The sequence below is a fragment of the Urocitellus parryii genome, chromosome 1 (assembly GCF_045843805.1).
Source record: "Urocitellus parryii isolate mUroPar1 chromosome 1, mUroPar1.hap1, whole genome shotgun sequence".
In the NCBI taxonomy this organism is placed as follows: Eukaryota; Metazoa; Chordata; class Mammalia; order Rodentia; family Sciuridae; genus Urocitellus; species Urocitellus parryii.
This window is the reverse complement of record NC_135531.1, coordinates 103,971,481-104,040,252: the sequence shown is the minus strand read 5'-3', so window position 1 is coordinate 104,040,252 and position 68,772 is coordinate 103,971,481. Positions and strand designations below refer to the sequence as shown.

General features: G+C 53.4%; 1 protein-coding gene across 2 annotated transcripts; it reads left to right on the top strand.

Moving 5' to 3' along the window:
• Positions 1–35,670: 35,670 nt before the first annotated feature.
• On the top strand, positions 35,671–67,908 carry Camk2a (calcium/calmodulin dependent protein kinase II alpha). Of its 2 annotated transcripts, XM_026414638.2 has the most exons (15): positions 35,672–35,873; positions 35,956–36,028; positions 38,667–38,769; positions 39,988–40,071; positions 40,207–40,301; positions 41,211–41,333; positions 41,688–41,771; positions 42,951–42,993; positions 45,781–45,821; positions 50,784–50,816; positions 51,803–51,851; positions 58,134–58,209; positions 60,916–61,010; positions 64,642–64,870; positions 65,100–67,908. In XM_026414638.2, exons 2-15 carry the CDS (start codon positions 36,002–36,004, stop codon positions 65,101–65,103), a joined length of 1,086 nt encoding a protein of 361 aa, XP_026270423.1. In that variant the 5' UTR covers positions 35,672–35,873; positions 35,956–36,001; the 3' UTR covers positions 65,104–67,908. The 2 variants fall into 2 exon arrangements, with proteins under 2 accessions (XP_026270424.1, XP_026270423.1); XM_026414639.2 differs by lacking the exon at positions 50,784–50,816 and having other exon boundaries at positions 35,671–35,873.
• Positions 67,909–68,772: the final 864 nt, after the last annotated feature.

Below are 68,772 nucleotides of genomic sequence, written 5' to 3'. Positions count from 1 at the left end.
AGCTGTAGCCCCTGTTTCCCTTCCTGGGACCTGTGCCTTTTGGGGCCACAAGTGCCAGACCATAAATGGTCTTTTCTTTTCTCCCCTGGGGATCAAGACCTACTACTCCCTGCTGTTAACTTGGCCCCAAACCATAGAGACAGTTGGGGATGGCGGCTGATTTCTGTTTCTTATGCCCTGAGAAGGAGTCTGGGCCCATGTCTCCATCAGGTTCTCAAACCCAGTCCAGAGTTCATGTAACTCAGAGCCCCGCTCAACCCAGAAACCAGCAAACAGCCCAGGAGCCCCATTTAAGCTTTAGCCTACGATCTGGTGGTCCAGGCCTGAAAACTGGTGGAGGTTCTCTCTCAGGGGTTGTGCCATGAGAGGCTCAGCCTGCTGTGGCCTCTGCTGTGCCCAGCAATCAGCATTCAGCATGTCTAGTGCCCTTCTGCTCTGGCATCCTGTAGTCCCCTGAGTTCTCTCTCAGTGTGCTGGGTCTGCACTCTGCCAGACCCCCATATGGCACTGTTGGCAGGCGCTTACAGCACCCCAATCTCTGTAATAGGCAGGAGCTGGGGTGGGGGACAACCAGAGTTAGTCCTGGCCTTTTCAGTCATACATCTGGGGGAACAAAGCCCAGAGATGCTTGCTAAGGTCCCCAGTTTCTCCCTTGGCTGGACCAGGTGGCAGCAGATCTGTTAGCTAGTGAGTTAGTGCCAGATGGCAGCCTGACCAAGCTGGGTCCTGCCTGTGGAGTCCTGGGATCTGATGACCATTCCCTAGGGAGCCTGGAGAGACCCCCACACTTGCCAGGGCTTTAGCAGTGTTTCCTTCTTGTACTAGGTGCCTACTGGCTTACCCTGGGACATGGGCAATCCGGGGCCTCCTTGTAGCTCCAGGTTTGTGTGAGGGAGGGCAGAGCAGGGTGGGGGAAGGAGCAATGTCTGGTGGCCAGAAATTCCCACTTCTCATGCCTCTAACAATGATGAGAGGGCAGCCTCCCCTTTCTGGGCCTTGGTCCCCCATTGGTTAGGGACATGTACTCTCTAGTGCAAGCCTAATAACCCAGGGCAGGGGTGCAGATATCACAAAGACTTGCGTTTGAACCCAGCTGCATGGCCCTGGGTGGGTAAGCAGCACTACATCTGTGCAAAATGGGCATGATTGCACCTGTCCCAGGCGATGCGTGATGTCAGGGACAGATGTTACTGTGCTGAGTGCTTACCTCAGGGCCTGGCTCTGTGGTGAGAATAACTACTTTCCAGGTCCCTGGAATCAATAAATGAAGATTTTATCTCCATCCTTTTCCCACTGAGGAAAAACTCTGCTGCCAGCTCTCCAGGACTGGAAAACTTGGGTCCCCTCACTGCAGGTCATGCTGTGCAGTCCTTGGCTCTGCAGCCACTGTCCTCTGTCCCATGGCTCCCTGCTTCACTCTTCCCTGCAAGGAAGGCTTTTATGCAGGATGCTTTGGGGGACAGTGCTGCTCTGTGACACTTGACTTCCTTCTGTGCTCAGCTTTGGCTTTGCTTGCTGCAATGAATTAGCCCAATCACCCTCCATCCAGACCCTTGATAGGATCATTTCTCTCCTGGCCCACTTTCCACTGATTCTGCCCCACACTTGCTGCCCTTAGTGGGACAGGCCCCACGGGGACCCTTCAGACGGCACGTTTTCCGCGGTGCCTGCTCAGGCCCTGTAGGACCCTGCAACACTTGGGCATATCATGCATGTGAGCATGTGGGTGGACTGTGGGAGGTGGGATTTGAGTTGGCTGTTACAGTGTCCCTGGGGCTCCCACTGCCTGCCCAGGAACCAGCTCCCGTCTCCTTTTATTCTTCCCATCAGTGTGGGGCACTGCTTGTGTTCACAGCCAATCCCTATCCTGGCTTGTCGGTGCTGTGCTCAGCAACTTCCAGGGCTCCCACCGCTGGCCACAAGCCCATGGCACACAGGCCTGCTCTTGAATGCCACATGCATGTTGCAGATGGGGGCACACGTGCTGGCTCTCGTGCCTGCCATGGCCCCGGGGAGTGGGGAGTCTGGCAGGAACAATCCCCCTGATGCAATCATCGGCTCTTTCTCTCAGCGCCACAGAGGCATGGCTGGCTCCTCGCTGCCCGCCACCACCGGGCACAGCTGCCAGCCTTTCGGGCACAGAGGAAGCAGTGAATTAGCGGTCATGCCTCCTCGGCAGATTGGCAGTTGCATTCAGTACGGGGGTGCCTGTGGGAGGCAGTGCCCACACCCCTGAGCTGGGTTCTAGAAGGTTCAGAGGGGCATGTATGCATGTGTGTTAGAAAGGCTCACCAAGGAAGCCTCTTCCTCCTCTCCCTCCCCTTCCTCCTCTCTGTCTTGCCCAGACATTCCTCCATCACCATCAGATGCATCCTGCAGCCTGGGAACTGCCCCTCCCCCCATACTGCATACACAGGAGACAAAGTGACAGAGACTAAGACACAGAAAGGAAGGGAGACAGAAGCTAGAACAGAAGTGGAAAGGAATGGGAAAGACGGGAAGAATGGGGAAGGAAGGATGGAGAAAAAGGCAAGAAAGAGAGGACAAAGGAGAGTGGAAAGTAGAGATGGAAGCTGGGAGTGGAGTGGGGTGCGTTGGCCCTGCACCTTGAAGGCACATAGGCCTCCCCCATGGTCCCTGTCAGAGACAAGGAGCCAGTTGGCCCTTCTGGGCTACCTGCAGCCCTTCACATCGTCCTCTGAATTACTGCAAGCTCCTCTAGGGACCTGATGTGGGGACCTCCCCCATGTGCTCTGCTGGATTCTGAGTTCTGTTTCATCAGTGGGAGGGGGAGAAGCAGCAGAGTGGTCAGCCAGCCCCAGGCCAAGCAGGACCTTTGTTCAGAACACTAGATATCCATTAATAGGCTTTCTGCACCCTTACCTTTTGTTCTACTAATTTTTTTTTCAGTACTGGGGATTGAGCCTAGAGCCTTATGCATGCTAGGCAAGTGCTCTACCTCTGAGCTACACCCCCCCCTTCTTGTTTTACCTTTGGTTTTGTTTGTTTTTACTAATTTTCAAAGCAGAGATGCCATTTGGTTGGCAACTGATGAGCTGGAGGTCCTAGGGACTTTTTCTCCTAGCCTAGTCTTCTAATCCACAGGAAGTGTTGCAGATGTGAGACCTGGGCAAGGTGATGTCCAAATCATGAGCTAAACTCCTGAGGGGACTCAAGAGAACAGCTCCCCAACATGCCAGGACTTGGAGATGGTTGTGTGTGCTTCCATGATTCAGCAAGAGGTGTGACGGGAAAAGACTTCTAAGTCCTTCAATCACAATAGTATTGGACACACATATTATGTCAGCCACTGTGTTCATCTCACTGAATCTATAGAGTGGCCATGGAGATAGGAAATATCATTTACTCAATTTTTCACACGAAGAAACTGAGGCACAGAGAAGTTAAGGTACTTATTCAAAGTCACATAGCCTATAAGTCACATAGACACCCTAACGACTGAAAAATGTTGCCTGTCCTCTCCCCTGGGCAATGGCTGAGGTGGCCTCAGTGCTCCTGGGTGTGAAGGCATTCCACAGGCCTGGCGGAGGATGGGGGGGGGGACGGTCAGGAGGGTGGCAGCACAGCCCTTCCCCTGCCTCCCCACACGCGTGCCTCTAGCTTGGCCGTGGTGTTCTGTGCCCTGCCCGCTGCCCACCGCTGCGCGGTCCCCAGCGCCGGCCTCTCCTCTTTGCCTCTGAATTGCAACGTTGGCGGCAGAAGCAGGAAGCATATTGTGTGCAGAAACAAAACCGAGTGGTTTTTCCATTTTCTGAAGGTGGTAATGGTGCAATTAGTGGCTAAGCCATTACCCCCACCCCCCGCTTGCTCCCCTCCTTCTCCTCTGCCTCCCTCCCTTTCTCTCCTGGGAAAAAGTGGCTGAATTAGAGAGCTTGCCCCTCCTCCTCCCTCACTCCTGACTCCTAGGAGGAAGGGCACATGGGGAGGTACCTGATGTTGCCAGGGTCCTCTGGACTTAGGTTTGCCGGTCAGGGACTGTTGGGATTGGAGAATACCAAAAAGCAGACCATATATCTAGCAAGCCAGGCAACCAGCAAGGCGATTTGGATATTCAGAGGGGTGAGCTAGAACCCAGAGCATCCGGATCCCTGGATCCTTCTGTCTGTCCCATGCTCAATGGGGGGCAAATGCTGTCACGGGGGGCTCAACCCGGGAACTGTGAAATGAGCTAAGGGATACTTTTCCCCCCCTGAGTGGAGGAGGTAAGTGTGTAAAGTCAGAAGTTCCAAATACAAGCCAGAGTAATGGGATAATACTTAATACTTCCCTTTTCTTTTTCTAGAAAAATAAACTGAAAAAAGACCTTATGTTTACATACTTCCCAAAGGTCTTCTTCAGGACCCTTAAGCCACGGGAACTTCACAGCCTTTCTCTGCAAGGGCAGTTTTGTTCCCCTATTTTATAGAAAAGGAGTTGGAGGCTCAGAGAGGGTCAGTGACTTGCCCAGGGTTACAGAGTTTATAAATGCCAGAGCTGGAACTTGAACTCAGATCCTTACTCTTAAACTCTAGTTCCTTTTCTTCTTAAAACCCTGGGTTGTAGGTATTGCTGATGCTCCGAAGAACTGCAGTTGGTAGGGAAGTTGCCCATGGAATTTGGAAATGAAGTTTTCAGAGCAGGACAGGGCAGGTCCATGGACTCTGGCCAGCCCCTGGTAAGCCAGGCCATGCTAACCTCACCAAAGCTGCCTCTTGCCTTTTTTTTTTTTTTTTTACCTTGACTTGAAGCACAAACAGAAACTGGGACATGAGCCCCAGGAGACCAGATCTCCACTGTCCCTCTGGGCATGTAGGTTGGGGGAGAGGCTGTGGAAGAGGCCTCAGGAGGGACTCACTGTCACAGTAGTGAGAGGTCAGGGTGAGCAGGTGGCCAGGGTTATACCATCCCCAATCCTGGGGTCTCCTCTGCACTTCTTCCCCAAGCTAGAGAAACAGGGTGATGGACAGAGTGGCAGAAGAGCAGAGAGGAAGAGCAAAATAAGAAGGACAGAGGCAGAGGTAAAACCCAACCCAACCACAGAGGGGAACACAGAGACAGTTATAGAGACTGAGATCCACAGAGAGAGACATCCCAATGAATTGGCCATCATTTCCCTGTAAACCTTAGAACCCAGCTGTTGCCAGGGCAACGGGGCAATACCTGTCTCTCCAGAGAAGACGAAGTTGCCAGGGTAACTACATCCTGTCTTTCCCAAGGACCATCCTGGAATGTGGCACCCACTGGCCGTTACCATGGCAACTGCCTCTTTGCCCCACTTAATCCCATCCCGTCTGCTATAAGGGACTCATAGTTGGAGGTGGGGGAGGTGGGAAGGAGAACATGACTTGTGGACTAAGTTTGTTCTCTTCCCCCTTCTTTATGCCCCTCAGTGCCTCACCCTAGGGGTGCCAAGTCCACCCTCCCTTGGCCCCGCACAGGCTTGCGGTATTGTGTGCGGTAGGGCCAGGGCGTCCGGGAGCAGGTTTTGCAGTAGAAGGCAGGCAGGTGTTGGGGAGGCAGTTACCGGGGCAACGGGAACAGGGCGTTTCGGAGGTGGTTGCCATGGGGACCTGGATGCTGACGAAGGCTCGCGAGGCTGTGAGCAGCCACAGTGCCCTGCTCAGAAGCCCCAGGCTCGTCAGTCAAGCCGGTTCTCCGTTTGCACTCAGCAACACAGGCAGGCGAGTGGCCCCTAGTTCCGGAAGCAGAGCAGCAGCGCCCCAGTCCTGGTGCCCCAGCCCCGAGCCTTGCCTGCCTGTCCAGTGCCAGGATGGCCACCATCACCTGCACCCGCTTCACTGAAGAGTATCAGCTCTTCGAGGAACTGGGAAAGTGAGTTGCACCTCAGGGAGTCCTGGAGGGTGCAGGGGGTCAGCTTCTCGGGCTGGGGGGCGTGTGCCTACATTGCTCAGGCTCTCTTGTGCACACAGAGGAAGGCAGGCTGCATGCTTTTGGGGCACCCGCATGTGCACAAGGTGCCCAGAGTCAGGCATAGGCATGTTTGTGGGTGCAGATGTGCCAAGCCAGCCAGGTGTGTGTGTGTAAGGGTGATAGGTTGGTGGTCTATGCCAGTGTGTGTGCACGTGTGTGCACACATGCACAAGTAGACACAACCTGGGTGCTCACAGATTATTAGAAACTTAGGGTTAAAAGGGATTTTCCTACTCAGCTGGAATCCCTTCTCTAGTTTCTCTTGGATATCTGTGGTGACGGAGAGTTCACCACCTCCCAGGTAGCCCTTCCTGACTTTAGACACCTACAGGCCTTGTTCAGAGTGGCCAACTTCCTGTAAGCATATCCTCTCCCCACTGTCCCCTTTCCAGCTCCTACCAGAAGTGAGGGCAGAGGTACAGGAGGGGTTAATATGCGAAGGACTGGTATTGGGTGGAGGGGAGGTGCCATCAGCAAGCTGGGGGGATACCACTTCTGCAGGGCTGATAATATGAAGGGTGAAGAGCTGGGATCCTTTGGCAAAGGTTGCCCAGCCCCAGAGCCCATTTTATGCCTCTGATGACGGATGCGAGAAGGGTGGGAGGGTGAGGAGCCAGGGGAGCGTCTTGAGGGAGCCCAGTAGACTGCAGAAGGGGAAGGTCCCTGGATGCCCCCAGCTAGGCTTGTGGAGGACCTGGGATGATCAAGGGTTGGGGTGCAGTTTGGAGGTGGAGGGTGCCCTCTGGGCAAAGGAGCGCCAGTGCCCTGGTTAGTTATTACTGCCGTGGCAGCTGGAGCACGAAGGAGAGGGCCTTTGGAAGCAGGTGTGTGTCAGTTGGAGGTCTAGACATCTGAGGCCAGGGTGCATTTTGAGATGGAGGTTGATGCGTGCTGTTGTATAAGGACTTTCGAGGAGAGTTGGTCAGGTTGTATAAGTACTGACTCTGGAGTACACTTGTGTGCACCAAAAGGTTGTGCAAACATTCATGTTTGCTTGTGCACCAGAAAGAGGTGCTTATGTGTGTGATTGGTGTGTACAGCTTGAAAATGCAAGTGTGCCCTGCAAAGGTGCACATGTGTGAGAATGTAGAGTGCTGTTGGCTGGGTTGCACGGGAGTGAAGGTGTCACTGTGTGTCACTGTGTGAGTCCATGTGTGGCAGGTCAGAACTGGGTGCACATCAGTAAGCAATGAGTGTGGGGCCTAGGCATGTGTGAAGACCCACACGGAGGCATGGACTCAGCAGCATTTCCATGGGGTCTACATGTGCACATCTGTGAGATGCCTACAGGAAGGTGTGTGTGCATGTGTGTGTGTGTGTGTGTGTGTGTGTGTGTGTGTGTGCGTGTGCGAGGCCTGGGCTCACAGGCTCGTGTGGGTGTTGTAGGCGTGTGTGAGCTCATGCTGGTGTCTGCATATGTGTGGGAGGTGGGCCTATGGCTGTGTATAAGCAGAATGCCTGCACACGCACGCGCACGTACACGCACACACACGCTCAGCCTATCCTAACACCTAGAGACACAGGCCAGCTTCCTTATGCAGACACACACTCTTGTGCAAATGTGTTCACTCTTGCCTACAGACTTCCTGCCTTTCTGAGTGTGTCTTTGTGCTGGAAGTGGGGGAAGGAATACAATGTTTAGAGCTGCTCCAGAGGACTGGGATGTCCCCCAAACTCAAGCTGGGACCTCTCTTCAGCTGGTCTCCAATGCCCACTTGGAACCCAGGAACTGTCTGATTAGCCAGGAGCTGCCTTTAAGATTGCCACCAAGGCTGGCTTGTGGCAGGACTGCGTCACCGAGCATAGTGTGATGGCTGGAATGTGACTAAAGTGCTCAAAGTGACATCAAAAGTGCTGCTTTGCCCCTAGAGGAGAGGCTGTCAAGATGGGGCTTAGAGTGGGTGACTTGCACAGAGACCCTCTGTGAGCCTTGTCACCCTCTGCCTGCCTGGGCTCTTGGAAGGACCAGGGCAGGAACAGGATTTCAGGGGAGAGGGAACCCTGGCAGGAAAACTGAGGGTGACAGTCACGGCCGGGCCTTGTCTAATCAATGTCAGACCTCTTCCTTCCAGAACCCTCAGTGCTCTTAACCTTTTCTAGGTCACATATTCCTCCAGGAATCTGATGAAAGTCTAAATTGACATTCCCCAGAAAAATGCACAAACCTACAAAATGTTGCGGACACTGTCAGGAGCTTGCAGGGCCTCGGAGGACTGTGCCTGGGCCTGAGTTGGAAGATGCCTGGATTGGAGAGAAGGGGCTGAGGGGCCCGGCCCCACGTCTTCTAATGTCTGTGTTACAAAGTCCAGGGCACACCATGGGGGAGGCAGGCAGCTCGGGCTCTGTCTATCCGCTTCAGTCTGAGCGTCCAGTGGGGCAGGGTGGGCTGGCGGCACTCAGCTCTTAGCTCTGTGACACTGGGCACCGTGTGACACTTCTTCCCTCATCTACACCCTGGAGATTAAAAAGACTAGTGAGGATTAAGTGGGATGGTGGGTGGAGCTGCAGCCTTGAGCCAGGGCACACAGGGACTCCAGCAGGACATCACTGCTGGGTTGGCTGTTGGGCTCTGGGGTTGGGCAGGGCTGGGGAAGGGAGCGAAGCCTGCTATTTCCCTTTTCTCTGGAGTCTGTGCAGTGTGGGGGAGGGTTGACCAAGGCTCTCCTGGGCTGGCAGAGAGGCTTCGGCTCCCCTTCTATCAGGGGGGCAGTGAAGATGCGTGCAAGGCCTACTCTTCAATTGGTGACTCCTGCCCCTTCCAGCCAGGAGAGTGTGGTCAAAACCCAGAAGCCAAGTCCCCTTCCAGAGCCCACTCCAGGTCACTAGCAGGAGGACTGGCAGAGGAGGCTAAGTTGACTCTAAAAGGGGACATTGGGGCTTTGGGGCCTCCTTCAGCTGGGCCCTGTGCTGCCGAGCTGGAGAGGAGGGCAAGGACCCTCCAGGCTTCCTGTCCTTCCCAGTGAGGCCTGGCTTGTCACTGCAGGCCTTCCAGGACCCCAGGAAAGGGCAGGCTCCTGGTGGAAGGGGAGCTGCTCTTCCTGCCTAATGGGCAGCCAGCTGGGGGCTGTGGCTGGAGGCAAGGCCCTGAGCAGGGGTTTCTGGAGCTTCCAGATGCTACCAGACTGAAGGCCCCATCAACCCAGAAGAGGCTAGAACTGAGTTCCAGGTCTCCTAGAGGGCTGGCATGAGGCTGTCTCGGGGGTCCCAGAGATGAGCTGACTTCCTTGTCCCCTGACCCTGACCCTCATCCCTCCCCAGGATGAGAGACATGGATGGCCGGAAGAGGAGCACTGAGTCTGGGCGGCAGGCAGGGACAGGGTGCTGGGTCACAGCTCCCACATACTCGGCCTTCTCTGAGGCCCAGGATCTCTGTGAAGGCAGGAGTGCTGCGGGTGGGGGCCAGAGAGACGCACGGGGGCGGGGGTCAGGGCCAAAGCAGCGGAGGAGGAAGGAGGAAGCCTCCTCCAGTCTTTTCCATACAGGGCTTCAGATCCCACCCCTGCCACAGAGGTTAGAGAGACAGAGAATCACCCTGCAGCCTGTGTGATCACTGGGCTGTACAGGAAAAGCCTCCAAAGGAGATTTTACTTGAGAGAGGAGGGAGGGAAGGAGGGAGGGAGTTCAACCCACTCGTTTCTCTCTAGAAACAAGGATCTGAAATTGACTCAGGCAGTGCTGGGTAGGGGGAGGGTTGCGGGGGTGTGGGTGGCCAGCAAGGTTGACGGAGGGAGGAGAGGCCGGCCCCTGAGTCCGAGCCCTTCTTATTCCATGGATTTGCACTGTGCACCAGGCTGGATTGGGCTGACTCATGGGTGGCAGGCAGCGTGGCCCAGAGGCAGCCCCCCGCACTGGGGGCCAGGGTCCCGGCTGCTAAGGTTCAATCTTGGACCCAGACTCTGATGCCTGTTGAATGTTCTTAGCAACCCCACCCTTCTCTGACAGAGCCATTAGGAGGATGGACGATGTCATAGTGGAGAGAGAGGCCACCTAGACATCAGTGCCCCACCCAAAGATGGGAGTATGCCGTGGCTTCTAATAACCTCTCATACCCAGAACACTCTGGGGCTCACCAGGGGCACCTCCTTCCATTAGCTCTTCTCTGAGGTGGGGGCAGGCAGGGCTTATTTATCCATCTCCAGATGAGTAGACTGGGACGAGGAGGTGGGGGCCTAGGGGATGGCACCCAGGTCTCCAGCACCCATGCATGCTCTGAAGGTTGCTGAGAGGGGCTCTCTAGATGCTGTAACCAGGGAGCATCTCCTCTCTTGAGCACAAACAAGGGAAAAGGGGCAGTAGCCTCGGGGTGGGAGGGACTCTGAGCTGTCCCTTAATTTTCAGCCATGATTCTGTCTTGAATTTGCTGGGCCACCCTGGATGAATCACTTATCCTTTGTGTACCACAACTTTACCATCTGTAAAATGGGGATCAAATCTCTATAGATGCCTGAAATGCTCCATTAGGGTGCTACCCCTTGCAGCCTCCCTTTGTGCAGGATTAATGAGAAGTTGCAGACCGTAGAGCATTGGAATTGGAAGGACCATAGAGAAAGCCCATCCATTGCACAGACGAGAGACCACAACCAAAGGGAAGGAAAGTGATTTGTCCAAGGCCACAGTGAGAGGCAGTGGCAAAAGTCAGGAATAAGAGACAGTGATTTGTGGGGATCAGAAACCAAAGGATGGGAAATTGGGAGATAGGACCTCAAGAGGGGTGTAAAGGAAGTCGGGCACTGTGGCACATGCCTGTAATCCCAGCATCTTGGGAGGCTCAGGCAGGAGGATTGCAAATTCAAGGCTAGCCTCAGCAACTTAGCAAGACCTTGTCTCAAAATTAAAATAATTAATAAATTAAATTTAAAAAGAGGGGGTGTGAGGACAGGGGAGGGGATAGCCTTTCCTCATGTTCTCCCTTCAAGCCCCCCGAGCGGCAGGCAGGCACATATTCTGGTGCATGCCGCAGCCCTCCACCCCCACACTGCCGCCCCCACACGGGCTGAGACACACTGACACTCTGCCGAGCCTCCCTCCCTTCCTGCCACCTCCCTCCATAAGCACACGCTGACACTGCTGCCAGTACCTCCTGCAGGCTGGGCCCAGGCCTTTTAAGCAGGGTGAGGGCCTCCCTCGGGGTTGCACGACTGCATACCTAGGCTAGTGTACACACACGTGCACCTTCACATAAACTCACAGGAACACACAGGTACACACACACGCACACACACACACACACACACACACTGGTTGCAGCAGGACACAGCTCAAGTTCACCTCCTAGTGCAGGGACAGCAGGATGATGCTGGCTGGGCTCTGGGTTCTCTCTTCGTCTCTGTCTCTCTCCATCTCTCTGGTCTCTCTCTCTTTCTCCGTCCCTTTCTTCTCTTTGGGCAGGCCTCTCTCTAACACAGCCCACCTGTCCTGTGTGCCCACTCGTGGCCTGTCCATTCTGAGCTACTCCATGCACCGTAGGAAGCCTCTGGTCCAGGTGAGCCTTGCGCAGCCCGCCTGCTGAGACCCACCTCGAGGGCACTGCTGTCTGCCACGTGTCAGGTGGCTCTATAAGGCCAGGAAGACTTACTGTGCTGGAAAAGGTTAGGGTCTTGGTATCTTGTGGTCACATAAAAGACAAGACTCATCTGTGATCCTTGAAGCCATTCAAGTCTTTCCTGAGCAGATCCTCTGTTCCTAGCCCTGGGCTGAGCTCAGCATGTAACACCTGCAATCTCTGCCCTCAGGGGGCTTTCAATCTGCTATGAAGCCAACATTAGTTAAATCACTTTAGAAACTATTATTTAAATGCATCTGGATAAGGGCTGTGAACAGAGCTGTGAGCTTCAAAGAGACCTCAACTAGTTGGAATGAGGGAGGTCTCAGGGAAGAGTCCCCTGAGCAGGTGACATGGGGAGCTGGGGGCAACTAAGAAATAACTAAATTGGGCGCAGTGGTGCACACCTGTCATCCCAACTACTCTGGAGGCTGAGGCAGGAGGATCACAAGTTCAAGGCCAGCCTAGGTAACTTAGCAAGACCCTGTCTCAAAACACACACACACACACACACACACAAAAAAAAAAAAAAAAAAAAAAACAACATATAAAGGGCTGGGGGCACTGTTTAGTGGTGGAGTACCCCTGGGTTCAATCCCCAGTACCAAAAAAAAAAAAAAAAAAAAAGTTAAACAGCGGGAAGGGGAGGAAGAGTGTTCCTGAGAGCGAGAACAGCACAGACAAAGGCTCTGAGATGTGCCCTTCAGTGAAGCCTGTCAGCCCCCGAGGGACCTGGGGTCTCACTCTTCTCTGGCCTGTGCAGCCTGCCTGCAGCTTCCAGATGCTAGGTCCTAGTGGAATATTAAAAGGCTGCTATGGTCTAGAAGACGGAACACAGGCAGTGGGGAGTGGTCTGGAAGCCAAATCAGGAGAGAGAGCACTGAGGAGCAGAGGGCCTGTTGCAGGGAGAAGAGCCCCATAGGGGCTACGTCCCCCGACCCATGTCTGCAAGGGTGTCCTCAGGGGCAGAACAGCAGAGTAATATAGTAAGGGAGGCAGATTTCATCTCAACACCAGGAGGAACTTTCTCACGTCCACAGCTGCTCCTCTGCCCCAAGATGGTGTGGCCTCAGGAGTCAGCGCTGAGGAAGCTGCAGTATGCAAATCCACACCTGAGGCCTCCCTGGTATCCCTCCACCCCAATATCCCTGCCCTCACCTAGTGAGATGATTGCTCCAAGAGTGAAGAAGGAGACAGTGCAGGGCCAGGACAGCCTCAGTTCCATCCAGAATATCTGAATAAGAGCTTCTGGGTCTAGGGTGCACACCTCTTTTCCCAGTGACTCAGGAGGCTGAGGCCGGAGGATCACACATTGAAGCCCAACCTGAGTAACTTAGAGAGACCCTGTCTCAAAATAAAAAAAATAAAAAGGGCTGTGGGTGTAGCTCAGTGGTAGAGCACCCCACTGTTTCACAGGTGGGGAATAAAAGCCCAGAGAGGGCAAGAGCCCTGCCTGCCCATGGTCACACACCTGCCCCATGGTGACACAGTAGAACTAGAGTTCCAGACTCTTTCCATTTCAGCATAGGGCTCTTACCCCTCGGAACCACTCTGTCTGACACTGGCACCTCTAAAAGCCTCTGGGCCATGCCCAAGGTGAGGGCAGGCTAGGCAGCCGTCAGAGGCCAGGGTGGAAGCGGCTCCTCGGCATCTGCCCTGCTTTGCCACTCTCTGGCCCTCCCTCTGAGCACTGTGAAGAGTTTTCTGTTTTTCCTTTTTTCTTTTTGTAACCCATTCAAGAAGACCCATGTACAGCCAAAACAAGGAATATGCTGGAACTTCTGTTGGTTCAATGTTCCCTGCAGCAAACAGAATCTTCTGGTTCCCAGGCCTTCTGTGTCCCCCACGAGGCTTCTGCTGGGTTGGCGTTGGGGTCCCGGGGGGGGGGGTGTGGGACAGCTCGTCCCTGCAGCATCTTCTGGAGTCTGGGAGTGGGTGGTGCAGCCACAGTGGCGGGCAGCAGGGGAGAGGAGCCATCTCAGTACCGTCCCGGATTATCCGTCTGTCTGTGTAATGCTGTGGCTGCAGAGTTCTGCTCACAGAGCTGCTGAGACAAGCTGAGGAGGGGAGGGGACAGTCAGGAGGAGGGCATCCCAAGCCCAGCCCATCTTCTCTGATCTAGTTGCCATTTGGGGGAACCAGCATAGCTGTGTTTTGCTTGTTTATTTTTAAGAAAGTATACTACCACTGAAAAAGGAAATAAAGAAAAAGAAAGACAAGGCTCCAATATTATACCAACAGTCGATCACACAGATAGGAGAGCTGAGGCCCCCAAAGAGACAGGATTTGATTAAGGTACATAGAGCTTCTGGGTACAGGGTGCACACCTGTCTTCCCCGTGACTCAGGAGGCTGAGGCTGGAGGATCACACATTCAAGCCCAACCTGAGGAACTTAGCGAGACCACTCTCAAAATATAAAATAAAAAGGTCTGGGGAGGTAGCTCAGTGGTAGAGCACCCCTGGGTCCAACCTCCAGTACTGGGTGGGGAAACCCCACCTTGTCCAGGATTTTCCTTTGTTTCGGAGCGAACCTGGGCCTGACTTTTCAACCATTTGGGGTTGAGGAGCCCTCGGTGGTAATCATGTAAGTGACCCTCTCCCAGTCATGCCCACATGTTCCTGCATGCGCAAGGCTGCATGTCTCCTGCCGATCTGCCTACGTTACAGCCCACTGGGCTCCAAATAGGGTCCCTCTGATCCCAGAGTATGGGGTATTGGAAGAGCAATGGACCCTGAGTTCAAGGTCTTGGCCTCAGTTTATTCATCTGTGGAATAAGAGTTGGCTTGCATGGTAAGGTTCAACTGGGAATGCCCATCTCTGATGTGGTGTGGCCCCCACTCTGGTCCAACATGATGCTGCTCTGGTGGCCAGCCCCAGCTCTTGCTTTCCCCCAGGCGCTCTAACCCTATCTGTTCTGGGCAATTAGATCAGTCGGCCTGGGTCACCACCAAGAGGTTTGGATGCTAATCCTTTCACAGGCCACTAGTCTGTCTGCATCTGAACCTTCTGAAATCACCCCAGCTCATCTCAGAAAGCCAGATGCTTATGTATCTTAACAGAGTGGGGAGATTTGGGGGAAGAGAGTGGCTTGCCATGTAGCATCCAGGCAAGGAAACGAGTAGGTCAAAGTGTGGAACCAGAATTCTGAAGGTGGGGGGGAGGTGTGTGGATGCAGATTTCAGTCCTGAGTGATGTCAGTGGCTTTAGCCATTTGGAGAGTCATGGGCTGCTTTGTGAAGCGGAAGAATATGCGTCCTTTGCCCAGAACAATGCACAGACACAGCATCATTTTAATACAATTTTAAGTGGATTCATGAATGCCCAGAGCCTCCCTAGAGATCCCAGCTAATGGCCCCTGGTACAGGGGATAGAGGAGGAAGTTGTCAGAGGTTGGGTGGAGAGGGAACAAGGAGCTTTAATGTGGCTGGGGGACTGGGGGACAGCAAGGCACTGTGGGTGAAGGGGGATGCCAGGGACAAAGAAGTGACCTAGAAAAAAAAGGGGGGATAAGCCTTGAAGCAGGTGGTCCCTGGGCCCAGCGCTACCTGGTATAGGACAGCGAGGCGGACCAGGGCCAAAGGGGGGCTGCCAGGGGCAGTGGGGAGGGGAGGCTTTGGGTGGGTGAGCCTGGCATGAGCATTGCTTCCATGGAGCCCTGGGGGTGGCAACCAGATTGCAGTGGGTTCATGGAGTGTGGGAGGTGGGAAGAGGAGGCGGCGGATGTCGGACATTTGTTCTGGAAGTTTGGCAGCAAAAAGAACGGGAGGGAGGAAGCAGCTCGGGCTGCTGGGTTGAGAGAAAAGTTCTCGTTGTTTCATTTTATTGGGGGGAATATCTGAAGAGGCAGCCAATGAAGGGAAGATTGGAGACTGTAAAGAGCCCAAACAATCAGACCCAGATGAGGCCAGAGTGCAGGGAGAGTTCACGAGTGTGCAGTCTCCGGGGGCCTAGGGGATAAGAGACCCCCTGGAGGAGCTCTGAGTGGCTCCCAGGGAAGGCGAAGAGGTTTCCCTTAGAGGCAGTTGGCAGCGACTTCTCTGCCGGCAGGGACACTCACAATGACTTCTATCCCCTTCTTTCAAATGGGGAAACTGAGACCCAACAGGATAAGCAAGCTGGTAGTTGAGCTGGGTAGGGACTCGGGTCTTCTGTCCCCCACCCCCAGTGCCCTTGCTGCTGCACCTGGCAGTCATGTTCACATTTCAGGATACTCCAGGCTGGAGCAGGTGGCAGACCCCCGTGGCTGGCAGCCCACAACACCCAGGACACGGCGCCTGCCAGGCAGCCAGAAAGCAATTTCCCAGTGTGAATCCTCTCTTCACAGCCCATTAGCACGGCCCCACATTCTCTACGGCTCTGCCCTCTCTGCAATCTGCTGGGTGCCGGGTGGGGCCTCCCTGCCAGCTCACACTCGTGCCTGCACACACCAGGGCAGCTGCTCAGCCTGGGGAGCAGCCTTGCCCTCCCCACCATGGCCTCTACACAGCTCTTCCCTGCTTGCTTCATCCTGAGCTTGGCCAGCAAGGTCCATTTTATTACCGATGATGCTAACTGTTCTCACCCTTTGCATATCACGGCCCCTGTACAGGGCATTGTTTCTTGAGCATTTATTATGCTCCATGGATTCTGCTAACTCCAGCCTACTGATTATCTCACTGAGTCCTGGAAGCCACTGCACAGGATGGGTACTCTTATTGTTCATATTTTACAAGGGAGCAAACAGGCAGACCACAGGGAAGCAACCTGCTCATAAGTGGCTGAACAGCAATTTGAACTCTGGTTGGGCAGGTCCAGAAATGCCTACTCTTACTCATTTAGAATTGCATTCTCCAACATGGTAGGCATTAGCCACATAGAGCAACTTCAAGGAAATCCAATTAAAATTTCATTCTGTGGTCCCACTGGCCACAGGTCCAATGCGCTACAGCCATATGGCCTGGTGGCTGCCCCACTGAGCAATTCAGAGTATTTCCACCATCACAAGAAGGGCTGTTGCACAGACCTGGGGTACGACACTGAAGCTGGAAAGACCTCCACACTATTGCGCCTCATTCCCACCCCAGCCTCCACATTGCCAATGAAGAAACTGAGGCTCAATCAGGACCCAGCCCTGCCCAAGTCCTCCCAAATTCCACCCTTCAGTGTCTAACCTGGGGTGCTTTACCACTGAGCTACACCCCTAGACCTTTTAATTTTTTAATTTATTTTCTCTTTTGAGATGGAGTCTCACCAGGTTACTCAGTCTGATCTTAAACTTGTGATCCTCCTGCCTCAGCCTCCCGAACAGCTGGGATTACAGGTGTGCACTCCCCGTCCTGGTTTTTAGTCTCAATTGTGTGCCATGACTCTCATCGGCCCTTGTCTTCCTGCTCCCTGCCACTGTGGCAGGCAGAGGAGCCTTCCCTCCTACAGACAGAGACAGAGGCTGCATGGGTAGCCAGAGGTCTCCCTGGCCCAGGCCCTTTCTTCACCTCCTTGGGTCCCTCTCCTCCCTGCTCTGTCTTGTTCTGCTCCGCGTGCTTGGCCCTGAGCCGGAGCTTTGTCTCATCTCCCAGCACCTCAGGAGCTGGTGTTCTGCTCGGAGCCATGAAGTGCAAGTTCCAGCCATGCAGGTCTGCTAGGGGTGGGCCAGGATGGGACCACAGGTCTTTGTGACCACAGAGTCCTGGTTCTTGAGGCTATGATCTCTCCTGCCTTTGGCGGAGTTAGGAGAAAAAGTCCACGTGATCTGAATCCTCTTCACAGGGTCACTGGGAATATGCCTGCTCACTCGAGGCCTCAGTTTCCCAGTCTGTTGAAAGGGTTCTGACTTCACAGAGCTGCTGTGCAGGTCAAGAAGGTGCTTGTTGCTTGTGCACTTGGAGTGAAGAAGCCCTCTGGGTCAGTAGTTCTGAGCTGGTTTTGAGAAATGCCTCCCTCCAAGCACCAGAGGAAAGCCATGCGCCCCTGCCCGGGACACACACCTAACCTCATGCAGATATGATATTCTTGTTCTTCGGGGGTTCAGAATCCCTGCAGCCTCCCTACCCAAGTCCTGGGCCCCTGATCAGGAATCTCTGATTCTCGTGAGAACTTGGCCCTGTCCTGAGCAGCCAGTTTCGTGGGTAAGACTTCTTTTGCTTCATAGACAGGGCTCTTAGGCCCCTGGCTCCTTAGGGCAGAGCCCAGGCTCCTAGGTCCCATCAAGCTCCCAGTACAGAGCCCAAGTGACGTCCCCACTGGTACCGATTCCAGGAGAGATGGGATACGTAACAGGACTTCCCCAGAAGGTAGTCAGGGCAGGGCCAGGGTTAGAAAAAAAATCACCTATTCCCAGAGTCCACACACAGGGGTTCTGATTTAGTAGGAATCTATATTTTTTTAAAAATCCCCAGGAGATTCTGTAGCTGCCAATTTGATGGCCACTAACCTAAAATCTGTACCTAGAATAGAGTTTTATTTTTCTAGTGTAGAAACTTCACATTTCTCCCTCTATCCCTCCATCCACTGGACACATATTAATTGAACTCTATCCCTGGACGGAGCACAGGCTAGATGCTGGTGCAGCCCTGCCCTCAGCAGCTGGCCGCCTTCCTCTGTCCCTGCCCGCCTCTCTGTGGAGGGTCAGAACCCTTCCCAGAAGTGGCCACTTTAACTGTTTTCTCCCCAGGGCTCTTGAGAATCTAGGTTCCCAGCTGGCAGGAACCTGAAGGTCTTGGGGTCCATCCCCCTGCCTGGGTTTGAGAGATCAATAGTCCTCTGCTATCCTCAGATGCATGTTCCTGTCCCTCTAAAAATCCTGCCTAAAAATTCTCTCTTGTCATATTTCTGTTTCTCTGGCTCTTGCTTATATCAACCTCCTGCTCCTACACGGAACACTTACAGAGGCCCTTTTGGTACCAGACAGACACTGGGTCCCTGGTGTTGGGGCCTAGAGAGGGAGGTGAAAGTTCTGGCCTCTAGGAACTCACCCAGCTGGGAGAGACAGGAGGTGGACGAGCTGCCACCATCCTGGACCCGAAGGGGAGTATGGGACCGTGGTCTTGTGATATAAGACAAATACATAGTTGGTCTTGTGCCTGGTGGATAGCAGAGCTCCTAAGACTCTACTAATTTCCTAAGGGATAGGGCTGTCCAGAGTTCTAATATTTGGTCTTTGATCCCAGTTCCTGACATATTCATCCCTGGGAATTTCTCAGGGGCTAGGGGCATCTTTTGTTCTGATGAGGTGACTCTTGGTGGTCTTCTGGATGGGTCTGGTCACCAGAAAGACCAAGGCATGATTTGCTTGGAGCCTTCAGCCCCACCCCAACCTTCTGGGAAGGCGAGAGGCCTGGGGACTGAGTTAATATTTCTTCTTACCCATGTGATGGAGCCTTCATAAAGGTGCTGAGGGGTGGGGTGCAGAGACCCTCTGGATGGTAAACAGCCACGTGGCAGGAGGCTGGCACACCCCAGATCCACAAGGACAGAACCCGTGTGCTCAGGATGCTTCCCAGCCTTGCCTACCTCGTCACTGGCCGTCCATCTGTGTCCTTTATCATATCTTTTGTTCTATAATAAGTAAATGTGTTTTTCTGAGCTCTGTGAATCATCCTAGAAAATTCTCTAGCCTGAGAAGAGGGTTGTGGGAACTTGCAGTTGCTAGCCAAGTTGGACAGAAGGTAACTTGGGGACCCACTGCTAGGGACGGGCATCTGAGATGAGGGGGCTGTCCTGTGCATGGAACCCTTAACCTGTGGGGTCTGCACCAACTCTAGAAAGCATCATAATAGAATTGTGGGACACAACTGGTGTCCACAGAGTAGAATGGGTTGGTTTGAAGAAGCTGTCTCTGTCTGGTGACCAGAAGCACCGTAGGAGTGAGTCAGGGAAAGGAAGTTTTCCTATACAGGGGGGCTCCAGGGATCAGAGGAGGGGCTCCACAGCAGGAGCAGAGTCTTGTGGGGGTAACAGGGCCTACTGCTTTCTTTCTGGTGAAGAACAGGCAGAGCTGCACACCTCAGGGCAGACCTACCGTTCTGCATGGATTCTGGCCTTTAGCTTTCCTATGAGGTCGTATTTCCAGGTCCCTTGTGTTCATTCCGCCTCTGTCTTCCTCTTCCTTCTCTAGAGCTTCCTGACTGTTCACTTCCTGCTGCCCAGGTGTGAATTCAGAGATAGTGGACCCAGGCTATGAGCAGGGCAGACCTCCTGTCAGAGGCCTCCTCTGCTCCTGTTGGTCTCATCTGAGTGACTTGGCTGGCCTGTTTTCTTGGATGGGGAGATTGAAACTTGGAGGCTGTGTTGGGGAACCCGGGCCAGAACCCGAGGGGGTTCACTTGGTGTGGAAGTCAAACACCCAGAAGCGCTGATCTCAGAGATGTGGCCCTGCCTGTAACTTGCTGTGTGACCTTGAGCCATCTACACAGAGCTCCACTAGACCTCGGAGTCCTGAGCCTCCACTCTGGTCACAAAGAGTCAGAATGGCCATTTTAGCAAGATGGCCGGATGGCCTGTAGGAACACCTGCGTTTGGGAAGTCTGCCCAGGAGCTCCTCTTCTTGCCATGAGTATGTGTTTAGGGCAGTGATAGTTGTGGCCAAGGTCACTGTCAGGCCCCTTGGAAGCCTCCTTGGTGTGAGTTGTGGGGCCAGATTGCCTCTGTGGGACAGAGCAGAGTGCAGCACTTGGTGGCTCCTCAGCTCCAGATCCAGCCCTCAAGCTGGTCCTGCCCTCAAATCCTTTGGGGATATTATCTAGACTATTTGGGAAATTATCTAGACTTCTAGGTTTTCTTAAAAAACTAAATGATGTGGGGTGATGAGCTCCATTGCTTGGGACAATAATCCATTTCCCCATGAGCTCTGAAACCCACAGTCCTTCCCCCAAGTTCTCTTCTGGTCATGGATACTTTGCAGATAAAATCCCAGGAGCCTCTTAAAACACAGGAAAGGATGCTTAGCCTCACTCTTAATATGATAATTAAAAACTAAATCAATATCCATTGTCATGTTCCATCTCTCTTACCAGCAAATATAAAAACGGTTGATAACACACTGTGTGGACAGTGGCACAGGGAATCTGTCCCCTCACATACTAGTGGGAAAGTAAGTTGGTGCCATTGCTAAATAAGATGCACAGTCTCAGTCTTTATCAAAATTTCCAAACAATGCCTACCTCTTGACCAAAAAACACCCATTCTAGGAATTCATGCCACAGATGTGTGCGCACATGGGAAATGTAATCCTAATACCCAGTACAAGGTTAGTCAGTACAATACTCTTGCAATAACTAAAGATTGAAACTAACCCACTTGCCCTTCACTAGGGGACTGGCTGGTAAAGTACGGGACAGTCATACAATTACATATGATATAATGAGGAGCTCTTTATGTTTTGATATGAAGAATGATCTCCAAAATACATTACTAACAGAGAAAAGGAGGGTACAGAACAGCTTTGTGAGGGGGTAGGGATCTGCATAAAGAGGCATAAGGGCCAGTAGCAGTGGCTACCTCCAGAGAAGGGACCTCAGAAGCTGGGGTACAGGGTTGGGGGGAGTCTTTTCACTGTACTTTTTTTAAAAAAACTTTTGAACTTGGAGTCATGTCCATGTGTTACCTACTCAAAGAATAAAAGAAGCTAAAGATTTTAAGAGACCTGGATTCTGTGGTTCTACCACTACAGGATTCCAAAGCTTTGCAACTTGGTGAGCCAAAGTTTTGGTGACCCCAGGAGGCTGATCTTGAGTGAGACCAAGCTTCTGGGTCCCTCTCTGGCTCTCTCCAGCCATGCTGTTCTGAGCTGGGCCACAGCAGTCCCTGTGCCCCTGAGCAGCTCCAATAAAGGCTTCCCTCCCAGCACTGTGCGGCTGTGTGAACTCCAGTGTCCCCAAGGACACAGCCCCCGGGCCTCTCACCTTCTCTGCCTTCTCTGTCCTCCCAGGGGAGCCTTCTCAGTCGTGCGCAGGTGTGTGAAGGTGCTGGCTGGCCAGGAGTATGCTGCTAAGATCATCAACACCAAGAAGCTCTCAGCCAGAGGTAGGTGCCTGACCAGGGCCTGCCCACCTCCAGGCTCCCCTTCCCTGCCGCCTTCCTCCACCCCTGGGCTTAGAACCAAGACCCAAGTCCGTCCCCCTGGATGTTGGCATGGGAGTGCTCCTGCCATCCCCTCTGCCTGATACCCTAACCTGGCTGCTTACATGGCTGGCCCTGTCTCAACCTTCAGGTCTCAGCTCTGTTACATCCTTGGCAGAGCTCCCCTGGCCACCCATTCTGAGGGAGTCTCCCCCTTTTCTCTTTCATACTGTTTATGTCCGTCACGGCTTTCCCCTGACCTAGCCTCCTCCTATTTGCTGGGCTGACTCCTTGTTTAACATCTTTTTCTCTGGACTGTAAGCTCCAAGAGGGTGGGCGGGTCTCATTCTGAGCTCTCCGCTCAGCACCTGGGACAGCGCCCACACTAGACACTCCAAGAGCCCAGTGAACTGCAGGGGAGCTCTGGTTCAACCACACCAGCCCACTCTCTGGTCCCAAAACAAGTGGTCTCGGAGGTGACCTAGGTTTGGGGAAAGAGAGCCAGCTAATTCTAATTTGCAGAAAGGTTTGGGAACCTCAGGCCTAGGACCTTACCAGTGGTCCTGGAACATCAGCGTCAATGTGCCTGTGAGACTGTGAGAAATTCAAAAGCACTGGGCCCCACTCCAAACCTAAAAAACCCCAATCTGCATTTTAACAAGATGCCTGGGCGAGTCACATGGACATGCAGTTTTGAGAAGGCTGCCCAGAAGACTGCTCCTCATTGGCCTGTGTGGAGGGGCAGTAATGGCCGGGACCATGGTCGGTGTGTTGGAGAAGATGTTGTCTTCGCAGATGCCAATCTCCATCCCAAATGAAGCAGTGCGGGAGCGGCCTCTGGGCCCATCTGCTGAGGGTGGTTCTGAGGGATGGTGTGGGTGCGGTGGTGAGCTGTGCAGAGGAAGGGAGCCATCACATGAGGGCAGGCTTCGTGTCAGGTGTTTGAGAGGCGCAGCTGGCAGACCTAGGCCTCCTAGAGGTCCTGCTGTATGGGGTGCTCCCGCTGCTCCCTGCAGGCCTCCCGGCAGGCTCCGTGTTGCATTCTGTGTTGCTGCCCTTCATCTCTCCAGTTCAGTGCTGTTGGACCAGTGCTTTCTCCTACTCACTGACCTCCCCTGGTGTCCTGCAGGGACAAGAGGCTCAGCAGAGGCGGGGCCTCTGAAGGCCCAGGGCTCACCCATGGCATGGCAGGGTGAAAAGGCCAGACCAGTGGAAGTTCTGGAGCCAGGGGCAAGGAGCAGAGTGGGCAGAAAAGCTGGCAGGAGTCCAGAAGGCTGGCTCTCATGTCCAGAGGCCTGGATTGGCTTTACCGTTGCTGTGTGACTAGTGGCAGTCTTGTGCCTTCTCTGTTCCTTGTGTCTCCGGGGATCAAGGGAGATGTCCCAATCTCTGAGATAGAGGGAGGATGTGCTTAGAGTTATAACTTGGTGGTGACAGGATGAGGTTGTCCCAAGAGGGGTGTTAGGAACAGTGATCTCCCTGGATGCTGAGGGACTGGAGGGCCTCGCCGCCATCTCAGGGGCACACACACACACACACACACACACACACACATGTACACACACACACACACATACAGAGGCTGAGAGACAGGCGCATAGGAGAGTGGAAAGGCCCCCTCTCTGTTTGAGAGGTGACTAAGCGTTCCTGGGACAGTGTGTGCTCTGGCTATAGCGGCAGTCACCTCCAAGACCCTTCCTCTGGCTATTGGTTGAGCTTTGGCGCCGTGGCCCAGGCCTAGGTGAGTTTGTGGAGAGTGGGGGCAGGGAAGGTATAGGGAACATTCGGGAAGAAGTCTGCCAACTGCCAGGCTCTGCGCCCAGCGGGAGAGGAGCAGTGCCTCTTTGTTTGCCACTCACGGCGTCTCCAGGGGGGTCTAGAGCTGAGCTTTTGGCAACACACTCTGTACTCCTCCTGCTGGCACCCCTGGGGAACTTCTGGCAGCTCCCACAGAGGCTGTGCCCATGGGGGCTGGAGGGGCTGGGGGCATCTGTTCTACCCTCCCAGGGAGCTGCGGCTTCCCTGTCCCCACCCCGCCTGGCCTCTCCTAGCAAGTGATCCTAGCAAGTGATTCCCAAACCCAGAAGCCATTTCCATATGTGTCTTAAAATTAGTCTTAAAAAATGCTTATAGTATAATTCAAAAAACTGTAAAGAAATTAAGTGAAAAGTAAAATTTTGCCTGTCCCAATCCTTGCCAAATGTCCCTGGGAGTCTTCTTAAAAATGCAGATGCTGGAGCTCTGCGGGTGAGGGGTGGAGTCAGCGGGTGAGGGGTGGAGTCAGCGGGTGAGGGGTGGAGTCAGTCGATGAGGAACCAGCTCCTGCATGGCAGAATCTGGTCCCTGCAGCTGGCTGGCAGAGGCTCAGAGAGGCTCCCCGTGCCCCTCCTTGTTAGGGCTCTGGACATATGGGTGTGTTCAGTGCAGCCAGAGGAACTAGCTTGGGGTCTGTGAGCTCCTGACTCCATGCCCCACCCCCAGCCCCAGGGGCTGAGTCTGAGCACTGGGTGGGAAGCAGAGTGGGACCTCATTGGGCTGCACCTGAGTCCATCGCAGTCCTGCGAAGGAGCCCCGAGGAGGAGTAAGGCACCTGTCTCCTTTCTTCCCCAGTCTCCTCCCACCTTGCCTGGACCTTGGAATTACTTCTCCAGCCTCCCAGCATTGGTAGCCCTGTTGATGCCCTATGCAGCCAGGGGGCATTTCCCGTTCCCAGACTCGAGGCCTCTTTCCTCCCTGGCTCGTGTGCCCCCTGTCTGCTGGAGCCCAGTCCCTCTGGACACAAAACCCCACCAGATGTGTGACTGTACTTCCTCACAGGCCTGGGCTGTCCTGCCCTGCCCTGCCCTGCCTGGACTGTCTGGCTCCCAGGGACCTCATCCAGTGTCCACCAACTTAACCTCAACACCCTGTCGGTGAGCCACCCACCCAGGGAGGGAAGAGTGCTCCCAAGATGTCACCGTGGGCATTAGAGATGATGCTCCCAGGTACCAGGCAGGAAGCTGGAGACTCTTGGCTTCCAGAGACTTCTTACCAGTGAGGGACTCTCCTGAGCTGGATGGACTGTAGAGAATTAATGAATTATCAGAAAGGGAGGCAACACAGGATGGTCATTATGGATGCGGATTGAAATCCAGCTCAGCCGCTTGTCTGCACTGCTACCCTGGAAAGCTGCCTGGGAGCTTTATCTTAGGCCCTGGGAAGTGGGCAGGGACCCACAGAAGAGGTCTGCCCTCTGTGTGCCTGTTTTCTAGGGAATGAAGCTGAAAAGAATATTAAACACATAAATCAGCTGGGTAGTCTCAGGAAGAGGTGAGTAATGTCAAGAAAGGAAGGATAATGGGGAAGCAGTGGGACAGGAGGGAGGCTCTGCAGGAGGTGACATTGTCCTGGGACCTGTCTATGATTAAAAGGCAGCTGTCCCTGGGAAAGAGCGGTCCAGGCAGAGGGAACCGCATGTGTAAAGGGCCTGTGGTGCAAAGGGGCTTGGTGTGCCTGAGGCCAGAAAGGTCATTCTGTGGCTGTAGTTTCCTGCCCACATGAGGCAGTACCCAGCCTGCTACTGCTGGCTGGGGTGGAGTCTGGGTCATATCATAGGTACATGGGGAAGCTGTTGGAGTTTGACACTGAGGAGTGACAGGATCTTACTTATAGTTTAAAAGAGCTACTTGCTGGGTGCTGTGGTGCACGCTTGTAATCCATGAATGAGGCGGGGTGGAGGGGAGGGCTCAGGCAGGAGGATCACAAGTTCAAAGTTGGCCTCAGTAACTTAGTGAAATCCTGTCTCAAAATAAAATATGAAAAGGACTGGGAATGTTACTCTGTGGAAAAGTGTCCCTGGGTTCCGTACCCAGTACTGCAAACAAATAAATAAGCAAATAATAAAAGCTCTTCACCTGCCATGAATGATTGTGTGGGCCACCAGACAAGTGATTTTGATAAGGGGGTCAACATTTTTTTTTTTTTTTGTCACCGGGCCTCCATTTCCCCATCTACACATCAGAATGAGAAGTCAGAGGTCAAGAGAAACATGGTCCTTGTCTTGAGGTTCTCCATACATTAGAAAATGACCATGTTGCAAAGACGGTTACCAATGTATATATTTGCATCCAATAAATACTGCTTTTAATGGTGAAAGGTACCATGCAGGGCAATTGTGGTATGCCTAAAATGATAGTCCCTGTGGCTCAGCAAAAGTGAGGCACCAAGCAACTCAGTGAGACCCTGTCTGTAAATAAAATACAAAATAGGGCTGGGGATGTGGCTCAGTGGTCGAGTGCCCCTGAGTTCAGTCCCTGGTACTCCCATACCCACCAAAAAAGATAAAAACGATAGCTCCTGGCATTCCAGTAGGGAGGTCTGGTAACCTGACACAAGTTGAACGTTGTGTGACCAGTGTGCCACCAGTGGAACTGTGCTCCTGGCTGACCTCACGTGGAGAAAACACCAACATTCCAGATTTGGGCTCTGCATGTGTCACCTGGGCCAGAAGATTCCCTGTCCCCTCGGAGAGGCCTGGCCTTGACCTGCCTGACTTCTGGTTCTGTGGAGCTGGGGTGGGGGCATCTGTACGAAGCAGGGAGAGGGTCCAGCTCCCTCTGAGTGCTCCCAGTCAGTCCTTGATGGGAGGCCCCTCCTTTGCCCAGGAACCCACATCCTCTGCCCTGGAGGAAACAGAAGGAGGGGGCGGGGGGAGCTGGATGCCTCCCCAACCCCCTCTCTTCCCTGGCCTGCAGCAGGTCTTTCCCCAGGGGCTGAGCCTATGGAAACAGAATTGGACTTAATTGCTTTGCTGATGGCAGAGCCGCATTTCAGCATTTCAGCATCGATCTTGGCTTTGGTAGCCTGGAGGGCAGCCAGGGACTGCTCTAGTGGAGGAGGATGGGGAGGGGGAGCTGGGTGCCCAGGGACAAGAGCTGGGACTTTCTCCATCTCTGTCACCTTCCTGGGTACCTGCTCTGCAGGGGCCATTCAGTGGCCTGGGTTTTGGTTCTGCCTTAGCCTCTGAGCATCTTTGTGAGTTCCCTTCTGTGGGCTCCACTTTTCCCACCAGCAGATGGGGGCGGGTGGAGGCGGTGGCTCTGAGTTGGAGCAAGGAGAACAGCTCAGCAGAGTTTAAAGCCCAACTCGGAGCCAGCCTCAGCAACAGTGAAGCCTAAGCGCTCAGTGACACCCCATCTCTAAATAAAATATAAAATTGGGCTGGGGACGGGGCTCAGGGACGAGTGCCCCTGAGTTCAATCCCTGATACCCACTGCCCTCCCCCCAAAAAAATCCCAACTCTGGAGCCTGACTGCCTGGGTAAAAAGCATGGCTTCCTCACTCCCCGTGGGGGAGATTGGGGACAAGTACTTACTCTATGAACCTCTGTTTCTTCCTGTATAAAGCCAGAAAAACGATAGTACCTCTCTCAAAGGATTGTCGTGAGGGCTTTAATGGCACATAAAGCACTCTGCACAGGGCCTGGCACATGGTAGCTACAGGTTTGAGCATCTCTGAGCAAAACACCCTCAGTCCAAAATGCTGCAAAATCCACAACTTTATGAGAGTTGACATGCAGCCACAAGTGGGAAATTCCACTCCCTGAAACTTTATTTCACGCACAAAGCTATTAAAAATATCATACCTTCAGTCTGTGCATAAAATGTAAATGAATCCAAAAAATTTTGTGGCCCGCTTGAGTCCCATCCCCAAGGTATCTCATTATGTATATGCAAATATTCCAAAATCTGAAAATTTTTTTTTTGAACTCTGAACAGTTCTGGTCCCCAGTGTTTCAGATAAAGAATTCTCAGCCGGTATTCTTCATTTGCTAGTAGTTTCTCTTTAACCATTTTGTTTTAAAAAGTAGACATTAGCTATGGAACTGTGAGGAAAGCACCACAAAGGGAATTGGAAAACCGCTGATCCTGAACAAGGCCTCTCTCCCTGGTGGGTGTGGGGAGACCCAGGGGCCTTGGGCAGGGGTCGTGGAAGGCAGGGTGAGAATGGGGCCAGGCTGAGGCTGTCACTTACCCTGCAGGTCCCTGGTCCCAGAGTCCTCAGAAACGAAATCGGCAATAGCTCTTCTGGAGAGAATAGCCACTTGCTTAGGAAGATTCATTCATCGAACATCTGTTCTTTCATTCAGCTATTCTTGAGCACCTACTGTGTGCCGTGCATTCAGACAGATGCTGGGGTACAACACAGCACCTGCTCTTAAGGATGCAGATGTCCATCGGGGCCCTGAGAGTGCAGAGGAAGGACCTGCCAACCTGCCTGTCAGGATAGGTGGCTAGGAGCTGGTGACATCAAGGGACGGACGGGTGGGAGTGAGTGATGGCCGGTGAATGGCAGCTGGGAGGCTGGGAGATGTTCCATGTTGGAGAGCTGCCTGTTCCCAGAAGGAGGTGGCCCAGTGTAGAGGTGGAGGTGTGGCGCTCAGTAGGGACATCTGGGCGAGGGGCAGGAGTTGGCACCTGGGCTGCTTGGCCCAGGAAGAGTCTAGAAGAAGGCCCCACCTCTGAGAGCACTGGAAACGGAGGCCCACAGAGGGGGAGGCCTCACCTGGCCTCCCTGCCTCCCACTCGCCCCACTGCCTTCCTGGAGCTTCCCCAGGCCCAAAGGCCAGCTCCTCGAGCCCGAGCTGCCCTGGCAGGGGTGACAGGAAGAGGCCCTGGGGAGAGCAGGAGCTGGAGGCCGCTCCCTCCCCTGGGACTCACCTGGCGTTTGTGTTTCAGACCATCAGAAGCTGGAGCGCGAAGCCCGCATCTGCCGCCTGCTGAAGCACCCCAACATCGGTAAGCCTGAGGGCGTGGGGTACCAGCGTGGCGGCCCCTGCCTGGCCCATCCTGGCGGGCGTTGGCCTCTTGCTGTCTCTGTGGTGGAGGCAGCGGAGGTGGGAAGGGGGTGTCTTTGATGGCTTCCACCTGCCGCAGAGACCAGGAAAGCTCCTGAGGCCCAGACGGAGATGAAAATAGCCCAGGGGCGCACTCGGCCCTGACCTGCGCCCACTCCCCAGATGGGTCCCCTGCTAAGTCCTGGGACACCTGCTACCACCTGCCTCTGAGAGACTGTGCCCAGGGGGGCCAGGACAGAGCCAGGGCAGCAGCACTGAGTCCCCCTACTGTGCACCTGGGGGTGGACCCCTGCCAGTCAGGGCTAGGGTTAGGAGGGGAAGAGCACAGCTGTCTATCTGTCTAGTTCTGTCCGAGATTGGCTGTGTGACCTTGGGCAGGAGCGCTACCCTTTCTGAGCCACTTTCCCTATCTTCATGAGGAGGGGGCTGTGTGGATGAGGGCTTGACCTTCTCCAATCACCTGGGCACTTCGTGAAAAGTGCTTCCGACTCACCGTCTGGGGTGGGGCCTCAGGCTTTGCAGTCCCCACAGTGGAGAGGAGATGCCAGGCTGCTGAAAGAGAGCACACCTTGCCAGTGAAGGCCTCCTGCTCCTAGGGACGGCTCCACCCCGACAGTGCCACAGGCATCGCATCAGGAGTGGAGACTCTCTCTGTGCCCCGGCCCCAGGGGTTAACGCTCCTGCCAGGAGAGGCCCCAGGCTATTGATGTCCAGGAGGCCCCTCCCCCACTGCACAACAGCAGCCAGCGGCCAGGGCCAGCAGCAGAGAGGGGGCAGCCAGGTGCTGGCCTCAGCAAGGAACCCTGCTTGGACCCTGTCCCCATCTGCTAACTTCCCATTGGGTGGCCCTGGGAAGTGCCCACCACTCAGGGCCTTCCACCTGCGGGTTTGGACAATCTCCATCTCTGGTGTCTCCATCTCTGGCGATAAACCTTGTGGTTCTTACAAAGGCTGTTGGCTCGGGAGGAGGTGGCGGGGAGGGGGGCTGCTGTATAACTGCAGCTGTCTCAGGTCAATGCTGCCTGCTGCGCGCACCTCTCCCATTCCCAACCAAAAAGGCGGGAGGCAATGAATTGTGTGCGCTCTGGTGTAGACCGACTGAAACTCAAATCCTGGGTTTGCTGCTCAATTGCTGTGTTCCTCTGGACATATTGCTTAGCCACTCTGAAGCTCAGTTTTATCCAGAGGATGGAAATGATACCTGCCTCGTAGATGTGATAATTAGATAGAAAATAATGCAATGACAGACCCCAGGCAAGTGCTTTATGATTGCCCTTCCCAGTCCTCACTTTCTCAAAGAAGGATCTTATCAGAAGACACCCTCTGGGGGGCGGGGCTGGGGTTGTGGCTCAGCCATAGAGCACTTGCCTAGCACGTGAGAGGCCCTGGGTTCCATCCTCAGCACCACATAAAAACAAATAAACAAAATAAAGGTATTGTGTCCAACTACAACTAAAAAATAAATATTAAGAAAAAGAAGACACCCTCTTGCCTGAAACTCCATAAGCTTATCATTGCTCAGAGCCATTGAGATTGTAGGTCGTCGACAGAGACACCATATTACATGCTGATTAAGAGGTTCAGACACATCAGGTGTCAATCTCAGCTCTGCTGTTTACTAGGTGTTTGAGATTGGAGGGATGTGAACCTCTCTGAACCTCAGTATCCTCCTCTGTGAAGTTGAAATAATCATGGTACCCAGCTTCTAGGACTGTTGGGTGGGTTAAAGGAGACAGTGCACTTGGCCCCAAGCTACACTCAGAAGTGACAGCTGTCATCTTCATGGCTGTTATCGTCACCGAGACATTTATTTCTTCCTTCCTTCATACACCTGATGTCAAGGGCGCCTGAGGACATACCACAGGTCGAGGCCTCTACTAGGCCCTGAGGATGGGTGGGAGGAATGAGGACAGGGTGGGCATGGCTGGGCATGGCTAGTACCCAGGCTCTGGAGGGCAGAGCTGAAAGTCCAGCCAGGAAAATCATGGAGGGGTCTTGAGCCATGGCCAGGGCTAGAAGGGCCTGGAAGGGGCCCAGATATCCTCCCGGCAGCTGCTTCCAAAGTGCTAGGAGACAGATGTGGCTGCAGAATCCCAGAGGGCAGCTGTGCTCAGAGGAACTAGCCTGCATCTCACCCAGCCTGCGTGGAAAATTCAGACAAGGGCACTGAGCACTGTCTACATGTGGCCACTGCCCAGCCCCCTGACTACCAGGTGAGGGAGGTGCCTGGCTCAGCACTGGTTGGTCCAGCTGGGGGCAGTAGTATCCTGCTCTCTGCAACCTCACCACCCATCCTGGGGAAGGCCCCAGAGGGCCACCCAGGGCTCAGGGAACTTGACCTGTGCTAGGGACAGCCTGGGGGCTTGGTAGGTGATTTGGGCTGGGAACGGGAATTGTGATGGGCCAGATGGCTCTGTCTTCATTTATTAAGCTCTTCCTAGCACTGAGTACTACCTGAGTACTCTACAAGACCCCTCACATTAGCACCTGGAGCAGGCCGACTTGATGAGCACTCATTAGAAACGCAGGCTCAGGAGGCTAAGTCGTTTGCCCAAAGACACGGCTTGTAAGAGGTGGACCTGTGAGGGGACTCAGTAGGCCTGACTGCGAGTCCACGATACTAGTCACTCCACTTAGCTTCCCAAGTGGGCATCTGGGTGTCGTGTCAGGGCACCCAGGGAAAAGAGCAAGTGCTGCCCTGCAACTTCAAGACAAAAACTGCATCCACTGGAACCATCACAGGAATGTCAGAATTTCATAACTCTGGCTGCATTACTGAAAACTAGGTTACAAATTTGTTCTGTGACAATATTTAAAAGTCAAATGACAGTATAACAATGGTCCAGTCACTCCACCAGGAGGCAGGGCTACGACTATAGCCTGCTGTTCTTGAATCCTTTCCTCTCCTTCCTCAGGGCAGCCTCCATGATAGGAGGGGAGGCTGTGTGTGAACCCGACACTGAGAGAAGTCCTGTCCCCTGGGCTCTGAGGGGTGATTCTGCTCTCTCTTAGGGACTGAGGCAGACTTCAGTGCTGTTGTAAAGGTGGTGCACTGCCCAAGTGGGGGCTGGTGTCCAGGCTCTGTGCCCCTGCCCGGCGACTCAGAGGGACAACATTTTATAATAGCACAAAATCATCACAGAGCAGGAGTCTGCGCCACAGAAAAATCCCTGCCACCTTCCGTCTGTTTTCCTGATCCCTGAGGGTGGGTCTGGGACACCCCGTCTTTTGGGAGCTCTTTCCAAAGGTGTGGACCTGGTTCTGAAATCCCTTCCTGAGATGGTTCTGGCGGCAGCTTGGCTTCTCAGAGCTTCTCATACTCAGGAAAGGGACATTAAGACCACCTCCTTCTAGGGTCAAGAAGGGTGCACTCCCTGGGACCCATTGGAGGAAGATGGAAGAAGAAAAGGGTCTTTTACATACCCCCCCACACACACTCAGAATCCACATTAGTTGCAGATAAACGGGACGGCAAATACTTTTTGAAGTCCTTCCACTAGCTGTCCACCTAGAGCTGAGATCGGATGCCATGTGGGTCTCCCCATTCACACCTGGGCATGTCGTCTCAGGTCAGATCTCCTAGAAGCAGGGCCTGAGACAGGGGCGGAGTCTCTGCAAGCAGCTGGTACTCCTGGCAGTCGGGGCTCTGGAGGGGAGGTAGGATTGCTGAGTCCCATCAATCAAATGCACAGCTAAACTCACACATGAATTGTAAAAGTTTAGCCTGCATTTACTTTTAAATGCACTGAAAATTAAAACAGATTAATAGAGGAACAGTTAGAAGGGTAGTTAAGTAAGTATAGGAAAATAGGAACTGGAGTGGTGGGCCTAGGGGTTTTCACATGACTGTATGTATGGATTTTTAAAATAATAAAATGTTGTAAATTAAAGCAGGATTATCCTGTGTACATCTTGAGATTATTATTTTTTTGCTTTAAATATATTTAAAACATTTTGGTTCTTATGTATTAGTAGTTATCCTTATTTAAGAATGTCTTTAAAATTTTAGCCTGGTGTGGTGGCTCATGCCTGTAATCCCAGTGACTCGAGAGGCTAAAGGCAAGGAGGATTGCAAGTTCAAGGTCAACTTCAGCGATTTAGCAAGACCCGTCTTAAAAATTAAAAAAAAAACTGGAGACATAACTCAGTGGTAGAGGGCCCTTGGGTTTTAGCCCCATTACTACAAAAAAAAAAGTATGGAATTTTAAAAAAATATTTTAATTTTGTTATTTATTTTTATGTGGTGCTGAGGATCGAACCAGTGCCTCACATATGCAAGGCACGCGCTCTGCCATTGAGCCACAACCCCAGCCCAAAGTCTTACAATTTTAATTTGAATTGGTGTCCTGGTCATTCTCCATCTCTGGTGCCCCGTTCCCATCCCTGCAGACACCCGCCTGGGACTCTATCCAGCCTATCTCCTAGTTCACTTTCTAAACTTGATGTGCAAATATGAAAGCCACAGCAATTCAGGGGACTCAGTATTGAGTCAGAGATACAGGTACACGGCACAAATCAGTGGCACTAGGATTTACAGTGAAAAGCGAGTCTCCCCCATGACCTGCTCCCCAACTCCCTTCCCCAAAGGCAGCCCCACGCCCACGTCTCTGTATTCTTCCAGAGAAACTTATGTTGTATAGAAGCTTAAACATTTCCTTCAATTTGTTTATTTACTCTTTTTAGTTATACATGACAGTAGAATGAATTTTGACATATTATACATACCTGGGTATAAATTCCCATTCTTGTGTACATGATGTGGAATTACACTGGTTGTGCATTCATACATAAACACAGGAAAGTTCTGTCCCATTCATTCTACTGTCTTTCTCATTCCCATTCCCCCCTCACTTCCAACTCATCTCCCCCTGTCCAATCTGGTGAGCCTCTCCCCATGATTGTGAGTCAGCATCTGCATATCAGAGAGAACAATTGGCCTTTGTTTTTTTGGGATTGGCTTATTTCACTTAACACCATATTCTCCAGTTCCATCCATTTACCAGCAAATGCCATGATATCATTTTTCTTTAAAGTTGAGTAATATTCCAGTAATATATCACATATTCTTTATCCATTCATCTGTTGAAGGGCATCTAGGTTGGTTCCATAGTTTGGCTGTTGTGAATTGAGCTGCTATAAACATTGATATGGCCGTGTCACTGTAGTATGCTGATTTTAAGTTCTTTGGGTATAAACCCAGGAGTGGAATAACTGGGTCAAATGATGGTTCCATTTCAAGTTTTCTGAGGAATCTCCATACTGCTTTCCATAGTGGTTGCACTAATTTGCAGGCCCACCAGCAATGTATGAGTGTGCCTTTTTCCCCACATCCCCACCAACATTTTTTTGTTACTTGTATTCTTGAAAACTGCTATTCTGACTAGAATGAGATGAAATCTCAGTCTAGTATTAAAAAAAATTTTTTTAAATTTGTTCTAGTTAATTACACATGACAGTAGAATGCACTTTGATATACTATATATAATGGAGGATAATTTCTCATTCTTCTGGTTGTACATGATGTAGAATCACACTAGGAGTATATTTAAATATGTACATAGACTAATAATGTCTGATCCATTCTACTATCATTCCTACCCCCATACCCCTCCCCTCCCTTCACTCCCCTACCTAATCTATAGTAACTCTATTCTTCCCTAACTCCCCTGCCCCCATTGTGAATTGGCATTCACATATCAGAGAAAACATTCAGCTTTTAGTTTTGGGGATAGGCTTATTTTGCTTAGCATGATATTCTCCGGTTCCATTCATTTACCAGCAAATGCCATAATTTTATTGTTCTTTAAGGCTGAGTAACATTCCATTTCATATATATCTATACACACACACACACACACACACACACACACACACATATATATATATATATATATCCCCCATTGTTTTCAGTGTAGTTTTCATTTGCATTGCTCTAATTGCTAGAGATGTTGAACATTTTTCACATATTTTTTGACTGTTTGTATCTCATCTTCTGTGGAGTGCCTGTTCAGTTCCTTGGTCCACTTATTGATTGGGTTATGTGTTTTTTGCACACTTTCTTTTTAGAAAGAACTGTACATACTGTTTTGCACTTTGCTTTTTCATCAAACAATACAATCTGGAGATGATTCCAAGCCAGGGGATCTAGAACTGCCATGTTAACAGCCATGTGATTTTCCATTGTGTGGATGAAGCATGATTTTCAGAGCCAGCGTCCCTGCCCTATGCCATGTTCATGTCATGTTGTGGTACAGGAAAGGTTGAGAGCCCTGTCCGGTGAGAAGTTGGTTGTGGCCCAACCAGAGGCATCCCCAGGCCTCTACCCTTCCTTTCAGAAGCACAAGAATAATCTGGGAGCTCTGGATTCCTGGGAGTTTGGCCTGAAGAGGCGACAGCTCCTCTGCAGGCAGCTCAGGCTCCTGTCCCTCCTGCCATAATATGGGCTGCAGGGGACGTGGGGGGTGGGGAGCAGTGTGTCCAGGTGTAACCAACTGCCTTGGCCTCTCCCACAGTCCGGCTCCACGACAGCATCTCTGAGGAGGGACACCATTACCTGATCTTCGACCTGTGAGTCTGGCCCCACCTGGGATGTGGCATGGGTGTGGGGGTGCTGGGTCAGGGTCCCCAGCGCTCCCTGGCTGGGTAGAATTCCCTCTTCTGGTCTACGTGTGGTAGGTCTGCTCTTTCCCCAGATGTGGTAGGTCTACTCTTCCAAGCCCTCCTAGTTAAACCGCCAAACACTTTTAACTGTGATCATATACTTATTTATTTGGGTACCGGGGATTGAACTCAGGGGCACTCAGCCACTGAGCCATGCCCCCAGCCCCATTTTATATTTTATATAGAAACAGGGTCTCACTTAGCGCCTTGCTTTTGCTGAGGCTAGCTTTGACCTCACAATCGTCCTGCCTTAGCCTCCCCAGTCACTGGGGTTACAGGCTGCGCCACCACTCCGGGCCATATATTTATTTTTGTTTCTCTTCTATTCGTGGCTAGTGATGCTGGTTTACCATTCATAGGGGTGATATCAAGTTTCCTTTCGGATGGGTTTGATTTGTCAGAGCAGGCAGGCGATGGCAGTCTTCCGTGGTGGGTGGGGGATGGCCTGGGAATCAGCAGTGACTCTGGTCTCAACTGTTGGCGGGGATCATGTCCGTTGCGGGCAAGGACATGGAAAGAACACAACCAAACAGTGGTTGGGCTCCGGCAGCGGTGATCCTGCAGTGTTCTGGGTGTCCTCCGCCACCAGCCAGGACCCTGCCGGGGGCGGGGTCTGAGGGGCGGGGGAGGGGCCAGGGGAAGGGAGGGTGTGTCCGTGGTGGCGCCCAGGGGCCCCAGGTCCCTCTCTTTTGGGCTGAGGTTCTGAGGTCCCTGGGCCCCGTCCCTAGCTTCTGGGAGACTCCTCTAGGCAGGGTGGCGCCTGGGGCTTCTGTGGGAGGGTGACTGCGTGCCTGTCCCCCAGGGTCACTGGCGGGGAGCTGTTTGAAGACATCGTGGCCCGGGAGTATTACAGTGAGGCTGATGCCAGGTAAGCGCAGGGCACTCCTGCCCGCTGCCCGCTTGGCGAGGAGGCCTGTCCCTGGGCTGACCCTTCCTCTCTCTCTCCCCAGTCACTGTATCCAGCAGATCCTGGAGGCCGTGCTGCACTGCCACCAGATGGGGGTGGTGCACCGGGACCTGAAGGTGAGCGCCCGCGATGGGTGTGGCCAACCGGAGTCCGCCCAGCCCAGGGCCCCTCTGCCCTTCCCCGCTCCCACGGAGCGGGGTGCAACTGGAACCCCTTTTATTTTCCTGTTGGGCGGGAGGGAATATCCTCCCACTGTCTGCGGAGGAAGCTGAGCTCAGGAAGGCAGAGCGGCTGGGTTTGGGCCCCAGGTCTCCTGACTCCCAGCCCCAGTGCAGTTAGACCACCGGGGCCGTCCGGGGTGCAGGGCGAGGCAGAGTCCTGGAAAGGTCCAGATCCCAATCAGGCTACAGTTGCTGGAGCTGCTTGGTCCTGGCTGTCTCCCCGCTGCCTGCTTCCTCCTCCTTGGCGGGATGTTGGCTGAGAGAGCTCCCTGACCCAGACTCTTGTTGGGGTCTCAGGCAAACGGAAAGAAGAAAAATAGGACTTGGGGACCTCTGAGTACCCCTCTTTCCACCTAAAGAGATAGACAGGACTACGCAGCCTAGGACTTTCCTGGCCGCTCAGCCTTGCCCTCTTCTCTTGGACATGGTGGACCTCCTCTGCTGGGCCTCATGGCATCAGGGGCTGGGAGCATCCTGGTTTTGCAAAATAGGACGTTAAGGTTGAAAGAGTCCAAGGGCATGGATTTCAGTTGTGCCTGAGCAAGGAGCATGGAGCCCAGGCCTTCCAACCGCAGGTCCTATAACCTCAGAGTCCAGTGCCCGAAGCCCACTTCAGACAGCCCGTACTTCTGCAGCAGCCAGTCCCTTCTAGGGTGACCCTTTTGTGTATCCATGGAGCCTCTGCTTATTTGGCCTTCAGTGACAATGAACTTACTTCCCATGGGGCTGCCCCTAGCTGTCCCTGGCTCTTTCCTGTTGTGGGACTCTGTCCTGAACCCCAGTTTGGAACCACACAGATATCAAGCCTTCCGCTCTAGAGAGACCTGATCAGCTTTGTGGTAACCCTGAAGTATTGGCCGGGTGGGCTCCCCTTTCCTACCCGTATGTGAGTTCCAGGCCCTCCTCCCCCTGGATACCTCCCGGGTGCTCCATTTGTTCCAGATCCTTCTTGGGGACACTGCTCTGATAAGCACCCCTGCCCACCTCTACCTGTCTTTGGCAATCCAAGGCTTCTGACCTGTGCCCCGGGCAAGGTCCTTGGGGTTTGATCCAAGAGGGTCTCTGGCCAGAGGCAGGGCGGCTCTCCCCGAAGGCCTGTTCCCATTATAGCTCCGGCCCCTGCCCGGGTGGAGGAAGGAAGGAGGAGAGGCTGCCCAAATTTAGGCCACCCTGGATGCACTAATTAGAGGCACATTCATCAAATCAGGGCAGGACGGCCACTGAGACCCAGGGCACATCGAAAGTACAGTCCCTAGAGGACAAAGGCAGTCTTCAGGAGCCAGACAGGGGGAGCTGTATTTGTGTGGGTCCAAGCTGGTTTTGACAGGGAAAGGTTGGAGGTGGGACCCCTCGAAGCCCTGCTGCAGAAAGGGTCAGAGGAAGAGTGGGAGCCAATTTTCTCCAGAGTCTCTTGGCTCCTCCCCAAGCAGCCAAGCTCAAGCGCTGACAGTTCGCCTTAGCAAGGTGCTTCCCGTGAACTGTCTGGGTTAATCCAGACACCACCCCATCAGTGTCTCCATTTCCCTGAAGAAAATAACTAAACTCAGAGAAATGAAATTATCTGGTGAAGTTCCACAGCATAGAAGTGGCAATCCTGGGACCTGAAGCCAGGATGACCCAAGAATGGAGGGAATCTTAGTCTCTCTTTGTCCTGAATCCCAAGGTGGAGGGGGACCAGCAGCAAGTGGAGAAATTCTGAGGGTCCGAGCCAGTGGAAGGCAGCAGCCTCAGTGACCCAGAGGACAGATGTGGGGCCTCCCCCCAGGTCAGCTGTGGTCCTGGGGCCAAGCTCCATCATCTCTCAGCCTATAGTGATTAAGATGGAGTCAATCTTTGTCTTTAATCTGATTCCACCCCTTTCAGCTGTGTGATCTTGCTTAACCTCTCTGAGCCTCGGTTTCCTTAACTTTATACATACGATAAATATGTAGGTAACAGGAGACAACACAGATGACACTGATGACTCCTTCTTTCCATGGAGTAATCATGGGTGGGGGAGTTTCCTTGAAGGAGTATCTTGAAGGTGAGCTGGACAAAGGGAAGAGGATAGGCTTACAAGGCTGGAAGGCAGAGCAAATCAGGCAGGGGAAACAGGAAGTGCAAAGGCCCTGAGGTGGAAGGTGGCAGGACTGTTTCAAAGGATGTAAGGTCACTGTGGAAAGCAGAGATAATGGCATCTGACCCAAGGGGTTGTTGGGATGGTGGGTGAGAGGATGCACTTGGAGCATAGTGGCTGGTACACAGCAGGACCCATAAACCCTGCTGCCTCTTTCTTCTTGTGGTGGTGGCCTTAGCACCCCCACCCTGTGCCCAACCTCCCTTCAACCCAGCTCCAGACTTGGGGTGGCTGGTGGAGGAAGGGTTTTTCTGTAGAAGATGGAGAAATTGCCAGGGAATAGCTCCCTCTCTGGGTCCGGGGGCCGGGCCCCTGGACTGTGTGGCAGCTCTTCCTACAAGCCCAGTCCCCAAGGTGCACTTCTGAACCTGCTGTCTCTCGCCCTCTCCTCCCCCTTTTCTTCCTGGTCCTGGGAAGCCGGAGAACCTGTTGCTGGCCTCCAAGCTCAAGGGCGCTGCCGTGAAGCTGGCGGACTTTGGCCTGGCCATAGAGGTGGAGGGGGAGCAGCAGGCATGGTTTGGTGAGTGGGGCGGGAGTGGCAGGGGTGTTGGGGGCCAGCCAGGGTCCATGCAGCACAGTCCACCCCACCCAGCCTCCAGCCAGTCAGTGGGTGGTGCCCACCCTGTCTCCCTGGGGCCAGGTGCAGGAACAGGGCCATCACGAAAACCATAACATGGCTTCTTCAGGTGAGCCACAGGGTCACTGTCAGCAGGGGCTTCTGTGGGCAACCTCAGCCTGGATGCTGCAGATGAGGAGACTGGCTAGGAAACTCGGAAAAGGTCAAGAGCTTAAGAGGGCTGGAGTTAGGACTTCAGCTCAGATGGCCCAGCACTCTCTGGGATTTCGGTATGATTCAAAATCTGGTTATACTTTTTAGTGGACAATAATGATCAGTGGTCAAGGACCAGAGCTCTGGGTTCAAGTCCTGACCCTGCTACTTAGAAGTGTATGGCTTTAGCAGAGTCATTTCACCTCTCTGAGACTTTGTTTTCTCAACTGTATAATGGGGATAATCATACTATGTTCCTCAAGGTCTGTGTGAGGATTAACTAAGACCAGGCTTATAAAGTGCTCTGCCCAAGTTCAGGATGCACACCCAGTAACTGGTAACTGTTCTGTGATTACTTGCTAAAATAGTTCGTTTGTCTTTCATTTTGCTTGATCTTCCCCCAAACACTGGGAGGTATTTAAAATAGAAATCCCTAATCCTTCATTTGTCACAGGAGGAAGCTGAGGCTCTAAAGTAAAGAAACCAGATAAGGAAATTAGGGGCAAAGCTAGAGTTAAGGACAGGCCTCTGGCCTCTCATGACCAGCTCTGACAAGGCAGTGGGGAGTGGGAGATAGGAATGTTAGCTCTCCGTGCAGAACTGGTGTGGCAAGAGCTGAAGGCCACCAATAGTTGGTTGGTAGAGGGGTTGGGAGGGCTGTTCTGGGAAATTTATGACCCTGATCAGGACCCTGCGGGAAGGAGCTCTGTGATTACTGCTGTCTGCCGCAGACTCTGCCATGGGGAGTGGTGGCCGGTGTGCTAGGTGCCTATCTCCCTGGCCTAGGGACTTTGCTGGCTTACAGAGCCCACCAGGGTTGCACGGTGTAACCCCCAGCTCTGGGGGTCAGAGGCTGTTTGTTCCAGCTCTAGATGACTCTCATCCCCTCTCCCAGCAGGATCTGGCTCCAGATTACTCACATGCCAATCTCTGTGTGTCTGTCTGCCTGTCTGTGTGTCTGGGGAGCAGGGTTTGCAGGGACACCTGGATACCTCTCCCCAGAAGTGCTGCGGAAGGACCCATACGGGAAGCCTGTGGACCTGTGGGCCTGCGGTGAGTCCATCCAAAGGCCTGCTCCTCCCCTGGGCCACCCAGGCCCTGGGTCCCCTCACTCCTTTCCATCACCCTGCCTTCATCTCTCCTCCCCGCAGGGCAGGGGGCTGAAGGTTCTCCTGGTCTTCTCCCCAGGGGTCATCCTGTACATCCTGCTGGTTGGATACCCCCCATTCTGGGATGAGGACCAGCACCGCCTGTACCAGCAGATCAAAGCCGGTGCCTATGATGTGAGTGTTGCTCCTCTCTCCAGCCACCCTGCCCCTGTCATCCTCTGGTCCCCTTCTAGTGAAGCTCAGAGATCCGAGGAAGGACATCTTCCTCCCGCCTTTCCAGTCCCCCTAGGTTCCCGGCCACTTTCTAGAGCTGGGGCAAGGGGTGAAGCCCAGGGGAGCCTAAAGATGGGCAGGGCCAGGCAGCTCAAGAGGTGCCTAAGGAGTAGAGGCTCGAAGTGACGAGATCTGTCCTGCGGGGCCCTAGAGGGCAGAAGGGAGGGGCAGCCCTGAGCTGTATTTTCTAATTTTTTTTTCTCTCTTTTTCTTACATGTACAAATAATCATAGTAGCTCACATGTCCGTAGCACTCATCTGATTGTTTTATGCACTTGGAGACATGAGATCTTCACACCAGGCTACAACATAGACCCGAATACCATCCTCACTTTACAGATAGGGAAGCCTCTGGCCCTCGCATCCATGCGTCTAGCTACTGAACCATACTGCTTTTCTCTAAGGCTGGAGTCCATCAAGCCCTGTGCCATGAGTCCTGTGATAGTCACACCGTGGCATCCCCAGAGACGGCTCATGACAGGCCCAGGTCTGGGGGAGACAGAGGCAGGACCTGGACCCAGGTCTTCTGATTCTTCTGTCTGGACCATGACCACTGTCTGCCCTTCTCTAGAGAGGGCACAGCCTCAGGATGACAGAGGGAGGTCTCCTTTCCCTGTGACCAGGCTTTCATCGGTCCTGGTTCCCAAGGCTCCGACCCTCCCCTGGTCCCGAGGAGTCCCGACTCCTGGCTGTGGGGGCCGAGTGGATGGCATTAGCACCCCTGCCTGCTCCCCTGCCAGTCAGGGGCTGGGGGATCGCAGGGGTGGCCTGGGGCAGGCTGGGCAAACCTGGCCTCTCTGCCCCTTCCAGTTCCCATCACCAGAATGGGACACCGTCACCCCAGAAGCCAAGGATCTGATCAATAAGATGCTGACCATCAACCCATCCAAACGCATCACAGCTGCCGAGGCCCTCAAGCACCCCTGGATCTCGGTGAGCTTCCCATAGCAGGGACCCTCCCCAGAGTCCCTCTAGACTGCAAGGTCCAGGCCCCTGTGGTATCTTGGCCCTGCTCCTGGCTGGGACTGATGGGGCTTCATCAGAGAGACTGACCCTACTGTGATGCTCGGGGACAATATGGAATTGAGGGATGTCCTGTGTTAGCACATGACCAGGAGTGTCCCTGGCCTTGACCGTCTGAGGCCAACATCCTAAGCACTCTGCACCATCCCTAGAACAAAGAATTATCTTCCCAAGAAGCCACCACACCTTGTTGAGATGCCCTGCTGCGGACCTAGGCTGTCTTCCAGCACGTGTCACTACAGACCTCTCTTTCTCTTCCTCCAGCACCGGTCCACTGTGGCCTCCTGCATGCACAGACAGGAGACCGTGGACTGCCTGAAGAAGTTCAATGCCAGGAGGAAACTGAAGGTAACAGGTCCTTACCTTCCCTACCCCCCAGGCTCACTAGTTCTTTCCTTCATTGATTCCACAAGCATTTATGGAACACCTACTGCATGCTAGACAGCAGGCTGGGATTTGGGGAGTGAGCAGTGAATTAGACCCCATCCTCACCCTGATTGAGCTCGTGGTCTGGTGGAGAGGACAGACAAGTGACCAGGACATTGCGGGGCCATGGTGAGTGCTGTGCCGGGGCTGTGGGAGGACATAGTGGGTCAATGGCATTCCCAAGTCTGGAAGGTTCTGGAAAGGGTCCCAGGAGGCCTTCCTGGAGTCAGCTGAGACCCTAAGGATAAGCAGGGATTGGATTAGCACAGTGTCAAGTCAGAAAGGGAAGGTGCTCCGGACACCGAAAGGCCCTTGCTGGCAGGGGTGGGCATGACCTCCTGGAGGACCAGAGGGGGTTGTGAGTGTCTGGAGAGAACTTTGGGGACAAGAGATGACTGCGCAGGAGACCACTGTGGGGTGAGAGGCTGCAGCTCTGAGGGAGGATGACTGTGGCCAGCGTGATCCAGGAGAACCGGGTCCTATTCACTGCACAGTGAGCTGTGTCATAGAGGAAGTCTCAAAATGGAAATGGGGATGCTTAACGTCAGAGACTTTCAGATTCAGAAAGCGTCTGAGTCAGGTTTGAATCAGACAGCAGGAGGAGCAGGGGGTGATCCCCCAGCCCTTTTCGATAGCGAGGGCTTCTCCACAAGGAGATCCTCCGGGCTTCTGAGCCGTGGGCCACAAAGCAATGAACTAGCCCTGGAGCACGATAGTCTCAGCCCAGAGGAGGGATGCAAGGTCTCCTGTCATTGCCCAGGCAGGAAACTTTAGGAGTGGCCTTTAGGAGTCCCTGCCAGTAGGTGTCCTCAAGTCCATCAGCTTTGGCCAGGCCATGGGTCCTATTAATATCTGCGCCTGGGATGGCCCTGTCCCAAGAGCTGTGCCAGCCAAAGCCGACTTCTCCAGGGAGGGTGGGGGAAGGGGTCTGGGCTGCAGGGTGGGGGTGGGGGACAGATGGGGGCACAGGGGCCGAGGCTTTGGATCTGTCCCTGAAGAGACCACCTGCTTGTCCTTCCCTATACCCGTCCCATTTCTCTGTCTCCCCTCCTCCCCTTACCTCCGGCCTCCTTCCCCTGTCCCCACTCTTATCTGTTGCAGGGAGCCATTCTGACCACAATGCTGGCCACCAGGAACTTCTCTGGTAGGTGGTAGGGCCTGAGTCACTAGTATGTCCTGCACTGGTCTGCTGCGAGCATGGTCTTGTTGGATATTTGGGTGTCTTCAGAGTGGGGGCTGCAGAATGTTTCTGGACTGGGATTTAGCTCACCTGCCACAAACCTGTACCCCAAAAGGAAAGGAGAAAGGTCAAAGGTGAGCAACTCCAGGCCTGGTTAGATGTGAATCTCGCTCTCCTGCCTCACAGTGCACTGGGATCCTTAGAGGGAAACCTCCTGGAATGTGGAGGGTTCCGGCCCAGGAGGGATGAAGCCAGGACCAGGGCGCAACAGTACTGCCCAGCTATTGTGGGAGCCCTGTGCTATCCAGTCCCCACACTTCTGCTCAGATAGCCTTCATGACAGGGAAGTGGGGGGGCGGGCTGTTGCCATCCTCCTTTTTCTGATGAGGAAGCAGAGTTTAAGGGGTGAGCTCTGACATCAGGTCAAAGGTTAGAGAGAGGCAGAGCCTGCCTCATAGGTATGAGCAGCTCAGAGCAAGTACCCTTGACCAGGCTGGGTCACCAGGGAGACCAGGGCCAGAGTTTCCCTGGCTCCTGTCCAAAGCCGGGCTGGTTAAGGCAGGGAGTGCCCAACTACCTGAGCATGTGGCCCCAAAGAGAGAAGGGGAAGGGATTATTGTCAGGGCTTAGCAAATAGCTCCTCTTGGTATGTGGACCAACTCCAGGCCAGTACTGCCAGAGGTCTGTCTCTGGGGAGCCCTGGGCGCTGACAGGGCAGCAGAGCAGATATAGATGGCAGATATGGCAAAGCTCACCTGAGGGGCCCTCAGACTGGGCTGGGGCCAGCACAGACAGCTGCCATGGATGCGTGCCCACACTGTAGCCAGGGGTGAGTTCTGAGCAGGGTGCAGGCCTGGCTTCCCTCAGAGGGTCCACCTGCCCATGACCAGCTGGGATGAGCAAGGCCCAGAGCTGGGAGCATTCCAGAACCTCAGACTTGGGCTTTCCCCCACACTGAGCTGCCTTCCTACCCTTTCCCCAGACAAGGAACCTGTAGTTCCTTATACTGAAAGATGAGCTACCTAGTCAGAGTCTTTTTTTAACACCTGAAGCACCCTGGAGAACTTTCTTCCAGAGCCCAGAAAATGGTGGCCTTGTGGATTAGTTCCAATATCTAGATGTGCTTCAGGAAACCAAGGATGTTTAAGAAATTATTCTGGAATGTGTTTCTAGCTCTTAAAAGTCAGGAGACTGGTCAGACACAGTGGCATGTACCTGTAGTCCCAGTTACTCAGGAGGCTGAAGCAGGAGGATCTCTTCAGCCCTGGAGTTCTGGGTTGTAGTGTGGTCTGTACATTGGGTGTCCTTACTAAGTTTGGCATCCATATGGTGACTTCCTAGGAGTAGGGGACCACCAGGTTGACTGAGGAGGGGTGAATCAGTCAGGTTGGAAATGGAGCAGGTCAAAAGTAAGTTGATTTCATAGAAAAACTCAAATTTCTGAAATCTCTTGAAAATCAGTCTGGCCTTGTCTGTCACAGTGGGCTGGAGCATCAAGGGGTCACCCTCCTTGATGCATGTGGGACAAGCACCCTCCCATGCTTGTTAGATCCTCCTGGTCCAACTCACAAAAGTCTACGGATGACAGGCCACCATTCCTCTCAGACACCCAGAGGTGCCCCGTTATCCCTTGATCTGCAAGTGGGTGACTGGATGACAGCTTGCAGGGACCGTAAGTGGCAATGTGGGGGGACTGGAAGGCTGGGCCAGCCATGAGCCTTGTGCCTTAGAGCCCCTGGGGCATGGAGGCCCTGTACTACCACCACCCCTGCCCAGCTCACATTCCTGAGACTGCCTGGAGAAGGGTTTATGACGGCTGCCGTTTATGGAGCACCAGCTACACGCAGGCTGAGCGCAGTACTTCACAGATCACGGTCTCATTTAGGGCACTTGCTTAAGGTCCGAAGCAGCCGGATGCCAGGTGGGGCAGGGCTGGATGTTTATGCCATTTCCTGGCTGATGCCCACTCCCAGGGCTCCAGTGAGGAAGTGAAAGAGGGGGAGGGGAAAAGCCCAGTACCATTCCTCTGCTACCACCTGCCACCAGTGGCCAGCCTCTGTGTGGGGACCCAGACTCTGATGCTGGGGAGGCCTATGCTGCCTGAAGGGAAAACCAGGGAAGGGCTGCTCTGGCAGGGGTGGGCCCCGGTGGGGGGCATCTGCTTCTTGTCACTGGCAAAACGCAGCCTGCAGCTGTCCTGAGTGAGTAGGCAGGCTGACACATGACCTCTGCAGCCGCATGGGGCTAAAATTAGAGAGGGCGGCGGGGAGGGAGGGGAGCGTCCAGCCCCCAGGCCAGGCAGCAGGCCTCCTGGTTGGCCACCAACAGCACAGTGGTGACCGGGATCCAGAGGGAATCCCCAGGCTGAAACAGCCACCCCACAGTCCCAGAGCACGTTGGACGCCTCCCTGGACCCATGAAGCCAGAGGGTTACACTTGAGATTGTTGAGAACAGAGGAGCCCAGGCCCACTCAGTGGGCCCCTGGCAGCGCCTGGGCTGCTGAAGAGGGAGAAGGAGGAGAAGGAGGAGGAGGAAGAGGAGGAGGAGGAGGAGGAGGAGGAGGAGGAGGAGGAGGAGGAGGAGGAGGAGGAGGAGGAGGAAGTCTCTTCCCGGTTGCTGGGCCGGCTCCGTTCCAGCACGGTCGCCCCCTTGGCTGCTCTCCGGCTGCTTGTGGATGCTGCTCTTCCTCACCCTCTGGGCCCTGGTGCCCTGCTTGGTGTTGCTAACCCTCTACTTTTTCTCCTCCACAGGAGGGAAGAGTGGAGGGAACAAGAAGAACGATGGTGTGAAGGTGAGCCCCCGGGGGCCTGGCAGGGCCTGTCTCTGGCCGTTTCTGCCTACAGGGATGGGTTTTGAGGCCTGGGGCAAGACCAGGGCATTGCCGATGTGCTCTGGGCAGACACAGATTGTGTCTGTGGCCAGGCTGTCCCCAGACCCAGTGAGCTGGGCTGCGGCATCATCCTTTCACTGTGCTTGTGGGGAGGGCAGCTGGGGGAGGGGAAGATGGCGGAGGGAGGGAGAGAGAGGTAGCCTGGGGTTGGAATGAGCACAGGAAAGGGAAAGATCAGGTTTCTGGGGGTTCTCCAGAGCTGAAGAATTGTGAGCAAGGGGGTGGAGGGAGGGACAGAAACGGTATGAAGGATGACCTCCTTCTCCTGCCCCAGTGTGGGTGGACTGGGCTGGCCCCTACCTGTTGCACCTGCTAGTCCGACCCAGAAAACCCGTGGGGAACGCAGCCATTCCTCTAGCTTGTGGGATACAGAGGTGCCCCTTCCCTGCCAAGGCCTGCTGCTCCTGTGCCAAGAATCTCCTCCTTTGCCCACCAGGCCTGTGCCCTGTCCCCACCCCGATGCCCGAGCTATTTCCCTCTACATCCTGCTGGCCCCTCCTTCCCATCTCTTCTCTTTTTTCCCTTTGCTTTCTGGGGCCTGTCCCCTTTACTCTCTCAGCTCTCTCCTCCCCTGCCACCCTATCACCTTGTGGGTTCTCCTTTCTTGAGATCTTGCTTCCTTCTGGGCTCAGTGCCCCACCTGGCTAGGGGCCCAGGACACTAGAAGGTGAGATGCTCTAAGAACACTGTCACCCAGGTGTGCTGGTGGCTTCATGGCTTCATATGGTCTCTGGCCACCCACTGGCTTTGGTCTGCCGAGATTGCATGGGGGGTGGGTCTGGCTAGATGTCCAAGGCCAGGATCGAGTCTCCTCTCTGCCCCTTGCCTCCTCCCACTTGAGTTACCCCTAGAGACGGTGGCTGGGGTATGGATTTGGTGGTCATTTCCAAGATTTCGGTTCCAAAAACAGACAAGAAAGAAACAAAACCCATCTCATCCTTTTCCCTTCTCTTCCTGGGTGCTTGAGGGACACAGTCCTGTGCCACATAATGACATTTCAGTCAACGGCAGATGGCATATACAACAATGGTCCCAGATGATTACAATGGAGCTGAGGAATTCCTATGCCTAGTATTTTCACTGTCCCTTTCTATGTTTAGATACATAAACATCACTGTGCTCTAACTGCCTACAGCCCTGAGTGCAGTACCACGCTGCACAGGTTTGCAGCCCATGAGCCCTAGGCCCTGCTGTGTAACCTAGGTGCATAGTAGCTATGCCACCTAAACCACTGATGTTCACATAATGACAAAATCACCTCAGGATGCATTTCTCAGAATGTGTCCCTGCGATGCTTGACTGTACCTAGCGAGTTGGTTATTAGTCAAAGTCAGTGGTTTTCACATTGAACACTTTGGAGCCCACAGGTTCTGGGGAGACCCTTCTGGCAGCAGATGGACTGGCTGGCATTCGGAAGGGGGAAGCCCCATTCACAAGATCCCCACACTCCCTTCCACCAGGACAGCTTCTAGTCACAGTCGCCAGGGTGCTTAAGAGATCAGGGTGGGTTCACCAGCAGCTAGACCTTGGCTGCTTATTTAAACTTCCTGAGCCTGAGTTTCCTCTTTCATGTGATGAGGCTGAAAGGATTCCCACCTCCTAGGGAACTCACGAGGATTAGCTGGGATAATGTGCATTGAGAGCTTAGCACTGTGCTAGTGTGGGATACAGCACATGCCCATGAGATGCTGGTCAGGATTCTTTTTTCTATTTTATATGTTAGACTTTTGTGTGAAATTTCCCTTGAAAGCAAAGTTTGTTCAAGAAAATATTTGGAAACCACACGTTAAAAGCCAATGTAGTTTATCAAGTTAATGCACACCTGTCCAAAACACTGTGTGGCCTCTGGTGTTAGGTCTAGGCTAGCCTGCCTTTGGAGATTTTGTGCAGTATGGATCTGCCAGGCTGGGAGCAGCTGGAGGGGTTTCTCTGCCCAGTGGGTAGATGCTGAGCTGGGGGTATTGGTCCCTGGGGAAGGCCATCTTCCTGGCTGCAGTTTTCGGTATATGGCTACAGAGGCCACAAACGCTGTTGTGCTGTGGCCCAGGTCAATGGAAGAGGAGGCTGCAGAAAGAGAAAGGCTGCTGGGTCTGCTGCTCTTGAATGTGGTCCTGACAGAGGCTGATGAGGAACCCTGGGCATGGGATCAGAAGGGGCCTCCCTTGGGCTGGATGGAGGCCCAGGAAAGAAGCTCTAAGTTCTGCTTCTCTCTAGCAAGGCCAGGAGGCCAAGGCTGGCAGAGGGCAGTGGGCAGGAGAGGTTTGCTGGTCGTCACAGAGCTTTCCAGTGGGCTCAGCTGAACAGTGCCACTGCTTCCTCCTCAGGGTGGCCCGGGTGTGGGTGAAACTCAAAGGCCATCCATGGACAAACCATCTCTTTATGTAGCTCCATCTGGGAGCTTGGATAGAGGAGGGAGATGCGAGTAACTCAGGAGGCCTGCCAAGTCGCTCCCAGAGAAGGGAGGGTAGTGGGGTTGGGGGAAAGAGTCTAGTTATGTTTTCCTCAAGCCAAGAAGCCACGGTGAGTCTGGGCCTCACTGCTCCCTCCCTCTGAGGATCGTGGTCCTGGGTCTGTCATCTGTACAAGGGGAGCATTGTGGTCGTTTGCAAGGGTTGGTGAGAAAGTCACCCTGGAGGGGCCTGGTGGAGACACACCATGACCCTCACGTGTCCAGCCAAAGGGGGACATCCATGCTCTTCCTGAAGCCCGGTCCTTAGAGACCTGCTGCCATTTCATCTGGGGCTTCACAGGAAAAACAGTGATTGGTTCCAGCGCTGGAGGGAGGCCACCTCCACTGGGGCTCAGAGATGACTGCACTTTGCGGGTCTTTCAGGGCTTTTCAAGGCTGATGTCAATCACATTTGGTTTCCAACCCCTTGCTGAGCTTAGAACCTCCCTCTACGCGTGGTTCTAAGACAGGTGACTCTGCGTTCAGTGGAAGCCCTTTCCAATCACACTCTAAAGCGCCGGCCGATATGGGTTGTTGGTGGCATCGTTATTTGGTGATTTAGGGAAATTGAGTCTTTCTCCAAGAAGCAGTGCCTGCCCTGACACCCATCGGCCTCAGCTTCTACCAGGAGGGGCCCACTGCTCCTACCCCTCACCCCACTCACTGCCCCTGTTGGTGTCCCATCCGTGCCGTCGTGACCTCTCTCCCCATGTCCCATCCTGTCACTGTGCGTCCGAATCTGATGCAGTCTTTGCTCTGTGTTACCTACTCGTGTCCCGCCTGAAACCTCCTGGCTCCTTCGAGGCTCCTCAGGTTTCTGCTGACAGCTGAGCCATGTGGGCCTGTCCCCTTCCCCACACACTGAGCCTGGCTTGGCTCCAGCCAGGGCAGGAGGCCAACACTAGGAGAAAAAGGAGAGGACAGGAGAGGAGAGGCGAGGCGAGCAGGGCAGAAGAGCGGCTGATGCAGGTGGTTGGCTATAAGCCACACTGTCCCGCCCAGCTGGGGAAGATGCAGTCTAAGGACAGGATCACAGAGATGCCTGGTGAGCCATCCCTGCTACATCTGTGGAGGCCCTGGTTGGAGGGCACAGGATAGATTCTGGCACTCAGAAGGTTGCTGGATTATGAAATTAGAAAGCCCAAGATTAGACCTGAGACCTTCAAAAAATATCAGAAGCCTCATCTCCATGGTGAAAACTGACGGTGGTGGCACCTCAAGTTTCTCACAGGGCAGCAGGATGAGGGGCCTCCTGGCCTTTCAGGTGCAAGAACATCTAGGACAGGATGAGCCTTTGAAGGGGCGTCAGGCTGTGGAGACCTAGAACCCCGGGCAAAGGACAGAGCCCTGCGCTCAGGTCTCAGATGTGCCAGTGGCTTGCTGAAAGAACCTGATCAGGCCACTACCCCTTCCTGGGTCTTAGTGTCTCCTCTGCCAATACAAATGCCAGTCTGGACCTGCACTTTCTATAAGTGTGAGCCCAAGACTGCAGGCTCTGAGAGCCAAAGGAAGGAGAAGGGGATCCGTATCTGTACACCCGCTTCCCTTGGCACCGCAGCCAGTACAGGGGATGCTACCAAGTGCAAGGACAGGCCAACTGGCAAGGTCACAGGACTCCAGCTCTAGACTCAGCCTCACTCTGGCTGTGTCTCAGTTTCTCCATCAACGTAAAGGAGCCGAATGGGATAGTAGCTGGGAAGCTGTAAGTGCCCAAGGCCGTTTAGGGGACTGGCCCCCTTGCCTGGTCCTGATATCTCTCATGTCCCCTGGGGATATTTCTGGAAACGGAGATGTCCAGTTCCCACCCCAGATCTAGTTATCAAACTCCTCAAAGGGGACCTCATTCTGTACATTTTTGATGAGTTTCCTGGGGTTGAGAGGCAGCTCAGTAGTAGAGTGCTTGTCTAGCATGTGCAAGGTCCTGGGTTTGATCCCCACACTGCACATTTCCTGAGTGATAATGAAACTCAGCTGGGAGTGGGGTTCTCTTAGCAGAGACAGTGGGAGCCTTGGGGAAGGCACTCAGCCTCATCTCCCTTTTGTTCTTCAAGAGCACTGGGCTCAGAAGGCCTTGGGCAATTGGCAGCCAAAGTCAGGATTAGCTCTCTCCATCAGAGTGAGGTATAGTAGGCAGCCCTGGTCCAAGGGAGGCTTGGCCTTGAGCTTGGTTGTTAATTTGGTGGACCCAGGTAGCTGTACATGAGGACCCAGGATTTCAGCCTGAGAGGGCTGGCCCTGCTAGGCCAGCTGTGCTGGTGGCCCTGATTGCTTTTCCCAATGCCAGGCCAGCAGAGGACCACAGAGGATGACCCTGAGGCCCATCCTCCTTCCAAACATCCCTTGTCGTTTCTCTGCTCCGTGCCGTTTTCACGCTGTGTCTTTTCCTGTCCCATCTCTTCTCCTTGTTTTTCCAGAAAAGAAAGTCCAGTTCCAGCGTTCAGTTAATGGTGAGTGTCTGCCGTCTCCTCCACGCCGGTAAATGCTGGGCCTCGACCCTTCCTCCCTTGCTCCTGCCTCCCTCCTGCAGGCTGCACGGGAACCCGGGGCGGGGAGAGGGTGCTCAGGGCGTGTTTGGTATGTGGGCCTTGTGTGACAATGTGTGTTGTGTGTGTGTGTGTGTGTGTGGTGTGTGTGTGTGTATTGTTTGCGTGTTTCTGTTGACACCTCCAACTCCACAGCCCAGGCCAGCAGGCTGACAGCAGACCTGAGACCTTCTCGGATTTGAAGGTGGATTTGAGCACAACCCCATGTCCAGCCCTTGGCTTCTGGCTTCTGCCCACGCCTCTGCTCTAGAACTCATCTCAGGGCTTGGTCTGTGCCAGTTGCGGCCAGGGTGGGGCTGTGCTCCACCTGTGTTTGGCCAAAGTAGTAGGTGCCATGGAGGTCCCCTGGAGCTTGTAAGTCTGCTCTGGCAGAGGAGCCACCAGCCCTGCCTCTGTCTAGGGCTGCAGGTGGCCCACGTCCCTCTTTTCCTGGATCCATGGCTGTCTCACTCAGTTGTGTGGTTTTTCTCCCCTCTGAAAAGCCCACCCTCTCTCACACTGGGCCTCCCTCTATCTGTCTTCCTCTCCTGCCAGTGTGTGTATTCCTTCCCCATTCTGTGGCCGCCATGGTGTCTCTCTGCTCCTCTGCAACCCCCTCTTTGCCCCCTTGAGCAGACAGGACCCAGGAATCCCCCTCCAGCCCTTCCAGACAGGCCAGGGATCTCCTTGCAGTACCCCTTCATCCGGGCCCTACCCAGCCACCTGCAGAGTGGGGCCCTCCCTCCTTAGGCCGGGAAGTCTGGCAGGGTTTCAGGCAGCATCTGGATGGCGGAGCCGTTTGGGACTTCAGACGCGGTCCACATTGGCAGGCAGCTGGGGCAGCCCCCGGCTGGCCACACCTGTGCCGCTCACCAGACAGGCCTCACCACCTCCCTCCTTCTCTTTGGCAGGAGTCTTCTGAGAGCACCAACACCACCATTGAAGATGAAGACACCAAAGGTAGGGGACGGTCTTGCCTCTGGCATCTGGCCCCCCAGACTCCCTGGTGCTTTCTGGGCAGACCGCTTCACCCCAGAAGGGCCCATGCCAGCTTGTTTCCTGTGCCTGGGTGGAGCTTTGCCCCGGCTCCTGACAACTGACACACGGTGGGGCACGACGTCCCCGTGTGGGGTACCAGGTTACCAGAAGGGCACGGATGGTCTTTTCTTATTTTAGGTTCATAGATTTTACTTTAATACATATTAGAGAAAAAAATTAATCACAAATTCAAGTCATGAATGTGTACTAGTGGTATAAATTTTGCTTCTGAAGTAAGTGTTTCTGAGAGTTTCTTTTTTAAAGTGAGTTGATATTTAAAGCACGAAGTAATAATAGTAAAGAAAGGAGGAGGAAAAATCTAGAATATTCAGTCTGCTGGAGCATGAAAAACTGTGCCCAAGACCAACCATAAATGCAAAGGTTATGGTAGCTAAAGGCTAACAGCCTATAAAAATTCTCAAATGAGTAAGGGGGGCTCGGATTACCTGCAGTCAGGTGGTAAAGGAGGAAATGGCAAGAATAGCATGCACGGCTGTGATTTATGAATACTTGCTAAGTCCTGTGCCTGCTCCTGGGACTTTTTCTGGTCTAACATGCTGGGGCTTCACAACAACCCTACAAGGTAGTTCCCTGTGGACTCTGTTCTCCAGCTGAGGAAAGGACAGAGCCTGGGTAAACTGGCCCCCAAACCAATTGACCAGCAGGATTGGGAGTTGAACCAGGTCTGGTCACAGGGTAGGTAGCAAGCATTCTGGGAGGCTGGAGGAAGGAACAGAAACCCTGAGCTGGTTTCTGCCCAGGGGACACCAAGTCCCTGATGTGTTAACAATGTCCTGCTGCTCTACCTGCACTGGGTACCTAGCCCTCCTCATTTCCCATGACAGAGAGCCCGTCGGGTTCAGAGGTTTGTCTATTCCAGGTGCCAGAGACACCTGGGGAGTCTATGAGAATACACAGAAAGGCCATCCATAGAGAGGGAACTCAGCTGTATCTGTTGAGACATTTTCCAGGAGTTTTGATATTTTGCTTTGAAAAGAAGACCGTGTCGGGGAAAGAGGATTTTATCATGGCATGCTTTTTGCACAAATGTGATTCAGGCTTTTGGGCAGCTTTGACACGCCACTCACCATGACGGTTTCTGACTTCTGCCAGGAGCCTAGAAGATGGGCCCAGCCTGTGGGTGTCTCTTTCGAGTCATTTTTAACTTGGGGGATCACAGCCTGGTGCTAGCAAATCGTCTTCTATGGCAGCACCAGGAACAGCTTTACAGATGCCTTCTCTTGAAGGATTGCCCACCAGGGTCAAGTCAGTGTGCGGGGTCCCCCCAGGTACAAACTTCTAACCACATCCCCTGTGACTCTTGATTGTGTAAGTCTGTAGTAGACCAAATCATGGGGCTTCTAAGATATTCTCTCTTTCCCAATGGGGAGAGAGAGGCTCTGGGGTTCTGAGGCAACCGCATGTAGCCTTATAATCCTGGCCTCAGGGCAGACAGGGATGGTGGAGGTGGCCTGGCTCTGTACTTCCCTGCTAGAATCCATTTGCTGGATGACTTTGAATAACATATTCAACCACTCTGAGACCCAGTTTCCTTAATACCAAAGAGGTGATGATAATAGTACCAACTGCAGAAATCACTATGCAGATGAAACGAGAAACTGCATATAAAATACATCTACCAGCCAGGTGTGGTAATGCACTCCTGTGATCTCAGCAACTCCGGAGGCTGAGGCAAGAGGATTGCAAGTTCAAGGCCACCCATAGCAACTTAGAGAGACCCTACCTCAAAATAAAAAATAAAAAGGGCTGGGCATGTAAAACTCAGCAGTAGCGTGCCCCTGGGTTCAATCCTTAGTACTGTAAGAAAATTAGTAATAATAAATAAAAATAAAAGTATATTCACAACATTTAGTATGTGGTAAGTGTTTTTTTAAAAACAATCTTAATTTATTTCTTTTTTTTTTTCCAAACTGAGTTCATGATTGACAGGAAGTCACATTTTCTTAGATTATTAATCTTAATCAAAGATTATATTAAGAAACTATACATTAAACAGAGAAGTATTTAGAATAGAATGCAAACTGCATATGCATAATTGTGTAAAATGGGACCATCAGAGACGTTTTCTACCTGACATAACATCTTCCGGTGACATTCCTGAGGCCCCACGTTTGCTATCATCCTCCTCTTACAGGGATCAGGAGAGGACACTTTGGAATTTTAGTTCATCTCCGCTTCTCTTCTCAGGAGTGTGAACCCTAGAGAGGAGGAAGGGCATGCATGTATCATTTACTGCAGAACGGGGACCCTGTCTCCTGCCTCAGTTTCCCCATATGTAGAAGAGCCGGGGAGGCCATGTCTGTTGGAAGAGCTTCTGGCCCAGCCAGGACCTGCTCCTCATGTGGGAGGGGGAAGAGGCCTCCTGCCTCCCCCAGCCTCCCCAGGCTCAGAGAAAGTTCCCAGAGAACTCTTTTCTGGTGTTAACTTGTTAAGCCCTCTTACTAAGTGAGAATAGCAGCTGGTGGGGTGGACTCCGAACTAACACTAAAGTTAATTAGAAATGTCATCCTCCAGGGAGCAAGTTCCCCCGAGGAAAGGAAGGGACATGAATATTTCAGAGCCCTCTGGCTTCATGCACAGGTCTCTCGCCTTCTGAACTGCACGAGGTTCTCTCAGCCTTCCTCCCCATTTCCCTACCTCCTCCTGATCAGCTCCATGCAAAATTGATTTTCTCTCCCATCTGAAGAACTGGGCAGGGATGTTCTGGGAACTACCAGTTAGGAATGCTGGTCCCATCACACAGCCTCAGCATCCTGTGTGATCTTAAGAGAGCACCTTACCTTCTCTGGGGCCTTGGCCTTCCCATCTGTAGGGAAGCACTCCCAGATTGGATAGTCTGGGTGAGTACCTGGCAGAGGAGAAATGCCAGATGTCACTACCAAGCATCTGCTGGATGAATTCCTTGCACAGCAATGGGGTTTCTGCGGGCACAGAAAGCTCAAGACAAGAGTGGATTTCCTGTGGAAGAAGCACAAAGACTCTAGATCTTCAGTCCTAGAGAAGAAAGTTGGGGAAGCTCTTACCCACTGGGCTTTGACTGTTGGCAAAATGGTGTGCCAAGTGGCAGGAGACACAGCCTCGAGCACTGTCACAGGCTGCGCTCATGGAGGTAAAGGGTCCAGAACTCAGGAGCGGATAAAGAGCTGATATCCTGCATTATCTGGGCCACACCTGAGACTGTGTGCTCACCCTCAGAGAACCATCCAGACAGCGCAAGGACCCTTGAGAAGTGCTTGGCCAGCTTGAGGGAGGACTTGGAGACCATATTCTGAAGGCTGTGTATCCAAAGAAGAGAAAACTGGGTGGCAGGAGACTCAGACAGGCTCTGGGTGGGAAGGTGCTCACTCCAGAAGGAAGAAAGAAGACCAGAACTCTACCTAGGGGCTTCCAGGGACACTGGTGTCAATGTGGAAGAAGAAGGAGTGTACACATTGCAAGTCATAAGCCACAAAGAGGAACCAAGACTGAGCGGTCCTGTCAGGCCGCTGGGAAGCCTCCCTGCCCTGGGTAGAGACGCAAGGCTCTGCTTCTGAGATTCCCACATGACAAGAATCACAGCTGTCTGTGATGGGGTGCCATTTGCTGTCTGAGATGCTCGACCCAATGCATCCTTGTATACATGAGTGGCTTGAGGTTAGGGTCTTGGAACAGCAGCTGGCTCTTAGGGTTAGCTATCTCTGTGTTAGATATCTCTTAACTCAGTCCTCCAGACAACTCTTTAAGGTAGGTACCATTAGTATCGCCATTATGCATGTGAGGAAACTGAGGCACAGGGCAGCCCTTGCTGAAGGCCACGCTGCTATTAAATGGCAGAACCAGAAGAGAACCCTAGGCAGAGTCTGGCTCCAGAATCCATGCCCTGGACCACTTTGCTGGACTCCCTGCGATGGCAGTGACAAGCAGCCCACAGGAGGTAGGACGATACGTGGAGGCTCACGGGATGACAAGCTGGAGGGGTCTCCAAGTTCATGGGGAGAAGGCAAGTGTGGTGGCATGGGTCCCATGTTCCATTAGGAACCCGTTGGTCTGCTCTGTGTTGTCACCTCTGGCTCCGTGTGGGAGTGGCTGAACTGAGGTGCTTCCCGGCAGGGCTGGCTTCTTCCCATCTTCATCTCCTGCTTTCATGAAGGTAGGCCGAGCTGACCAGGAGGCCAGGGTCTGGAGCACTAAGGGACGCAGGCCATCAGGAGACTTGTGGTATTCCAGGGAACCAGGCAAAGGTAGCTGCAGACTCTGTTTTGGAGCCATCCACTGGTTCATTCATTCGCTCTGCACCAAGTGCTGCCTCTGCCCAACCCAAGCACGGTCCCAAAGCAATGGGGAGAACCCATATGACCAGGTCATGCACATGGTCTCAAGATGGGCCCATTTCCAGCCAGTTGATGCTAACTGGAGCCAGGAGCAAAATAATTATTTGTTTGTGTGGTGGGCATTAAACCATAATCGCTCTATCTGTCTAGCACCCACCACAGGCCCAGGGGAGCTCTGGGCTCAGGTGTGGGGGAGATGCTGTGCTTTGAAGCTGCCAACTCTTGTTGGGGTCCCAGCTCTACCGAAGGAAGCCATTTAGCTTCTCTCACCTTTGGTTTGCACCACTGTGATATGGGAGGGAAGCTTTGCTGTGAGGCTCTGAGACTCTGTAGGTTAAGCGCGTGGCTCAAGGCTGGGTGGGTGTGTTCGTTCGTTCATTCAATATTAAGGCGCTGAGGGGGCGAGGCCTATTCTAGGCTCCAGGGAAGCCACAGCCCAGCCCCCGCGAGCTCATATTGAATTGAGAGACAGGAAAGCATGTGGGCCAAGCAATAGTGAAGTGGAGCGTCGGGATAGTGAGTAGGCTGGGGCACCTGGGACTGCAAGTCAGGCTTGGCACCTGCTGTGTTCCATGTCTTGGGCGAGTCATAGTCCCTCACAGCCTCAGTTTCCCCAGCCTGGAGGAACGGTGGTTCTATATGCCCCTAGGCCTCAGGTGAGCTCTGGGCATGGACAGCTGGGGAGAAGGGGCAGGCCAGGGCCTCTGCCAGGCTTGGTCTTCCTGCCAGCTTCCAGACTAAGCATGCTGAGGCCAGGCCTGAGCCTGCTCTCCAGGCAATGTGCTCACCTACCTCACCTGGGACTGCTCCAGTGGCCAACAAGTGGCCAGGCCAAGCCTGGGGAGGAGGGAGGCGGGGCCTGTCTCTGGGATTCTGAGGGAGGCTTTTGCCAGCCTGTGCTGGGAGCCAGGATGCCTGGCTTCAAACTCCTTCATCAATGAGGCTTGTCACCTCATATGTGACATGGGGACATGCCAGCCTTGCCTGCCACCCAGGGTGTTTATGAGGAGCAGAGGAGGCAGCCCCTTGGCCTGGGGGGGACAGGGTCTTGCAGAAAATGGCAGTGCTGACAACATGCACCTACTATGTGTCAGGCTTTTGAACAAGTGCTGCCTGTTCATCTTGTGGCCCACAGCTGCACAAGTTTGTAAGGACCTGGGCTGGAGTTCAATTAAGATCTGCCTGGGACCAAAGCCCAGCTGGTTTCCATTATGTGTTTGGCTCTGAATGAATGAAGGGTGATAATGTCCTCCATTTTACAGAATGGGAAACTGAGGCTCAGAACATCACACATCTGATAAGAAAACTGACATCTGACTCTCCACTAGAAAGGTCAGCTGCTCGTGGTGTTTCAGTGGCAAAGAGGGGAGAGAGCGACTGGGATCCATGAATGCTAGAAAGATCTCCACAGCTCAATTCCTGAATCCTGGGGGATTGAGCCAAAATCTCACTCAGTCACAAGGATGGGTGAACCTCGAGGCTGTCCTTGGTGGGCTTCAGATCTGGCCATGATTTGCATGGCCAAGGTAGAAGGGAAGCATATTTTGGAGTCAAGACCTGGGTTCAAATCGGGTCTATGGAATGTCCACCGTGATTCTTGGTGGCAAAGGCTTCCAGCTGAGACGCCTCTGCCCTATGTAGTTGAGAGAACGTTCACCTTTCTTCACCCTTCTGGGCCTCGGTTTCTACTTCTTTGAAATGGGGAGAATGCTATCTACCCTGCAGGGACAAGCAAGGATAAATGAGATGATCTGTATGAGGCCTCAGGTCCCAGCACAGGGTCTCCCTGGCACACGGGGACTCAGGAAACTGTAGCTGGTGTTTCATTACTATCATCATCATTATTATTTCTGTGTCCCTTCCTGCCTTACAGTGCGGAAACAGGAAATTATAAAAGTGACAGAGCAGCTGATTGAAGCCATAAGCAATGGAGATTTTGAGTCCTACACGTGAGTCAGTTGGGCTCATTCTGCATGTCCTGCCTGGATCGTGGTTCAGGGGGTGCCAATGGCTAACTTTGGGGGTCCCTGTCACAGGCGCTCATTCATTCGCTCACTCTGCATGTGCTGTGAATGAGACTGAGCTCGAGTTTCTGTTCTGCACTCAGACTTGATGCTTCAACTTGAGCATTCCGCTTACAACTCCACTCTGTACTCAGTCCTCCGTCCCCTGCTCCCCGTCCTCATCTTGCTCCCAGGAGGAACTCCATCAAAGCTCCTTTGCTTCCTCAAGGAAAGAGAGGGTGTCTCCACTCCAGTATGGGAAGGAAGGGAGGGAGGGAGGCGGGCCCCTCCTCAGTCCTGCCAGTCCGGCTCCTGTCCTGGACCTTCTCAGCTTCTGACCTTGGCTGGGCTGGAGCAGGCAGGGACCCATAGGATGGGTATCTTCAGTGAGCAGGGAGGAGCAAAGCACCTCAAAACGGAACCCTGAATCAAGGTTCCGGGGACTAAGGCACCATGCACACAAATAGCATCAGATGAAGCAGGTAGTCTGCAACATCCCACAGTCGCTGCTGGCCTTTGCCAAGAGAAATGAGCATGGGCTTGGCTGGGGCGCCCCCTGGTGGTCCTTCCTGTTTTCTTGATCTGGCCCAAAAGCAGACTCTGCCCGTCCTAGGGAGCAAAATTTTGGACTTAGGCCTTAGCATTTTGGCCAGTGCTGGTGAGGCCTGGCTCTAGCGACCCCACATATGCTTTTTGGTAGAGAAAATCTGCAGAGGCAGAGTCACCTTGCCTGTTGGGTTAAGGCTAGTTGGGAATAACCTGGCTGGGGTTCACACCTTGGACAGTCTATTCCTGGTGTTCATTGTGCCCAGGAGCTGAAGTGTGCCTCCCAAAGGCTCAGCAGCCAGGATGGTTCTGGGGGGGAGGGTGGATTCTGCAGCAGTGGGTGGCAGAACCCCTAGAAATTCACTGATTTTCTCTGGAGGAACAAGGTGCTTGAGAGGTGCATGTTGAAACGGCAACTGGCGTATCCTGTACATATGTGTGTATGCACTCGTACACATATGTGCATGTTTGTGACTGTGTGCACAAGAAGTGTGCCCAAGTGTGTAGTCACGTGTATGCCTGGGTGTTGCATAAAGGCCCAGAAACAGATTGTTAGGCTGGTCTTGCCACTGGCCCTAGAAAAAACTAAATTGGGATATATCATGCCAATTGGGATATATCAATGACTCTGGAAAGACACATCCAGAGAGCAAGAGAGTGGGGGGACCCCACAGCCCCTATGCCCCTCAGTGCCATTTCTTGAGACCCCTTCCACCTCTGTGATGTCACTTTGGCATCTGCAGCCTACCCTAGGTTCTGACTCTTGCCATGACCTCTGGGGCCCTTGTCTGGGCCCTGGAGTCTGGGTGCTGTGTGTCCCTGAATAAGCCCCTGCATCTCCCTTAGCCTTGGTTTCCCCATCTGTACAATGCAGCCTCTGAGTCCTGCCATTCTAAGAGGCAGGGCCACCCAGACACCTCCACCAGTGGTGTGCTCAGTCTCCCACACACTCAGCCCCCAGCTCCCACCCTTGGAAGGTTCTGGAGCTGACAGTGTCCTGAGCACCCTGTTTGGTCTGAGCACAGATCCCATCTCCCTGGCTTAATCTGGCTGGAGAATCTGAGGTCCCGAGTGGAGAAATGCACTGTGTGGGCTCACCTGAGCTTTAGGCAGCTCGGGTAATGCTGGGTCTGACATCCTCCTCCAGTATCCCTAATTCCACCCTGGATTGGGTGTTTCATCCTTCCTGGGGAATTTCTTACCCCTGGCTTCATTGCTTTGCCACAGGGGTTTATGTTGTCCCTCAAAAGATTCTATAAATCTGGGGATGAGGGAGATAACTTGTTCCCTTGCCCAGCTGGTTGTCAGTGTCTCCTGGAAGGAGCAGCTGGCTGATCGCAGCCTCTGTTTGCTGAGGGCCTCCTCAGCCACGCCCTCGTGCTCCTCCCTTCCAGGTGCTCCTCCTCTGATACCATTTTCTTCATCTTCCGGAAGGGGAACTGAGGCTCAAGTCAGGGCACTTCTGCAAAATTAGCAAAATGCAGGGACTTACTTGGCCTGGTGAACAGAGGTCCTTTTTTTTTTTTTTTTTTTTTTTTTTTTTTTTTTAAAGAGAGAGAGAGAATTTTTTAATATTTATTTTTTAGTTTTCAGCAGACACAACATCTTTGTTTGTATGTGGTGCTGAGGATCCAACCCGGGCCACACGCATGCCAGGCGCTACTGCTTGAGCCACATCCCCAGCCCCGATCCCTTTTATGAAAAAGAAACGGTAGCCACCTACTTTCACACCCCAGGAAGACAAACTAGGGAACGCCCCCTCTGGATCCACGGCTCAGGCCGGAACCCTGAATGGGAAGCAGAAAGCAGTCTCTCTCTCCTGTTGGCACACTTTGCCTACAGCAGGACCCTGCTCACCTACTCATGTTTCTCTTGCTTCAAGAGGTTGAGCCACTTGCTTAGGGTCTCATAACCATAAGTGGCAGAGCCAGGACTTGTACCTAGGTTTCCTCGATCTAGATGGCACCATCCACTCAGCCATGCCCCACACTTGGCAGTCTGCAAGCCCCTTCCAGCAGTCTCCCTGATCGCCCTTCAGGGGCTCCCCCTGCAAGGCCACAGCAAGAAGCTGCCCCAGCCCCTCTTTCCTCTGGCTTCCTCCCCCAGGAAGATGTGCGACCCCGGGATGACGGCCTTCGAACCCGAGGCCCTGGGGAACCTGGTCGAGGGCCTGGACTTCCATCGATTCTATTTTGAAAACCGTGAGCAATCCCTTCTCTCTGGGGTGCCTGTTGTCTGCTCTCGTTCCATGTCCTGCCGGATGGCACAGCAGGGTGACGGGCAGGGCCCCAGGGGCGGCTCAGGAGCCAGAGAAGAGGAGGATTCCGTATGGACCAGGGTTGGTACCCTCTTGGTTCCCTCTCCTAACCCTGGCCTATCCACTGCCGGCCTGACTTGTCCCTCCTGTGGCTGAGGATGGGGCAAGGTGGGGTGGGGGGTTCCCAGAAATCAGGGATACTGGTGACAAGCCATTGCAGCCCTCTCCTATCCTTGACCCTGGGAGGGGTCTGGGGCAGGCATTAGTTCCTGTTTCATAGATAAGGGAGCCTTCCCACTGGCTCACACCCCAAGCTACATCGTGATGTCTGAAGCCATCCCGGCTGCCCCGCTGGTCACAAGCTGGCTCCTGGGTTGTGGTGCACATGCCCTCTGTAGGCGGGCAGTGCAGGAAAGAGGGGGGGACAGCGAGCTCACACTGCTGTGCCCCTGCCTGTTTGTCTAGGTCTCTGTCCTGCATGTCCGTCCTTTCTGGGCCTCTCCTCTGCAGGAGAGACCTCGCCAGCTTTGCAACCAGGGGCTGTCAGGGGGCTGCAGCTGGGCCTGCCCTGGGGTGCTTTCTGCCTGTGTCTGTGTCTCACCTAGGCCACGGGTCGGACAGGGACCAGGAAATGGGCATGCAGGTTAGACTCATGCAGCTTTAGGATCTGGAGGAAGGACCCCAGAGGCGGTCTATCTGGGCCCCCCCAAGGTGAGGGGCATGTACCATTAGGACTATGCAACAGGATTTCAGGGCTGTGCAGGCACCACCTGAAACACTGACTATCACAGGGAGAAGGCTGTTCCTTCGAAAATCTCTTTCCATACTCCTGCTCCAACCTAGGGGAAAGGCTCAGTTGGGTGCTAGCCTATCCTTACCAGGTCTCCAAACTAATGTCCCTTTATATCAAGGATTAAGCCAATTCTAGGCTTCAATCCCTGGCAGGCAAGAGCCTGGGATAGAGTTGCGTAACTTTATTTTCTCTGAACTTAGTATTAAGATTTTATTCTATGATACTGATTGTTCATTAATGCTTGTGCACAAAAGTTTTCTTTCAAAATAAACATGTAAATTAGTAAAGTGAGTCAATCCAGGAACATATCTTCATGAAATAAGCACAGGTGGCCCTTGCATATGGTCAAAACAGCAAGGTTGGTACTTCAGTGACCGAAGATCTCGTCCAACTCTTTGTCATTCAGAAGAGGAAACTGAGGCCCAAAGAGGGAAATGACTTGTCCAAAGGAAACCAGAGGCAGAACCTAAACCTGATTCACTCTCCTCCCATTGCCAGTGTCACCAGCTCCATCTGCACAGTAGCAGCCTCCAGTTAGGGGGGACATTCCTTCCCTGGCCTTCACCCCTCTCTAACTGAATTTTATAGAGTACAGACTACAGGGGACCTCTCCCTAGAAAAAAGCTGTGAAGAATGAAGCTACATCTTCCTTTAATAAATCAGCAGCAGTAGAGATGAAATCCTTATGTGAAGAGGGGTGGCTGGGCCCCATGGGTCCCCATCACCCTGGAGTTCACACACAGATCCTGGGCTACTACCATACCTCTGCTATGGGGGCACTGGTCACCTGGTATAAACTCTCCTGTCCTGACAAATCAGAGCAGAGACCAGGCCAAGGCTCCACTTTGAGGGTGCAGGGATGATCATGGGACCAAACAGAGAGAGGAACCCCTGCAGTTCCCGTCTGCCTGTGCAGCAGCTGCCATTTTGCGCTGACCCATGTCTTGACCATCTGGTCACTTCCAAGGCAGCATCCACAGGAGCAAAAGACCGAGAGTGGCCACTCACTCATACCCTCCATGTGGCTAGTTCTTTCTTGTAGAGGGTGTGGCCTTGTTTCCCACCCTATCCATAGGGTGGATACTGGGGCCTTTAATCTAGATGAGAGACACCATGTTAACATGGTGTCCTGGGGACCTCAGTCCTTAACAACAGTGGTAATACCCACCCCCTGACAATGCTAAACCGTTCATCCCTTCTGGAATTGTTCTGTATTGTCCTAATTCAGTTCCACCAGGAGCCTGACTTCTTTTAGGTTCTGTTGTAGTACTTTCAGAAACTGGCCCAGGTTGGGCCAAGTTAGACGGCTTCTCTGGACCTCAGTTTCCTACTAGAGAGATGCTTTAAAATAGTTGGTTTTTCCTCCCTGCATGCTGTCAGGGACATTGCACAGATGCTTTGTTTAGGAGTGCCCTTTGACCTCTGAGGCTACCCAAGTCAATGACACTAAAGCTCCACCTTCTGTATGCCTGAGAGCCCAGAATTTTAAGCCTGTTATTCTATATGTCGAAGACTCATGATTTTGGTGATTTATTGAAAACCCTGTGATTACAATATTAGGAAATGGAGGCTATTGGGTACTTTCTGCAATCCAGAAAAAAATTAGACTCTTTACACTTTTCAGGAAATAAGTGGCTCACAAATCTGGCTGCATATCAGAATCTGAGGATGGGGACTGGGAAGGGAGATTTTTATTAGTCTCTTAAACTGGGGTGTCTAGGGGTGGAACTGAAGAATGTGCATTTTGAATCAGTTATTCAAATAGGACCTATATTGGGGCTCTTCTTAAGGGTTCCTCGAAAGGGTGAGAATCAGCCAACTGATTCTCTAACCCACCCCTGGGTCATTGTCTTTCTGTGCTTTTATTTTTTATCTTGATGAAAAAAAGAAAAACAGCTGTTCTATAATAATAATTGCAGTGGTGACCTCATATAGCAAGAGGTAGTTCAGATCCTTTTATCAGTTCAGTTATGATTACAAGAGCTATGCATCCCCCCCTAAACTCTGGAAAGCTCCATGACCTCACTCCATGACTACCAATCCCAAAAGTTAAAGGTTCTAAGATTCTACAATTCTCATATTCTCCCTGTTTTCACAATTCTGTATGTTTCTCATGGAGGTGGCCAACAGGCAGCCCACAGGTCATATCTGGACTGCAGAAGCTTTCCATGTGGCCTGTGTCATGTTTTAAATTCAAAGTCTATATCACTAATAAAAGTGAAGAGTTTCATAGAAACATCCAGATTTCCAGATCCTCTTGAGACACCCAGTGTGGCAACAGGGGTCCCACCTATTCACATGGTAACCCCAGCGAAGCTGTGGGCCAGGCACTCCCTTTTGATGGGACAAGGAGGTCTATCCGCCACAGTTCCCATTACTCCCTGTCATCTCCCTGACCCAGAAGGGTCCATTTTTGTGCCTGCCTGGCCCATGTAGGATCTGGGTCTGAGGCAGGTGGAGCTCACCTAGTTCCTTAATCATTTTGGCCTTATAATTCCGTGTGTCCAAGAGACTATGATTGTAAAATCCCACTCCCTCCTGTTTGGAAAACTCTGCGTGTCTGGAGTTCACTGCGTCTGCACGGGGGTGGGAGGTCTCTGTTACCTAGCAGTTCTGCCTGGACTCCCAGCTATCCGAGCCCTCTCACAAGACTCCCCTTCTGCAAATGAGGCAGGGGGAGGGGCCTCCCCTGATAGGGCTCCTGCGAGTTGAGAAAGTGAAGGAGGGGAGGCAGGAGGCCCCCCAGTTGCATCTGCTCTGCCCCTCCCGTCCCTGCCTCCAGTGTGGTCCCGGAACAGCAAGCCTGTGCACACCACCATCCTGAACCCCCACATCCACCTGATGGGGGACGAGTCCGCCTGCATCGCCTACATCCGCATCACGCAGTATCTGGATGCGGGCGGCATTCCCCGCACCGCCCAGTCAGAGGAGACCCGCGTCTGGCACCGCAGGGATGGCAAATGGCAGATTGTCCACTTCCACAGATCCGGGGCGCCCTCTGTCCTGCCCCAGTAAGAATCCTTCCTTCCCACTTGCCCCAGGGTATTCTAAAGGCATGGGGGGTTGTTGGCCTAGAGCGGGGACCTGTCTCTGAAGCCACCAAGCAAGGTGGGAGGAGCCCAGGAGGGAGACCTCGGGAGCTGCAGGTCCGGGGGGGCCGAGCTGGACCAGAGCCCTGGGAGGCGGTAGGCGGGCTCCCTCAGGTTCCTTGGGGCTCACCATCTGCACTGTGCCTTGCAGTTGAAGGACCAGGCTGGGGTCGCCGCGTTGCTGTGTCGCAAGGGTCCACTCCTTGTTCGTGGAATGTGCTGCTGGTTCTCCCACTTGGATCTTGCTGGAATTCTCCCCATCACGTTGTCCCACCACCGCCACTGTCAACTCTGTACCTGCATCAAGAAAACCTGCTGTTCACAAAGCCATCACGACTGCAGAGCAAATGGCCAGGTCTCCCAGCCCCAGTTCTCAGTCTCCGCTCTCCCTCCGCCAGGGTGGGGCTTCCTCAGGCCCCGGGGCCCAGGGTGCTGGCCCCAGGGACCCCCAACCTCTACCTGGCTGTTGTTGGCCTAGTCTGGCCTTGGCTGTAGGCAGAAATGCCCCAGCCGTGTGTTCAGGGAAAAGGAGGGGCATGTGCTGAGGATCTCTCCTCCTCTGGGGTCCCTGGGGAAGGGCAGATGAACACCCCAAGTCTCCAGAGCCAAACTCCCCTGTGGGAGAGGGTAAGAGAGGAGCAGACACTAGGAGCCCCTGCTTCAAACTGCTTCCTGACCCCCTGCTGGCCTGCACTGCCCTCCCTCGAGGTTGGTCAGCAGACCTGGCCCCCCATGTGGACAGTCCCACCCCTCAGGTGTCCCCACTTGCTGCCTTCCAACGCTAACCCACCACCTGCCCTCCCATGGTCCCTGGAGAATTCCGGCTTGGTCCTGTCTGAGAGGGGATCTGGTTGTGTTTCAGGGTCAAAAGAAAGCAACGTTTAGGTATCACTTCTACTTGGACCGCATGCCTTTTTATAGCCAAACTTCTGTGTATTTCGTAAATGGATTTTGCGTTGATGGATATTTATGTAATAACTAGACCTCTCAAATTATTGTGAGAAGGGTTGGGCTGGCAAGAGGGGGGGTGGGAAGAGGGATGAGGGGGTAGTTTTTATTCTGTTCTAGACTTTTTTTGTTTTCTTCTTCTTTTGTCATTTCTGAGATGGACCTTGTCACCTGTGGTACTCTGAGGCCAAGAGGGGCTCAGCCCAGGGATCATGGTCTCTCTGCCATTCTGGTCTGAGGTGAGCCAACACAGGCTTTCCTCCCAGGATGGGGGAGCATCCGATGCCAGTGTGACTAGGAGATGGCAAGGCAGAGCAGGGAGCAGGGAGGTTGGCAGGATGGAAACATCCAGGCTCTGTTTTGCTACTCCCTCAAAACTCGGTCCTATGACTGCACTTCCCAGGATCTCATCCCATCTGTCTGTGCAGCCCTCGTACCTCTGAGGGCCCCGGGAACATGTGTCCTCACTGCCTCTCTCCCCCTGGCATCTGGTGGTCAAAGCAGAGCCCTGGAAATGTCTACTTGCCACGCCTCCTCCTGGACCTCAGGCTCTCCTCCTCTCTGCTCGCTTCTCCTCTCGCCCACCCTCTTCCCCTGGGATTGACTCTGGTGTGAGTGCCTTGGCACGTCCATGGGGATCTGCTGTCTGCACTGTTCTCTTTGCATGACTTTATATGCAGTAAGTATGTTAAAAACAAAAATGAAAAGAAGAAAAACAGCAAAATCAATCTACATGTTTTGGACAAAATAATAATCATAATAATAGAGGTTGTATTCTCAGTGTCCGATTCGGGATTATGTTGCTGCCTCTCCGTGCTTCTGGCCTCTGTGTGGCCGTGTTTTGCCAGCATGAGATACTGTCCCCTCGGGAGGATTTCAGGGGAGGAAGAGCCACATCTCCAGGGTTTTGGGAGGAGGCTCTGGGTATTGGGAGGAGTGGAACTGGTGAGGTCATTTAATCCAGAATTTTCTGCCTTTCCCTATCACGAGCTGTCTGCTGGGTTCCTTTTTCAGTCCTGCTGCCCAAGGACAGGTGAGACAGGCTGGGCTGCAGGCCAGGAAATTGGCTGCCGAAGCCTCCTGTTTCCAAGCTGGTCTATCGCTGGCCTCTGCAAGTTCCTTTGCAGAGACCCTGATGCCCAGGCCTCAGGGTGGGCTCTTGGCCTGCCCCAGGTCCAGAGGGCCTCTCAGTACTGTCCAGTGATCCTATCATCCCAGCAGCAAAACCACCTGTCCCTCTGTGAATTGCCAGGTCCCCCCCAGCCATCCCCAGCCAAAGCTGAGGGTGTGTCCTTCACCAGGGGATGCTGCAATTACCGAGCAAGTTCTGGTCCCTTCTCCAGCCTCAGTTTCCCCATTGGTTAAAAGGGTTAAGTGTTCCCACTCAAGCTGATGGAGGATCACACAGATGGTGACATGAAGCCCATCTCGCCTGTGAGAACTTCCAGGCTTCCTCCCTGACTGGCCTCTAATTTGCTTCTGGGCCTGGCCAGTCCCCACCCTCTGCCCCGCTGGCCCCTCGGTCCCCTCTTTGGTGCCATCTGCTGCTCATCAGCAGTGGCTGCGGGGGGAAAGAGAAGTGGTAGGAGGGTTAGGAGGCTTCAATTCCCAGCTCTGACCAGACTTGCAGTGTGACCTTGGGCCCATCCTTTCCCGTCTCTGCACCTTGGTTTCCCTACCAGAGGAAGCTGAGCAGAAGGACCCCAAGGTCCTACCTGTCATTGGCCGACACACCGCCTGCCCACCATGTGCCTCTCCAAGTGCTAGAGAAGTGGAGGCAGGTTCCTGCCCCAGGCCGAGATGGCCCCCAATGTGGAGGTGGGTGGGTGACCGCCTGGTGTAGACCCCGAGGCCCCACAGTGACCCTGAGGCAGCAGGCGGGAGAAACGGGCAGAAAAAGCTTCCCAGAGCCCACCCTCACCAGTCTCCATGCTCCTCCCAAACACCCTTTAGATGCAAAAAATAAAATTAAAAAAAAAAAAAAACAAACCCAAGCCAAAACCCAGACTCCAGCATGCAAATACGTTTACAGGAAAGCACTCTCCTGGGTCTGTGCCCACCATGGCTCGTCCCCTCACCCCGGCCTCCAGTCTCCCTTCGGAGGGAGACCCTTTGGGGGATGTGTTTGACAGACTCCCCATGCTGGTTTCTTTGTTATTATTTGTTTTGGGTTCTGTTTTTAGTTCTTTCTTTTCTTTTCTTTTCTTTTTTTTTTTTTAAATATGTGGCTGTGAACTTGAATGACCACTGCTCAAACTTTCTGCTGGGGGCGGGCGCGGGGGAGGGAAAGGGGTGTCTGTTTTATTCTTGGTGTTTTCAGTGCAATAAATAGCTACAAACTTCTGTGCACTCCTTGTCTCTCTCTGTCTTGGCCAAGCACCATGCGCTAAGAGGTGTTCCTTCTCTGTCCCAGATCTCTCCTGTGGAAAAAGACAAGTCCCAGTCTTTATTCTGTTGGACTGGCTTAGATGACACGCTCAAGGTTGAGCCAATCACTCAACCCCACACACACCCAGAACCAGGGATGGAATCAGTGTCTTCTCAGGTTCTTGAGGGTACCTTTAACAAGAGCAAGAGGGTGGGTATGGGTTCCCATAACAACCAAGAGGTAAAGTCTTCCTCAGCCCCCCAAGGGGTGGGGAGGGGTGTGTGTGTGTGGGGGGGGAGGTTGTGGCCTCCAGGCCCTGGCTTTCCTTGTAGAATGAACCTCACAGACTAGCCTCAGGTCTCAGAGCACCTGGTGAGCTCTCTGGGGAAAGGTGTGAGAGATACCTACAGTTTGTGGGCGGAGCCTCTGATACAGGGGCCTTGGGCTGGGGAGTTGGATGCCAGGAGAGGGCCCATTGGCTGCAGGGAGATTCTCTGGATCCAAACTG

Coding starts and splice junctions, on each gene's coding strand:
- Camk2a (XM_026414638.2), top strand. CDS start 36,002: ATGGGGGTGGTGCACCGGGACCTGAAG. Junction 41,334..41,687: donor TCAAGCACCCCTGGATCTCG/GTGAGCTTCCCA, acceptor CTCTTCCTCCAG/CACCGGTCCACTGTGGCCTC. Junction 51,852..58,133: donor TGAAGATGAAGACACCAAAG/GTAGGGGACGGT, acceptor CCTGCCTTACAG/TGCGGAAACAGGAAATTATA.